This window comes from Triticum aestivum, chromosome 2A (genome assembly GCF_018294505.1).
Source record: "Triticum aestivum cultivar Chinese Spring chromosome 2A, IWGSC CS RefSeq v2.1, whole genome shotgun sequence".
NCBI lineage: Eukaryota > Viridiplantae > Streptophyta > Magnoliopsida > Poales > Poaceae > Triticum > Triticum aestivum.
This window is the reverse complement of record NC_057797.1, coordinates 752481918-752552088: the sequence shown is the minus strand read 5'-3', so window position 1 is coordinate 752552088 and position 70171 is coordinate 752481918. Positions and strand designations below refer to the sequence as shown.

Below are 70171 nucleotides of genomic sequence, written 5' to 3'. Positions count from 1 at the left end.
TACAAATCGATCATGGGGTTGTGCATAAGCACAACCTGCAACGAACACAACATCCCTAAGCTACTAGTACTCCTAATTTGGGCCCCAGCAGCTGAGGTACATGACGGTCCTCAGCCCCTCCTCGGCCTTCTCCGCTCGCCGCCTCTCCGCCACAGCCACCGCGGAGGCCGGAAGCTGCTTGGTGCCCTGCGAGGCGCCCCCACGGACGTTGGCCTTGGCAGCCCGGTGGATGGACCTGAGGGCATAGTTCCAGCGGCAGAGCCCGGCCTGATCCTTGAGCGCCTCCACGGCGCCCACGCTCATGGCCACCATCCACGACGCCTTCGCCGGACCAGCCATTGATTCTCCTGCGCTTCTTGTTCTTGCTGCACTGCTGGAGAGTGGAGACTGACTTGTGATCCTTGTGTGGACTTGCGAAGTTGAACAGAGCTAGTTTGATTTTGTTGAACTGTCTCAGTGAGTTGATGCCTGTTTGTGTTGATGGTAGGAAGAGTGGGAGTCGGACGGGGTTATATACGGGCGAGACGAAGCAAAACAAGCGACTGCCGGTGCTGGTTTTCCAGGAAACCGGGTGCTTTTGGACCCACTGCACCTTTGCTTGCTTGCTTGCGCCGCACCGTTCGCTGTCGACGCCCGGCCGGTCTTGTTTTTTTTGCGGCAGAGCGGCTGGTTTTGTCCACTGGGATGGGACCAGACCAAATCCGCATATATGAGATACTTCATTTTCCTTTTATATATGGGAAACGATTGGGCGCGGTGCCGAACTTTCGGCCGGTTCGCACGCACGCTGGCAAACACGCATACGCAGTGGCCCCGCGCCCCCCGCCTTCTTCCTATGCGTCTCTATCCCCTACCTTCAACCTTACGCGTGCGCATCCCTCCCCCTCTTCCCTCTCCTGGGCTGCGACTGGGCCACCACGATCTTCATCATCGACGGCCAGGCGCTCCCTCGCCGGCCGCTATGGCTGCCTGCTGCCATGGCCATGTCCATCTCCTAGATAAAGCCTTCACAAGCGCACATCTCCTCCTCCCTCCTCGTGGGCTGCGATGGGCCACCACAAGCTCCATCACCGGCGGCCAGGAGCTCCCTTCGCCGGCCGCCATGGCTGCCTGCAGCCATGCTTGGATCTAACCCGCATAAAGTGTTGCTACCGTCACCTAGGAAAGCTTCAACAGCTGTTGAAAAAAGCTTCAACCATAGACACATAAAGCTTCAATGGCACTGCACAATAAAGGAAAGTTGCAACAGTGGTTGGATTTTGCTACTACCGGCGAAGTTTTTTGCTACATCCATTAGGTGGAGCTGCGACCTCGCGACGATGACAACGACGATTTGCTGCAACCGTAGTAGGATTTTGCTACTATCGTTGGAGCTTTTTGCTTCATCCATTCTTTTTCTAGAACGCAATGGCTGCTACATGCAACGACGAGCTACAAATGGCGACGACGGTGTCAGAATTTTTTGCTGCAACCGTTTTCTCCATTTGCTACGACCGTGCAATAGAAAGCTGCAACAGGCGGCCATGGGAGCCACATCCCAGCAGCAACGGCAGACGTCGAGCTGCAACCGGCAGCAACAAGAGCTGCATCCAGCAGAGCTGCAACCGGCGTCTGGTGTTGCCGGAGCCGCATCCATCGCCAACGAGGGGAGCTGCAACCCACGGGCGAAGTTTTGTTGCATGCGTGGATCTGGACGGCGGCGGCCGGCGGTGAGTGCAGCATCCAGCGGCACGGGAGCGGCGGGGAGAGGGGTTGCAGGTGAGGGGGTAGCGGCCGACGGGCCAGGGGGACAGCCAGGCGACAGGGAGCCGCGCTCGCGCTGCGCGCGGAGAGGAAGAAGGAGAGGGAGAAGTCAACGCACAGATCGGACGGTTGCTCGCTGGATCGGGTGGTTAGGGTTGGACCGGCCGAACCGTTTGGGCCGGTGCACCGGCGCCTAGCGTCACCCTTTATATATAGCTTTTTTCCCTCGGTGTGTAAGAGCAGCTCCAGCGCATCTATTTCGTCTGTCACCATTCGTTTGGGCCACCATGGACAAAAATGCTGGCCCAACACGCCGACTCATTTTTAAAATGTGTCCGCTTCGTGTTCACATAGACCCATTTGCGGCCCAAATTTACGGCTCAAATTTAGGGCTGAAATGCGTCAGCGCGGACGCGAAGCGGACACTCCACACGTCATCTCGGTGTCCGCCATGTCCCCACCCGGCGGCCGCCGAACTACCGCGGTCGTCTTTATTAATGACGACTGCCCACCGCGGGTCCACGCGTCAGCGACGGCGGTCAGCCTTTTTTTAATCCGAGCATGAGGTGGGGGGCTGTCCTCATCCGCTTCCAGACGCCTCTATCCCCATCTCACCACCCACTGTGCTCCCCCGTCGGCGACAAACCCTAGCCACCGCCATGGGCTTCTTCTCTGACAAGGACAAGGGCAAGGCCTCCGCTGCCCCTCTCCCCCGCCTCCCCCCGCCTCCGATGACGTCTTCAAACCGACCTCGGGAGCGTCTCAACGTCCCAGTGCACCAGGCAAGGTGGCACTGGGAGCACCGCGTCCCCTTCCCATATCCCGGCATGACGCTGCCACACGACTGACACTTGGATCTGAAGAGGATCCCAGTGTCGGCAGCGCCGCGGTCGGCGCGTGCGCACGCGGAGGAGGTGCGGCGCCGGTGGCAGTTGCTGACGCCGGAGCAGCGTCGCGATCCCGCCTATGCACTCGACTCTCCCCCTTGGGAGCAGTGGTTCGCGTTCGAGCATGAGGAGGCCAAGAGGCGCGGCGTCCACAATGTGCGGTATATCCCGCTGCCGCCCCTCGTCATGCATGATGAGGACCAGGAAGCGGAGGCCGCCTACCAGGCAGCGCTGGCAGCAGTCCTCCGTGAAAGCGAGGAGGAGGAGCGCAGCAAGGAGTAGGAGGAGGCTGAGGCGTACCAGGCGCGCATGATGAAGGCCATGGCGCTCTCCGTGGCCGGCGACTGCGTCGTGCCGCCATTGAGGGCGCCGTCCCCGTCAAGGCCGAGCCGGTACCGACCCCATCGAGCACTACTCATGGATTGGAGTGGTATGCGAGTGGGTCAGCGCGCCACCGGTCTGGTTGGGGGCGACGCCGGCGCAGGAGCAGGCCTACCTTGACCAATGGCAGCAGCAAAGGCTGTCTGAGGAGCGTCGTGAGGGCGAGTACTTCTAGCAGGTAGAGCGCGACGTGGAGAAGGAGCGCCTTGCCTGCGGTGGGCCAACCCAGTCGGCGGCGGTACCACGGCGGACAATGTTGCTAGAGCCTGGTCGACGACGTTTCCTTGGGCTAGCCCGGCCCCGACGCTCACCGGCCCCAACGACGACGAGGACGCCTAGGGCAGCGCCTCCTTGTAGTTTGTTTTATTTAATGTTTTAGTTAATATAAATTATTTGACTCCATGTTATGAATTTATTCTCTACAACAAAACAACAGTTCAATACAAAAAATCATTGTTTTTCTCTTGAAAATATCCACATAAATGTTCATTATTTCTTAAATGTATGTAGCGTAGGAACTGTTCATTGTGTTATTTGCTTTATGAACAAAAGAAATTTTTCTGTGAATTATGAAACAAAATTTTAAGATCCATGAACATATTTTTGATCAATCAAAACAAGTATTTCTTAAGAAAAAATCATGAAAAGCCTTGTGAGCAACATTATCATGTTTTGTGAACTATAAAAAAAATTGGTGAAATATATGGAAGTAACATGCATATTCTACGCGAACAATTTTGATACTCATTCGATTTCTTTTTGTGAGATACACAAATATAAAATTTATGATTGAAAATAATTATAACATAGTATGTATTTTTCTATTTTTCTATAAGTAATATTTTGTTTTGAAAGTCCAAATATAAAAACAAATTTCTATTTTGACGAGTTTGTTATGAAAGTTTTGTATTTCCCAAATATTATTCATGTATTAATAGGACTATTTTTTGTGATTAGAAACCTTCTAATTTGTGGTTAGTCGAACTGGTGACCCTTTGAAAAATGTATAAAGGAAAAATTAAGAAAAAAATATATGGAGAAACAACATCGATGCCATAAGTAGACATTATAAGAAATACATATAAAAACACAATAAAAATGTATATGATAGTGTTAGATTCTTATTGATTAACTAGTTAGAAAATTTATAGCTATGATTGATATCCATTTATATTAAATTTTTATACTTATTTACATATAATATTAATTATACATAAATAGTTTTTTTATTGATACGACGTTAATACACAAATTCAATTATTTTTCGTATTATACCTAACAACATAAATCACAACTAGTAACTTAAAAATAACTATTTTACATTTCAACATTTTCCACTAAAATTACTATAATTGTAACAACCTTATGTTATTTTTAATATATGTTTAGGATATTTAAGCAATTTAAATTCCATATAGATCTGAGAAAATGAAAAATAACGTTCATATATAAATTAATTTGTGTGCCACTTAGATGCATTGTGGTGTTACGTGTTATTTTATTAGTATCTTCAAGTATCTTGATAAGAGTTTTATATGTAGGTGCCTAGCAAATATCTCAACAGAGATTTGGGGAGCACAATTGTTTATGGGAATAGTAACCATTATGACATTATGGATCTCCTTAGTTGCTTGAGAGGGAATTATGTGTATTCGTACTTCTTGTTAGAAAGTCATTTTTTTTCTTTTGCTTCCATGGACCTGCGTCAAAATCAAAATAGATGGTCGTTCAGTAGAAACTGGAAAAGCGTTGTGATGTGCTTCACTATGTCATCGCGCCCGCTCTAATAAAAAAGCACATATTTAGAGAATGAACAACTTTGCCTTAGTGGCGACTGGCCTCAGTGCCATCCCTATCCCTTGAACCCTCCACTTGCTGTGAGCCGGGTCGACTCGCTCAATAGAAAGTACTTGCAACCAACGCAAAGCATATACATGTTGTTCCGAATCAAAACAATTAGAGATGAATTTGTTGGACAGAACGCGACGCCATAATCATGAATAGCCACCGTTTCAGCGACCTGGAGGTGTTCGAGTTGATCAGAGAAGGCGAAGATTTTGGAGGGCAGCCGGGTGTATTGTACAGTCGGCTGAAGTCGCTCCGTTTTCTGTATGCTTCTCACCTTGCTCCCCTGAGTTGCTCTCCCCGAGTAACTCTGAACATTCTTCCTCTCAAGACAAATAGTCAAAGATGCACATGAACAAGGACAGTGATATAAACTCGTAGGCGAAATTTTCATCATCATCATCATCGTGGTATCTTTACAATTGAACAGGGGACAACCAGTCAACTCTCAACTCTCAACTCTCAGGGCATCTCCAGCCGTTCGGCCCCCCAGGACGCCTAAATAGAGCGGCTTGGGGGCGTGCCGGCGCTAGTTCGGCCCCTGGGGACGACCTAGCGTCCAGTCACGCCCCCACGCGCCGGCCCCAGAATGCAGGAATTTTAAACTTGGTCGTTCCCGCTCACAAAAGACGCCGTAAATCCGGTGATCGGACGTAGTCTGGCGTTACAAAAAACAGAGTTCGCGTGCGCAATGATCCATCACTCGGCGGGGTCGGCTCCAGGCGTTGGCGGAGTCGGCGTGCACGGGCTCGGTGGTGCCGAGCTGCTTCGGTGCTGGGCTGTGTCGGCGCGGCTTCGGCACTGCTGGGCGGCGACGTAGAGGCGTCGTTTGGGCTTGGCATCCGGGTGGTCGTGGGCGTCGTGGGCGTCGTCGGCGTCGTCGGCGTTGCCGTCGGCAGCTCGTTCAGGATGAGGCCGCGCTGCACCAGGTACCACGCCTTGAGCTTCTCGTCGTTGCTCTGGAGCATGTCCGCCCCGCTCATCAGAAAAGCCATGTCGGTGTTCCTCTTCTTCGCGGTGACGTTCGTTCGGAGCAGGTCGAGTTTGATGGCGTTGTTCTTCATCAGCGACGACCACCGCGCCTCGGTCTTCTCTTTGCGCAGGACGGCCCGGGCCTTCGCATCGGCGAGGCAATGCTCGATGGACTCCTGCACTCGCGCGGTTGCCGCGTCGGCGTTTTTCCCCTTCTTCGCCAACTTGTGGTCATCCGGCCGCCCCTCTGACGCGCCCGGAGTCGGCGCGTCCGGCTTGTATGTCTCCTTGGCCTTGTCGAGGGCACGCCGGACTTCCGCCCACTTCTCGCACTTGTCAATGCGCTTGTAGACGTGGAGGTGCTTGAAGTCGGCGTCTTGGTTGTCGCCCCGATACATGGCGAACATACGCAGCAGCTGATCCTCGACGCTGGCGCCGCTCTCCGGGCGAGCCGCGACCTCCTCCACGATTCCATGCCATTTGTTGCACGCCAACTGGACACGGCCCCAATGGTCCGCCATCGCCTTGGAGCCGCGCTGCATGTAGACGCCTTTGAAGTAGGGGTCGACGAGCTTCCGTTCGTCGAACTCGGCCTTGATGCGGTCCCAGTACGTCTCCAAGCTCTGGTTCGTGCCGGTGGTCGGGTCGAGGCAGACGACTTTCCATGCTTCGGCGAGGCATTCCTCCTCCTTGGACGTTCACTTGATGCGCGGTTCGCCTGACCTGGCCGCCCGCTTCTTCTTCTGGAGCCCCTTCGCCGGAACAGGAGCCGGCTCATCCTCCTCCTCCTCCTCCTCCTCCTCCTCCTCGGGTTCCTGCGCGTCCTCGCCGTAGACGTAGCCGAGCTCGGCCTCCATGTCGCCACTGAGATCCACTACCTCATCCTGGGTGGCGAACCCGGGAGAGGCGGCGACCGCGGTCGATCCTGTCGCGATGATGTCATCCATGTCGGCCCCCGTGTCGTCGGCGTCGCCGAGGTGCGAGAAGGGCAGAGGTCCACGGTAGAGATGGGGTGTTGGCGTGGACGCGTAGGAGGCGGGCGGCGAGTAGTTGTATGGAGGGTACTGCATGCCGACGAAGGCGGGCGAGGGCGTGCGCGCAGCGGGGTGGCCATGAGGAAAGGTCACGTTCGGGTTGAACCCACCGTGCGCGTCGCCGTCGGCGTAGCCGGGCGACGATGAACCCCATGGAGATCCGGCGCCTTGCTGTCCCCAGGGCGCGTACTGGGTGTGGTTGACGACGGGTGGATTCATCCCCGCCTGGTCAACCGATGAGGAAGACGCCGCCAAGCGCGTCGCGTTGTCGCGGGCCTTCTTGGCGATGGCTCTGTTCCGCCTGTCGGCGGTGACTGCTTCGCGCCGCTGGACTTCCACCCTCCACTCCGCGTTCGACATGCCCGGCGGCTTCGATGGCGGCGCCCTCGGCTTCCTCTGCTTCGGCTGGATCACGGCGCTAGTCGCGTTTGCCGTCGCGCGCGGCATGGTGTACTTCTTCGGCGGCATGGCGGCGACTGGAAGGCGAGTGGGAGGGGGTTTGGCGGAAGAAAGGGGGAGAATGGCGGGAGGAAGGCGAGCGAACGGGAGAGATGCGAGGGAAAAGCGTAAACAAACGGCGGGAAAATGCCCTCGGGTCGCTTCCAGGGCGGGCCCACGCGCCTTTTTCGCTTGCGCCGGCTCCCCAAGCGCCCCCCAGGGCGCCGGGTTCGGCCTGGGTCCGCCGGCACTAGTTTTGGCCTGAGCCGGCAAAAAACGGCCTTCTGGGAGCGCGACTGGGGCCTTTTTTTGGCGCCGGCGCGGCAAAATCGTCTGAGGAGGCCCTGTTGGGGGTGGGGCTGGAGATGCCCTCAGGCCATGTCTGCTTGCTAGGTTACTCTTGCTGCAACGAACACAAGCATCTCTAGGCCCTAGCTAGCTACTAGTACTCCTAATTTGGCCCCCAACAGCTGAGGTACATGACTGTCCTCAGCCCCTCATCGGCCTTCTCCACTCGCCGCCTCTCCGCCACGGCCGCCGCGGAAGCCGAAAGCTGCTTGGTGCCCTGCGAGGCGCCTCCGCAGACGTTGGTCCTGGCCTTGGCTGCCCGGTGGATGGAGCTGAGCGCATAGTTCCAGCGGCAGAGCCCAGCTTGGTCCTTGAGGGCCTCCACGGTGCCCACGCTCGTGGCCACCATCCACGATGCCTTCGCCGGAGCAGCCATCTCTTCTCCTCCACCTTGTTCTTGCTGTGCTGCTGGATAGTGGAGACTGACTTGTGATCCTTCTGTATCGTAGTAGTGGACTTGCGAAGTTGCGGTGCAAAGAACATAGCTTATTTTCTTGAACTGTCTCACTGGATTGATGCTTGTTTGTGTTGATGGGAAAAAGAGTGGGAGAGAGACGTGGTTATATACCGGAGGGCCGGAGCAAAACAGACGGCTGCGGGCGCTGGTTTTCCAAGATACCGGGTGCTTTCAGCTTTCAAGAGAGCCCCCTTTTGCTTGCTTGCGCCGCAGCTCTCGCTCTCGTTCCTGTACAGTGGGCCATAGTTTTGTCCGTTACAACCAGACAAGCCAGAGAGCATATGCTGGAAGATACGGTTTCCGCCATACCAGGGGCCGTGTGAGCTTCGTGTCATAGTCGGATGGAGGAGACACCGGACTCATCCATGTGTGCGCCTTTGGCAAAATATTTTGATTATTAATAATATAAATACATCTTGATTATTTCCAAGAAACTCGTGGTATTAATACTATGCTGATACTTTTTTTTGCGGGTGGATACTATGTTGATACTGACACTGTTGTATTATCGTCATGCTATTAATGGAGAGGGATTAGCCTGGTTGAAAAGAAAAACTTGTGGTATTGGAAACGTGTGGGGATTCCTCTTGTTGAAAAGCCAATTCATTTGCTTGCATGACCCTATGAAACTTATAAAGGAAAACGTGTGACCTGACTTTTTGGGTCTTCCTATAGCTGCTCTGATCAGAAACCTGCAGATGATCAGGGTTAGTTAGTTAACTATTAATTGTGGACGAACCAAGCAACTGAAGGTAGGTCAATGAGCAAAACTGAAACAAAATGGACTGCTTGATGACACCTTAAGTACAGATATGGGAATTTACCATGTGTGTCACTTCAACACCTGCAGACTGAAGAAATTCAGCAGGTTTGCTATGAACTCGTCACTCGGCAGATCGACAAACATGAAGTACTTGTATGTTGTAATGCCATACGACCAAAAGGCCGGGTTCACAGATAACGGAATAGCTGTAAGCCGAAACCAAATTAAAGCATCAATGCATATTCCTCATCGAGATAACAAAAAAACAAACAGACAAGGGGAGCAATATGAACTGAAGTAACAAAAAATTGTCATCATCATCATCCTGATTTTTACAGTGGGGGATTCCATGGGAAGCCAGTTAGTACCAAGTTTCTACATCGTGGTTTGAGGCCACAGAACCAAACACACACACCCCTAGCTAGTAGTACCAAGTAAACAACTGCTAATTGGGACCCTAGCAGTTGAGCTACATCACTGTCCTCAGCCCCTCATCGGCCTTCTCCGCAGCAGAGGCCAGAAGCTGCTTGGCGCCTTGCGAGACGCCCCCGCGGACGTTGGCCCTGGCCTTGGCGGTCCAGTGGATCGACCTGAGAGCAACTCCAATGGGCTGACCTAAATGGATGAGGCATTTGTTCGTTTTTTGTCTGTTTAGATCGGTCGCCCGCCCGGCATCCGCCCAGTTTTGCATTTGGATCGACAGTGCGCCCAACGTGCCGACTTATTTCATGCCCGCATTCAATTTCTAAATAAAAAGGGCCCGCGACCAATCATGTCAGCGGTCATGTCTCATATCGGCACCATGCCAGCGTCGGCATACAATGCCGGCTACAAAAAATATCACCACAGTTCATGCTGGCGCACTCGTCAGCCGGCCGGCACACATGTCAGCACACAAAAAAGGGTAGGGCTTGAGTTCGACGACGCCATCGTGGCTCCCGTGGTCATGCGGGCACACCTGCCGGCATACAAAAAAGATGGCCCTCGCCGCCATAGATCACTTGTCGTCGAACTTGAACATGTCGGCCTACATCTTCTCGAACCACGGCCTCTTCCTTGGCGACACGATGTTGAGATCCACCTTCATGATCTCCATCCCGGTCATCATGCTCGCAAGAGCCACTTCTTTCGCCTTGGTCTTAGCGTTGGCGGCCTCGATCTCTAGCATCTTGGCTTGCTTCTCCGCCTCGAGCTCGAACATCTTGGCTTGCTTCTCGGCGTCAAGATCAAGCCTCCTCCTTTGGATCTCCATAAAAGCATCCATTTGCTCCGCCTTGAAACGCCAGCGCTCCTCCTCTCTTGAGTCCTTCTTATTCGTCATGCCGTCCACGCTTGCGATCAAGGCGTTGGTGGCCGCATCTCGCTTGTCCTCCTTCTTGAAGTTGGTCTTCCCCCACGGCCGTGCCGGCTCGCCCTTCCCAACATCCTTCATGGCTTTCTTCCCCCCACGTGCCTTGAGTGCGGCATATCGCGCCTTGAACTTCTCTTCGTCCTTGATGACCCGATAGCAATGGGAGAGGTTGAAGCACTTGTCATTGTGTTGAACCTTGAATGCCTCCAAAGTTTGAAATGCCTATAAAATGTTTCCATGCAAGCATATGGGCAAGTGATAGCAAATGAAGACGTAAAAGGATGATCATGATGACACAAAAGAGGGCGGCTTACTTGCTACCATACCATGTCTTGCATGCTGATGTCGCTCACGGGGCGGGCCTTAACGCTCTCAAGGGTGGCACAAAACTTGTTGCACTCTTGTTGGATCACCCTCCATCGCTTGGGAATGGAGACCCACCCGCGCGTGCTCACAAATTGGTAAGGCGGAAACTTCTTGCGCTCATGAAACTCTCGGTGCACACGAGTCAAAAAGGTGGAATGCTTTTGCTCGGCGCCCGTCTTTGGGTCTTGTCCAATGTCTCGCCAACACTTGCAAAGAAGCTTGTCCTCGGTAGCTGTGTACGCCTTCGTGCGCTTGCTCTTGCGCTTCGGCTTAGGACCGGCGACTTAGTTGGCGACCTCGTCCTCGAACAAAGGCTCCACTTCGATGTCGCACTCGTCCTCTTCCTCTAGCCCGTAGTCGTTCGGGAACTCGTGGTCGAGGGGGAAGCCGTCCAGGTCGATGCCGACCTGATCATGCATGAAGGCCGCCTGATCGGGATCATAGCCAGCGGCCGGCGTGAACGCCCCGCGGCCGTCCTGGCTTTGTGTCTCGTCGGGATAGTAGCCAGCGCCCGGCGCACCACCCTCGAAGTTGAGGTTTTGCATGTAGTCCTCGTCGACGGCGGACGACATTTCCTCGAACAGGTTACGGGCGTCCGAGAGCCCATCGGCCGGCGTCTTCCGCGCGCATTTCCTCGTGTCGCCGGATGACGAGCCACCGACCATCGGGGTGGCGTTGAGGTCGATGGGCGCGGGCGCGGGCGTGGAAGGCGTGACCACGCTCACGTCGGGCGAGCACTCCCCGAAGAGGCGAGAGGCCTGCGGGTAGACGTGGAAGCCGGGGACCGGGTTGCAAGCCGACGTGCGGGGTGAGTCGGGCAGCACCATCCGAGGAAACGCCGACGAGCCAGTGCTGGCCGCGGCGACCACGGCTTGGACGAGGCTGTGCTGGCTAGGGTTTACCTCTAGCATGTAGAGCGCCTCCCTCGTTGCCGCCGTGACGCGGGCGTTGGTCAACTCCTGTTGCGCGGTGGCGACGGCGGCGGCCTGCACGGCGGCCTTATCCCTCGCGTCCGCGGCGTGCCTCCGGCCCTTCCTCTTGGCCGACTCCCTGCCCGCTGTTCGGGCGTCAGCGCCTTCTTCGTCTTGGTCGCGGTGGCGGTCTTGCGCGGGGCACAAGGCTTGCCTTTGCTGGAGGGGGTGACGGCGTCGGACGAGGCGAGGGAGGCGAGGCCGGCGGCGGCGTCGAGGTCGAGGTCGATGGCGTCCTCCATGGCTGGTTGGGGGACGGGAGCGCTCGCGGGCGGGAGTGTTTTGGGGGATAATAGGGGGAAATGGTGGTGGTTGCCACTGACCGGCGGGGGCAGGCTCAGGGAGAGGAGTAGGCGCGCGTGTCCATCTCGTGTCTGCACCGACGCAAATCCGGCTCAAAATTAAGCCGGAAATGGGTCGCCCGCGGACGAAAAATGGACGCACGTCCGTTTGGGTCGGCGCTTTGGACCGTCGCTTTTGTCCGCGCCGATCCAAACGGACGCGGGCGGACGAAATGGGTCGCCCCATTGAAGTTGCTCTTAGTGCATAGTTCCAGTGGCAGAGTCCGGCCTGGTCCTTGAGGGCCTCCACGGCACCGATGCTCATCGCCACCATCCAAGACGCCTTAGCCGCACCGGCCATGATCTCTCCGTGTGCTGGTGGTCTGAAATTCTGAAGTACTAGCTGATGGGTGAAGAGAGGTAGAGTAGCTCGTTGTCGTGTGTAGAGTGCGGAATTTCTGGTTGTGAATGAAGTGGGATGAAGGCTGGTTGATGCTTGCGTTGATGAGAGGGAGAGCCGGGCTGGGACGAGGTTATATACTGGAAGGGGGCTGGGAGGTCCGGACCAAAACAGTGGTCGCGGACGTTGGTTTTCCCATGAAACCGGGTGCTCCCGGAGTCATCACTCTGCTACTACTCTGCTTCTTCGCGCTGCAACTATCGTTGTTGTGTCGTTTTGTTCCCCGTGGAAGTGGTGGTTTTGGCCATTGTGAGAGAGTCTGGGATTGGCACGAGCCGGCGGATATAAGATATGAATGAGTATAGGTGATGCGTGTAAATATTCAGTAAGCAGATTCAAATGTTATTGCGACTTGCGTGTACTAACATTAGTTGTCTTAGAAATAGCATCCATGGAAATACTATAGAACTATTGTTTGTAGGCTAAAAAATGTGAGAATTGTCGAAGTTACTGCTTCATAGAAAGCAATTTTTGTAGTTGCCATAGATGTGGTTTTGCACATGTGGTAACTAAGTGTGCAAATAAAATTGGCAGAACATGAATATAATGGGGAAATGAAAAATACATTTTAGAAAAACATAAAAAAATCAGGTAAAATTTCGGAAGGTTAAAATTGGATAGTTATCATAAATATTCAGGAAACCATGTAATCTGATAAAATTCAAAAGATTTAATTTGCTAAATTTTAATTCTTCAAAGGTAAAATTCTCTTAGTTTTAATACATTTTGAAATATAGAAGATTGTTCGCAAATTCATTCATTTTGACCAATTTTTTCCGTACCTCTTCATTTCCATGTTTTCTTGTATAGACAAAAAAAATCCTAAAATAAACATATATTGTTCAGCAATTGTCTGAAATTTTTATTGTTCTATTTTCACATCTTTTGTGACCATGAGGTCACGGGTTCAAGTCCTGGAAACAGCCTCTTGCAGAAATGTAGGGAAAGGCTGCGTACAATAGACCCAAAGTGGTCGGACCCTTCCCCAGACCCTGCGCAAGCGGGAGCTACATGCACTGGGGCTGCCCTATTTTCACATCTTTCCCATGCTTTGTAAAAAAACACGGTGGTGATTATGCTACCATGTATGCAAAACCACTTTCAATGGGGCAAAAATACCAAATCTAGATGTTTTTGACACTTGGTTGACAAAGATTTTTTTTATGTTTGGAGCCAAATTTAAGATTTGACAATACTTGGAGAATCACCCCCCCCCCCCCCCCTAAGGAATAATATGAATTCAGTATATTCAAAATCATCGCATCAACTTGATGGTAAGACAACTATAAATGTGTGGAGATGCAAATCTAGACGTTTGACACTTGGGAGACCAAAAATTTCTCACATTGTAGTTTTATACTTTGACAACTGATGGAGCAAAATATATATTTATTAAAATATACAAAAAAATATACAATACATGCCCATGCAAATTAATAAAAAGGTCTAACCACCGGCGTCATGTAAAGTCAAGAAATGTTAATTGTACAACTTTTTTCTTCGCTCTTGCTCTCGTGCGAACTCCCATCTAGGGTTTCCCTGCCTCTCGCTGGCGCTGCGGTCGGTCGCCTCGTCTACTATGGTCCTTGGAGGCACGGTGGATACGGGCTTCGTTTTTTCATGCTTTTCGAAGTTTTGTTAGGGTTTGTGTCATGCTCAAGAAGATGGGGCGGCAGCGGCTTCTTGTAGATGGAATAAGGTTCTCCCCATCTAGCCCACATCCCGTTGATGCTTCAACTATCGTCGGAGGGCGTGTGGACGTGTGTTTCCAGCGGATCTCATGGGATCTGGTCAGCGTTTGTCTTCGATGGATCCGCCTGGATCCTATCTTTGTTCGTCTACGTCTCTGTGTCTGCAGGTTGGATCCTTTCGATCTACACTTCTCTTCATCGGCTGCTCTGGTGCGCTGGTCATATGGGGTCTTAGCACGACGACTTTCCAACTGTCTACTACACTAATGTTTGCTTGAGGTACGGTTTATTGATTAGTATAGGTGGACCCCTATACCCATTCGAGCCAGGACACATGCGACGTTTTCTTTTTGACGGGTGGTACATGGGCCACATAATATAATATACAAAGAAACGATCCGATCAAGTAAGAGTCCACCAACACCAAGAAAAGATATTTACTTTAAATCTCAACCGTCAATCTTTATGGATAACACAAAATCAACGGATATAAAAGGATGACTTATGAAGAACTATGAAAACTTCCGTCCTTTATTATTAGCCACAGAGACGCCTAACAAATATCTCAGTAGATTTCTGCAGCACAATTGTTTATGTCAACATTAATAATTATGATATTATTGATCTGCTTAATGGCTTGAAAGGAACTTGTGTGTGTGCTCGTAAGTACTCCTCGTTAGAAAGTTAAATTTTCTTTTGCTTCTATGGAAATAGACGGTCATTCAGTATAGAAACTGAAAAGGGGTTGCGATGTCCTTCACTATGTCACCACGCTCGCTCCAATAAAAAATCACATTCTTAGAGAAAGAATGACTCTGCCTTAGTGGCGACTAGCCTCAGTGTCATCCATATCCCTTGAACCCTCCACTTGTTGTGAGCCAGGTCGATTCGCGCAAAGTACTTGCAACTAATGAAAAACATATACATGGTGTTCCCCATTAAAACAATTAGAGAAGAATTTGTTGCGGGTCCCCTCCGACCCTACTTAGTTCAACCAAATGAACTTAATGTTTCAAAAATGAAGTGAATTCTGAAAATTTAGTTCATTTAGTTGAACTAAAGAGGGTCGGAGGGTACCCTCAAGGTTTCAATTTGAATGCCTAGTTGGACAGGAACACGACACCATAATCTCTAATAGTCACCGTTGCAGCGAACAGGGTACCCTTAAGATTTCAAATTCTGAATATGAGCATCGTACGCGTATTCTACACGGCTTGCCTGCAACTGGAAAGAGGACCGTGTGTGTCCCACTCTGATCAGAGAAAAAACACGTTTAGTTAACTTATTAATACTGTCTTATTAACGTAATCACTCTGATCAGGCTCACTTTAATTAGATCTCATGCCCCTTGAGAAGACCGCAGAGCAACGAAATTCAGAACATGTTCGCCACCATCTCGTCTGTCGACTCGAGCCACAATAAGCACATCCAGTCAAAGTACACAAATATATAATCTCTAACGGCCACCGGTTGCAGCGAACTGGAGGTGTTCGAATTCCATCAAAGAAGATGCGAAATTTTGGAGGGCAGCCGGGTGTATCGCTTCGGTACAGGCAGCTGAAGTTCCTCTGTTTTCTGCATGCCTCGTTTTGTTGAGTTGCTTTCCCCGTGTAACTGTGAACATTCTTCCTCTCTTGACAAACATCAACCTTTGGCCTTGAAGAAAATAGCCATGGAAGCACATGGACAAGGAGGGTGATATAAACTCATAGCCGAGATTTTCAACATCATCATAGCCGAGATTTTCATCATCATCATGGTGTTGTATTTACATCGATCATGGGGTTGTCGCCTAAGCACAAGCTGCGACGAACACAACACCACTAAGCTACTAGTACTCCTAATTTGGGCCCCAACAGCTGAGGTACATCATGGTCCTCAGCCCCTCCTCGGCCTTCTCTGCCCGTCGCCTCTCGGCCACCGCCGCAGCAGAGGCCGCAAGCTGCTTGGGGCCCTGCGAGACGCCGCCGCGGACGTTGGCCCTGGCCTTGGCTGCCCGGTGGATGGAGCTGAGCGCATAGTTCCAGCGGCAAAGCCCCGCCTGGTCCTTGAGGGCCTCCACAGCGCCCACGCTCATGGCCACCAGCCACGACGCCTTCGCCGGGGCAGCCATCCCTCCTTGTCCTTGTTGTTCTTGCTGCGCTGCTGGAGAGTGGACACTGACTTGTGATCCTTCTGTATGGCAGTAGAGGACTTGGGAAGTTGCGGTACTGAAAGAACAGAGCTGATTCTCTTGGACTATCTCGCTGAATTGACGCTGGTTTGTGTTGATGGGAGCAAGAGTAGGAGGGGGGCGGGGTTGTATACACAGAAGAGCCAGAGCTAAACAGGCGGCCGCGGGTGCTCCCAGGAGAGCTCACTTTTGCTTGCTTACTCCGCAGCTCTCGCTCTCGTTCCCGTACAGTGTAAGTGGGCCATGCTTTTGTCCGTTACAGCCAAACAAGGCAGAGAGATAAGATTAGATAGGGGTGACGCGCACGCAGGAAGATTAGATAGGGCCGTGTGAACTTTGTGTCAACGTCTGATGGAGAAGACACCGGACTCACCCATCTGTGCGCCTCAGGCAAAACATCTTGATTATTAATGATATAAATACATCTTGATTACTTCCAAGAAACTCATGGTACTGATATTATGCTGACACTTACACTGTTGTATTATCGACCTGTTATTACGGAAACGGGTTAGCATGGTTCAAAAGAAACGTGTGGGGATTCCTCTTGTTGAAAAGCCAGTTCATTTGCTTGCATCACCCTAGGAAACTTAGAAAGAAAAACGTGTGACCAGCCTTTTTGGCTCTTCCTCTAGCTCTGATCAGAAAGCCTGCAGATGGTAAGGATCAGCTAACTATTTATTGTGGACGAACCAAGCAACTGGAGGCAGATCAATGAACAAAACAGAAACTAAATGGATTGCTTGATGGCACCTTCAATATAGATATGGGAATTTATCATGTGTCACTTCAACACCTGCAGATAACACCTTCATGTGTGCTGCAGACTGAAGAAATTCAGCATGTTTGCTAGGAAGTAGGAACATGAAGTACTTGTAAGTTGTAATGCCATACGATCAAAGGCCGGGTTCAGAGATAACGGAATAGCTGTAAGGTGAAACCAAATTAAAGCAAACAATGCATATTCCTCATCGAGGGAACTAAAAAACAAACAGACAAGGGGAGCAATATGAACTGAAGTAACAGAAATTTGTCATCATCATCATCCTAGTTTTTACAAGGGAAGCCAGCTAGTACCAAGTTGTTAGACTGTATTTACATGTGTATATTGTAACGTTGTATACCACCTCATTATATATATATGTGATAGGCCACCCCTAGAGGGTTGTGCCGGTTCCCCCCAAAGCCTATTGTTTTACATGGTATCACGCTAGGTTACGTCCGCTTCCGCCTAAAAACCCTAAGCCGCCGCAGCCGCCGCGCCCGCCGTCGCCGTCGCCCGACTGCTATGACGTCCGCCGCTGCGTCCGACTCCACCGCCACCGGTTTTCTGCCGGCCTCCCTCGCGGCACTTCTCTCGAGGCCGCTGGATGCCGCCTCCCTTCAGGCGCCGATCGGGACACGGAGCGTCGGCTCCCTCTTCGCGCTCCCGCCGGCTGCTACTTCGCCCGGGCAGGCGCTTGTGGCCCACACCGCCGCCGCCCCGTCAACCGCGGCTGTCGCGCCCTCGGCCACTGCGCCGCTGGTGGCGGAGCACGTCGCGCTGGCAGGCTTCGCGGCGTCAACCGCGGCCATCGCGCCCTCTGTCACCGCGCCGGCTGCCCCTCTGACTGTCTCCACGGTGGTCTCACCTCAGCCAGTCTCCTCGATGGGATCGCAGCCGCCGCCGCCGTTTCACTTCGGCCATCTCATCACCATCAAGTTATCGTCGGACAATTACATCTTCTGGCGCGCGCAGGTTCTTCCGCTTCTTGGGAGTCACTATCTGCTTGGCTATGTCGACGGCTCTCTCCCTTGCCCTCCTGCGCTGGTTGACAGCGTGCACGGTCCGGTCTATAATCCGGCTCACCGTGTCTGGACAGGGCAGGATCAGGCGAACCTCTCCTCCATCCAGGGGTCGCTCTCTCCGGCCGTTGCTGGGCTTGTTGTCTTCGCCAAGACGTCCCACGAGGCATGGACTATTCTTGAGCGCTCGTTTGCAGCACAGTCGCAGGCTCGTGTATCTGGGCTCCGTCGCCAACTTGGGGAGTGTCAGAAGCTTGACTCCACCGTCACTGAGTTCTACAACAAAGTCAAGAGTCTCGCCGACACGCTGGCCTCCATTGGACAGCCCCTCACCGACTCCGAGTTCAACTCGTTTATTGTCAATGGTCTTGATGAGGAGTATGACGCCCTAGTCGAGATCATCAATGAGAGGGGCAACTCCACGCCCATGCCAGCACACGAGGTCTTTTCACGCCTCCTGCTTACTGAGCAACGAGTCGAGACGCGCCGATCCAGGGGCAATGGCGCCCTCTCGGCAAACGCCGCCACCAAGGGTGGTCGCTCATCTGCTTCATCCAGGGCTCCTTCGGGGCAGTCACCACCACCCGCCTCGGCCCCTCCTCCTACTGCGACGCTACCAGGGGCTGGCGGTCCATGTGTGTGCCAGCTTTGTGGTCGCGATGGGCACTGGGCCTCGAAGTGTCACAAGCGCTTCCAGCGGGGTTTTCTTTGTCTCGGCAATGACGGGAAGGATACACGCAACTTTGCTCGTCAGGTCGCCATGGCTGATCGTCCGTCGCCGCAGAAGCCACAGGGACACATTCAGTCCTACTCCATTGATCCCCACTGGTACATGGACTCTGGGGCGACAGAGCACCTGACCAGTGGGATGGGGAAGCTTCACACTCGTGAACCCTACCATGGCTCCGACAAGATCCACACCGCCAATGGAGCAGGTATGCACATCTCTCATATTGGTCAAGCATCACTTCTCACTAGACATGCCAATAGGAGTCTTCAACTTCGCAATGTTCTTCGAGTTCCATCTGTGACACGTAATCTTCTTTCAGTTCCTAAACTCACTCGTGATAATAATGTGCTTTGTGAATTTCATCCTTTTGATCTTTTTATTAAGGATCGGGGCACGAGGGACATTCTTCTTAGTGGGCGGCTCTGCCAAGGTCTCTATCGTCTGGAGCATCCTAGCGTCGCTCGCGTCTTCAGTGGAGTTCGGGTATCTCCGTCACAGTGGCATGCTCGTCTTGGTCACCCGGCCACACCTATTGTCCGGCATGTTTTGCGTCGTCATGAGCTTCCTAGTGTGTCTAGTAATAAAGGTGTAGCAGTGTGTGATGCTTGTCAGCAGGGAAAGAGTCATCAACTTCCTTTTTCGGAGTCCAGTCGTGAGGTGAAACATCCTTTAGAACTTGTGTTTTCAGATGTATGGGGTCCTGCTCAGACTTCTGTTAGTGGTCATAATTACTATATCAGTTTTGTTGATGCTTACAGCCGCTTTACCTGGCTTTATCTTATCAAACGTAAATCTGATGTGTTTGACATTTTTGTTCAGTTTCAAAAACATGTTGAACGCCTTCTCAAGCACAAAATTGTTCATGTTCAGTCGGACTGGGGTGGCGAGTATCGCAACCTCAACTCCTTCTTTCAGTCGCTTGGGATCACTCACCGTTTAGCATGTCCACATACACATCAGCAGAATGGTTCAGTAGAACGTAAGCATCGTCACATTGTTGAAGCTGGTCAGACTCTTTTGGCCCATGCATCTGTTCCGTTTCGTTTTTGGAGTGATGCTTTCACCACTGCATGTTTTCTCATCAACCGTACTCCCACTCGTGTTTTGAATATGAAGACTCCCATTGAAGTTCTCCTTAATGAACAACCGGACTACACCTTTCTCAAGGTGTTTGGGTGTGCTTGCTGGCCCCATCTCCGTCCATATAACAAGCGTAAGCTCGAGTTTCGTTCCAAGAAGTGTGTTTTTCTTGGTTATAGCTCTCTTCATAAAGGATACAAATGTCTTCATGTGCCCACTAATCGTGTCTACATCTCTCGGGATGTTGTGTTTGATGAGCATGTTTTTCCCTTTGCCACAGTTTGAGACTTGCAGGCGCAATCTTACCCTTCTAGATTCATTAGAAAGTGGCTAAGATTGAGGGAGGGTGTTAGACTGTATTTACATGTGTATATTGTAACGTTGTATACCACCTCATTATATATATATGTGATAGGCCACCCCTAGAGGGTTGTGCCGGTTCCCCCCAAAGCCTATTGTTTTACACAAGTTTCTGCATCGTGGTTTCAGGCCATAGTACCAAACACAGAGACGCCTAGCTAGTACTACCAAGTAGGCAGCTTCTAATTGGGACCCCAGCAGCTGAGGTACATCACCGTCCTCAGCCCTTCCTCGGCCTTCTCCCCTTGCCGCCTCTCCGCCACCGCCGCAGCAGAGGCTGGAAGCTGCTTGGCGCCCTGCGAGACGCCGCCGCAGACGTTGGCCCTGGCCTTGGCTGCCCGATGGATGGATTTGAGGGCGTAGTTCCAGCGGCAGAGGCCGACCTGGTCCTTGAGCGCCTCCACCGCGCCCACGCTCATCGCCACCATCCAAGACGCCTTAGCTGCGCCCGCCATGATCTCTCTCTGTGCTGCTGGTCTGAAACTCCGAAGTAGGTGATGACTGAAGAGTAGTTGTCGAGTGTAGAGTGTGGACTTTGTGATTGTGAATGAACTGAGATGAAGGCTGATTGATGCTTGTGTTGATGAGAGGGAGAGCGGGGCTGGGATGAGATTATATACACGAGGAGGGCTGGGAGGTCCGGAGCAAAACAGTGGACGCGGACGTTGGTTTTTCAACGAACCCGGGTGCCTCCGGAGTCATCACTCTGCTACTACTCTGCTTCTTCACGCCGCAACTATCGCTGTCGTGCCGTTTTGTTTATTCCCTGTGGAAGCGGTGGTTTTGGCCATTGGGAGAGAGTCTGGGATTGGCACAAGCCGACAGAGATAAGATATGAATGACGGATAGGTAATGTGTGTAGATATTCAAATGTTATTGCGACTTGCGAGTACTAATATTAGTTGTCTTAGAAATAGAATCCATGGAAATACAGTAGAACTATTGTTCGTAGGCTAAAAAATGTGAGAATTGTCGAAGTTACTGCTTCATATAAAGCAATTTTGTAGTAGCCATAGAGGTGGTTTTGCACACGTAGTAACTAAGTGTGCAAGTAAAATTGGAAGAGAACATGAATAAAATGGGTAAAAGAAAATACATTTTAGAAAACATAAAAAATCGGGTAAAATGTTAGAATTTGGAATTGGGTAGTTATCATAAATATTCAGGAAATCATGTAATCTGATAAAATTCAAAAGATTTAATTTTCTGAATTTATTTCTTCAAATTTAAATATTTCTTAGTTTCAATACATTTTGAAGAATAAAAGGTTGTCCGCAAATTTATTCCTTTCGACCATTTCTTTCCACTGCTCTTCATTTCCAAGTATTTTATAGAAAAAAAATCATTAGAAAACATATATTGTTCAGCAAATGTCTAAAGTTTTTATTCTTCTATTTTCCCATCTTTCACATGCTTTGTCAAAAAAGCATTGTGGTGAGTATGCTATGATGTTTGCAAAATCACTTTCAATGGGGTCATAATACAAAATCTAGAGGTTTCGACACTTTATGGACAAATAATTTTTTCATTGGAGACGCGGAGCCAAATTTAAGGGTTGATAAAGGTTGAAGAACCATATTTCCCCATAAGGAATAATATGAATTTTGTGTATGCAAAATCGTCGGGCCAACATGATGGTAAGACAACTATAAATGTGTCTAGATACAAATAGACAATTTGACACTTGGAGACCAGAAATTTCCAACATTGTAGTTTTATACTTTGACAATTGATGTAGCAAAATATATAGTTCTTAAAATATACAAAAAAAAGATACATGGCCCTGCCAATTAAAAAAGGCACTAACCACATCTGACATGTAAAGAGGAGAACAAGGGGCACCGATTTTGCTCATTTTTCTTGCCTACCATGATTCATTATGTTCCGCTTTATTTTATTTTAGTTTTCCTCTGATGATTTACAGTTTTTATTATCATTTGTAGGCTGGCAGGAAACTTATGGATCAGGATCAATTTTTCGGGTCTCTGCTTTTGCTCTGCCTGTCGAAGTAGCGAACAGAACAGAGCAACAGGCAAAGCTTGTGACCAACTCCAAGCAATAATCTTCCAAAAGAATACTAAGCAAAAGAGCTGTTTGAAGGGCAATGCAAACCTTATTCTTTGAATCAGGTAATGTGAACTCAAAGTGGGGTAAGATTTCATCATTATCATCATGGTGAGACATATTTACAATCGGGAGGGAATTAAACAGTCACACGGCATGGTTGTTGCTTGAGGCTGGAGCTAGCAGAACTGCAAAAACACCTCTTGCTAACTAGCACTTCCTGTGTAAACTAATATAAGACCGTTTACATCACCATTAGGACGGTCCTCGACCCTTTTCCAGGATCCCCCAGTGCTTTCGGGGTCTTTCACTTGTGTACACCGCACCTCTCATTATCGTCCTGGTGCAGAGGGACTGCTCCCAGTATTGGCAGTTTTGACAAATAAAATTGATGCTTCGAGAAGGTTATTTTCAAAAGAATTTTCGAGCATTGATTTTGTTTTTTTCCACGTCTTCCAACAATGTCATGTCATGATGAAACTTCGCAAGCAATCAAAACTTTTGTCAATGTTTACTAACAAAAATCAGAAGCACATCCAGCAGGTCGACTCCATCAAAGTACACAAAGCTATAATCTCTAACAGCCACCGCTTGCAGTGACCCGGAGGTGTTCGAATTTGATCAAAGAAGATGTGAAATCTTGGAGGGCAGCCAGGTGTATCGCTGAGATCCAACTCCCATGTTCTATCCTTTCTTCAGAGTTTGGCTGTTCGGTATAGGCAGCTGAAGTTCCTCTGTTTTCTGTATGCCCCGTTTTGCTGAGTTGCGCTCCCCATGTAACTGAACAGGTCCTCTCTTGACAAACATCAACCTTTGGCCTTTCAAAAGACAGTCATAGAAGCACATGGACAAGGAGGGTGATATAAACTCATAGCCGAAATTTTCATCATCATCATCGTGCTGTATTTACAATCGATCATCGGGTTGTCACATACGCACAAGCTGCAACGAACACAACACCCCTAAGATACTACTACTCCTAATTTGGGCCCCAGCAGCTGAGGTACATCACCGTCCTCAGCCCCTCCTCGGCCTTCTCCGTCACCGTCGGCGCGGAGACCGGAAGATGCTTGGTGCCCTGCGAGACACCACCGCGGACGTTGGCCTTGGCAGCTCGGTGGATGGACCCGAGTGCGTAGTTCCAGCGGCAGAGCCCGGCTTGGTCCTTGAGCGCCTCCACCGCGCCCACGCTCATGGCCACCATCCACGAAGCCTTCGCCGGAGCAGCCATCTCTTCTCCTCCTCCTTGTCCTTGCTTGGCTGCTGGCAAGGATACTGAATCCTTGTGTGTAGTGATAATGGACTTGCGAAGTTGTGGTACTGAAAAAAGGAGTTGATTTCTTGAACTGTCTCACTGAAGCGGATGCTTGTCCGTGCTGATGGGAGGAAGAGTGGTAGTGGTCCGTGATTATATACAAGAGAGCCCGAGCTAAACAGGCTGCCGCGGGCCCTGGTTTTCTAGATACCGGGTGCTCCGGCTCCCAGGCGAGCACTTTTGCTTGCTTGCGCCGCAGCCGTCGCTCTCGTTCCGGCACATTGGGCCTTGGTTTTGTCCGTTACGACCAGACAAGGCAGAGAGATAAGATTAGATAGGGGTGACGCGCACGCAGGAAGACATGGTTTCCACCATACCAGGGGCCGTGTGAGCTTCGTGTGAACGTCAGATGGAGGAGACACCGGAGTCATCCATGTGTGCGCCTCAGGCAAACATCTTGATTATTGTTTATTACTAATAATATAAATACATGTTGGTTACTTCCGAGAAACTCGTGGTATTGATACTATGCTGATACCAACATTGTTGTATTAATGGAAAGAGGTTAACATGGTTCAAAAGAAAAACTCGTGGCACTCAAAACGTATGGGAACTCCTCTTGTTCAAAAGCCAATTCATCTGCCTGCATGACCCTAGGAAAGTTAGAAAGAAAAACACGTGACCTGCCTTTTTGGCTCTTCCTATAGCTCTGATCAGAAACCCTCCCGATGGTAAGGATCAGTTAACTAGTATTTAATGTGGACGAACCAAGTAACTGGAGGCAGGTCAACGAGCAAAACTGAAACAAAACGGATTGCTTGATGACACCTTCAGTATTGGGAATTTATCATGTGTGTCACTTCGACACCTGCAGATGACACCTTTATGTGTGCTTGCAGACTGAAGAAATACAGCATGTTTGCCATGAACTCAGTCGCTCAGTAGATCGGCAAAAATGAAGTCCTTGTGAGTTGTAATGACATACGACCAAAAGGCCGGGTTCAAAGACAAGGGAATAGCCAAAACTAAAGTAAAGCATCAATTCGTATTTCTCATCAAGATAACAAAAAGGCAAACAGATAACTGAAGTAACAGAAATTTGTCATCATCATTGTGGTTTTTACGACGGGGGGTTCCACAGGAAGCCAGCTAATACCGAGTTTTTACATCGTGGTTTCAGGCCATGGTTGTTGCAGCAAACACACACACGCCTAGCTAGCACTAAGTTGCAGCTGCTAATTTGGACCCCAACAGCTGAGGTACATCACCGTCCTCAGCCCTTCCTCGGCCTTCTCCGCTCACTGCTTCTCGGCCACCGCCGCCGCAGAGGCCGGAAGCTGCCTGGCTCCCTGCGAGACGGTGCCACGGACGTTGGCGCTGGCCTTGGCTGCCCGATGCTTAGTGTTAAAAGAGATAACTGGCCTTAGCATTTTTCTGGCAAGAGAGTACAATAATGATTTAGGAGTAGATCACTGGACAGCGGTCAAAATTATCCTTAAAGGACTAAGGAAATATTTCTCGGTTATGGAGGTGATAAAAGAGTTCGTCATAAAGAGTTACGTCGATGCAAGCTTTTTACGTCGATCTAGATGACTCTAAGTCTCGATTTAGATACATATTGAAAGTGGGAGCAATAAGATAGAGTAGCTTCATGCAGAGTATTGTAGACATAAAAATTTGCTAAATACATACGGATCTGAATGTTGCAGACCTGTAGACTAAACTTCTCTCACAAGCAAAACATGATCACACTTTGGGTGTTAATCACATAGCGATGTGAACTAGATTATTGACTCTAGTAAAACCTTTTGGGTATTAGTCACATGGAGATGTGAACTGATCACATAAAGATATGAACTAGATTATTGACTCTAGTGCAAGTGGGAAACTGAAGGAAATATGCCCTAGAGGCAATAATAAAGTTATTATTTATTTCTTTATTTCATTATAAATGTTTATTATTCATGCTAGAATTGTATTAACTGAAAACATAATACATGTGTGAATACATAGACAAACAGAGTGTCACTAGTATACCTCTACTTGACTAGCTCGTTGATCAAAGATGGTTATGTTTCCTAAATCATAGACATGAGTTGTCATTTGATAAACGGGATCACATCATTAGGAGAATGATGTGATTGACTTGACCCATTCCGTTAGCTTAGCACTTGATTGTTTTAGTTTACTGCTATTGCTTTCTTCATGACTTATACATGTTCCTATGACTATGAGATTATGCAACTCCCGATTACCGGAGGAACACTTTGTGTGCTACCAAACGTCACAACGTAACTGGATGATTATAAAGGTGCTCTACAGGTGTCTCCGATGGTACTTGTTGAGTTGGCGTATATCGATATTAGGATTTGTCACTCCGATTATCGGAGAGGTATCTCTGGGCCCTCTCGGTAATGCACATCACTATAAGCCTTGCAAGCAATGTAACTAATAAGTTAGTTGCGGGATGATGCATTACGGAACGAGTAAAGACACTTGCCGATAACGAGATTGAACTAGGTATTGAGATACCGACGATTGAATCTCGGGCAAGTAACATACCGATGACAAAGGGAACAACGTATGTTGTTATGCGGTTTGACCGATAAAGATCTTCGTAGAATATGTAGGAGCCAATATGTGCATCCATGTTCTGCTATTGGTTATTGATCAGAGAAGTGTCTCGGTCATGTCTACATAGTTCTCGAACCCGTAGGATCCGCACGCTTAATATTCGTTGACGATATAGTATTTATGAGTTATGTATGTTGGTAACCGAATGTTGTTCGAAGTTCCGGATAAGATCACGGACATGACGAGGAAATTCGGAATGGTCCGAAGATAAAGCTTGATATATGGGATAATAGTGTTTGGTCACCCAAAGGGTTCCCGAATTCACTGGAAGGGGTTCCGGATGTTTCCCGAAATGTTTGGGTACGAGAACACTTTATTTGGGCCAAAGGGGAAAGCCCACAAGGTTTTTGGAAAGCGCAAAAGAAAGTTTTGCAGAGTCCAGGGGCAGACGCCAGGGTCCCAGGCGTCTGGGTCCAGACGCCGGGAACCCTGATGTCTGGCCTTGGATTCTGAGAAGGACTCTTGCCTTTCAGGTGAAACCGACTTTGTGGAGGCTTTTACTCCAAGTTTCGACCCCAAGGCTCAACATATAAATAGAGGGGTAGGGCTAGCACCCAAGACACATCAAGAAACACCAAGCCATGTGTCGGCAACCTCGTCCTCTCTAGTTTATCCTCCGTAATAGTTTTTATAGTGCTTAGGCGAAGCCCTGTGGAGATTGTTCTTCACCAACACCGTCACCACGCCGTCGTGGTGCCGGAACTCATCTACTATTTCGCCCCTCTTGCTGGATCAAGAAGGCGAGGACGTCATCGAGCTGAACGTGTGCTGAACGCGGAGGTGTGTACGTTCGGTACTTGATCGGGACGGATCGTGAACGTGTACGACTACATCAACCGCGTTGATAACGCTTCCGCTTTCGGTCTACGAGGGTACGTAGACATACTCTCCCCTCTCGTTGCTATGCATCATCATGATCTTGTGTGTGCGTAGGATTTTTTTTGAAATTGCTACGTTCCCCAACATGGAGAGGTGTCTCGGTCATGTCTACATAGTTGTCGAACCCATAGGGTCCGCACACTTAACGTTCGTTGACTATAGTATTATATGCATTATGTGATTTGGAGACCGAATGTTGTTCGGAGTCCCGGATGAGATCATGGACATGAAGAGAAGTCTCAAAATGATCGAGAGGTAAAGATTGATACATAGGACGATGGGTATTCGGACACCGGAAGTGTTCCGGAGGGTACTGGGTACTTATCGGGTCACCGGAAAGGAGTTTCGGGCACCCCCGGCAAAGATATGGGCCTTATGACCCAAGTGAGGGAACACACCAGCCCTGGTGCGCCCCTATAGAGGCCAGCCTTATGAGGAGGAAAAGGAAAGAGGGGAGGGCAAGGAAAGTGTGGATTAGGATTCCTATTTCCTCCCCCCTCGGTTATATATGGCAGGGAGGCGCGCGGCTTGGGAGGGACTCCAAGTAGGATTCCTCCTACTTAGGCGCCTCCTATGGCTGCTCCTCCCTCCCTCCCACCTATATATATGAGGAAGGGGGCGCCTAGCACACCCCAGACAATTGCTTAGCCGTGTGTGGCGCCCCACTTCACAGTTTACACGCTCGGTCATATCTTCGTGGTGCTTAGGCGAAGCCCTGCGATGATCACTTCACCATCACCATCGTGTTTGACGGAACTCATCTACTACCTCGACGTCTTGCTGGATCAAAAAGGCGAGGGACGTTACCGAGCTGAACGTGTGCAGAACACGGAGGTGCCGTGCGTTCGGTACTTGATCGGTTGGAGCGCGAAGAAGTTCAACTACATCAACCGCGTCGTGAAACGCTTCCGCTTACGGTCTACGAGGGTACGTAGACACACTCTCCCCCTTGTTGCTATGCATCTCCATGGATAGATCATTGCGTGTGTGTAGAAATTTTTGAAATTGCATGCTACGTTTCCCAACAAGCATTGTGCAAGGCGTATGATTTTCAGGAGGGTATGCATGTCACCTTCAATCTTGGTGATCCTGAAGATGATAAGGTGGAGGAGAGAGAACTCATAAGAGAAGGCTTGTCTTCTCTTATTTAAGATAAGACAAGAGATGATCTCTTAGCACAATATGTCTCACCACTTTTTTAGGAATTGCTAGTTATTGAAGATAAGGCTAAGAGATGACCCAGTGTAGACATTTTTCTTTGTCATCTCTAAATTACATGCAAAACTTAAGATAAGATTATCTTATCAACCATTGTACATGCCCTTATCGTCCCGCTGCAGTGGGACTGCTCCCAGTAATGGCAGTTTTGACAAATAAAATGGATGCTTCAAAAATGTTTTCAAAAGAATTTTGGAGCATTTTTTTTTCACGTCTTCTAAAAATGTCATGCCATGATGAAACTTTGCAAGCAATAAATTTTTTTATCAATGATTACTAACAAAAATCAGAAGCACATCCAGCAGGTCGACTCCATGTCTCCATCAAAGTACACAAAGCTATAATCTCTAACGGCCACCGCTTGCAGCGACCTGGAGGTGTTCGAATTTGATGAAAGAAGATGTAAAATCTTGGAGGGTAGCCGGGTGTATCGCTGAGATCCAACTCCCCTGTTCTTTCCTCTCTTCAGAGTTTGGCTGTTCGGTACAGGCAGCTGAAGTTCCTCTGTTTTCTCTTTTCTGTATGCCTCGTTTTGCAGAGTTCCTCTCTTGAAAAACATCAACCTTCGGCCTCCCAAAAAATAGCCATGGAAGCACATGGACAAGGAGGGTGATATAAACTCATAGCCGAATTTTCATCATTATCATCGGCAGAGCCCAGCTTGGTCCTTGAGCGCCTCCACCGCGCCCACCCTCATGACCACCATCCACGACGCCTTCGCCGGCGCAGCCATCTCTCTTCCTCGTTGTTCTTGCTGCTCTGCTCTTGAGGATACCGAATTGTGATCCTTGTGGTAGTGGACTTGCGAAGTTGCGGTACTGAAAGAACAGAGCTGATTTTCTTGAACTGTCTCACTGAATTGATGCTTGTTTTGTGTTGATGGGAAGAAGATTGGGAGTGAGACGCGGTTATATACGGGAGGGCCGGAGCAAAACAGACGGCTGAGCTCACTTTTGCTTGCTTGCGCCGCAACTCTCGCTCTCGTTCCCGCACAGTGGGTCATGGTTTTGTCCGTTACGACCAGACAAGGCCGTGTGCGCTTCGTGTCAACGTCGGATGGAGGAGTCATCCATGTGTGCGCCTCAGGCAAAACATCTTGATTATTAATAATGATATAACTATATCTTGATTATTTCCAAGAAACTCATGGTACTGCTATTAATTGAGAGGGGTTAACCTGGTTCAAAAGAAAAACTTGTGGTACTCGAAACGTGTGGGGATTCCTCTTGTTGAAAAACCAATTAGTTTGCTTGCATGACCCTAGGAAATTTAGAAAGAAAAACGGGTGACCTGCCTTGTTGGCTCTTGGCTCTTGCTATAGCTCTCATCAGAAAACCAGCAGATAGTAAGGATTAGTTAACTACTATTCCTACTATTTAATGTGAACTCAACGAGCAAAACTGAATGTAAATGGATTGCTTGATGAGACCTTCAGTACAGATATGGGAATTTACCATGTGTGTCACTCCAACACCTGCAGATGACACCTTCATGTGTGCTGCAGACTGCAGAAATTCAGCAGGTTTGCTACGAACTCGTCGCTCTTGTATGTTGTAATGCCATAGGACCAAAAGGCCGGGTTCAGAGATAGCGGAATAGCTGTAAACTGAAACCAAATTAAAGCATCAATGCATATTCCTCATCGAGATACCAAAAAAACAAACAGACAAGGGGAGCAATATGAACTGAAGTAACAGTAATTTGTCATCATCATCATCGTGGTTTTTACAATGGGGGATTCCACGGGAAGCCAGCTAGTACCAACTTTTTAAATCGTGGTCTCAGGCCATGGTTGTTGCAGCAAACACACACACGCCTAGCTAGCACTAAGTTGCAGCTGCTAATTTGGACCCCAACAGCTTTTTTTTTGAAAAGGGGGAATTCCCCGGCCTCTGCATTAGAAAGATGCATACGGCCATTTAGACCCCAACAGCTGAGGTACATCACCGTCCTCAGCCCTTCCTCGGCCTTCTCCGCTCGCTGCCTCTCGGCCACCGCCGCAGCAGAGGTCGGAAGCTGCCTGGCGCCCTGCGAGACGCCGCCGCGGACGTTGGCGCTGGCCTTGGCTGCCCGATGTATGGATTTGAGGGCGTAGTTCCAGCGGCAGAGCCCAGCTTGGTCCTTGAGCGCCTCCACCGCGCCCACGCTCATCGCCACCATCCAAGACGCCTTCGCCCCACCCGCCATGATCTCTCTGTGTTGGTGGTCTGAAACTCTCAAGTAGGTGATGACCGAAGAGTAGTAGAGTAGCTAGTTGTCGAGTGTAGAGTGTAGAGTACGGAATAAGAACAAGTGTAGAGTGTAGAGTGTAGAGTGTTGGTACAGTCTGGGATAGGAACAAGCCGCCAGAGGTAAGATCAATGACTGATAGATAATGTGTGCCAACATCCAGCAAGCAGAATCAAATTTTATTGCGACTTGCGAGCACGAACATTGGTTGTCTAGACTAGTAATAGCATCCATGGAAATACCGACAGTTCTATGCTAAAACGTTAGAATTGTCCAAGTTACTGCTTCATAGAAATCAGTTTTGTAGTTGCCATAGAGGTGGTTTTGCACATGTCGTAGTTAAGTGTGCAAATAAAATTGGAAGAGAACATGAATAAAATGGGTAAAAAAATACCTTTTAGGAAAAAAAAATCATGTCAGATTTCCTGAATTTTGAAATTGGATAATTATCATAAATATTCAGGAACCATGTAATCTGAAAAAATTCAAAAGATTTAATTTCCTCTATTATAAATCTTTACATTTAAAATTCCCTTAGTTTTATTACATTTTTGAAATATAAAAGGCTGTTCGCAATTTCGTTCATTTTGACCAATTTTTTCTGTAGCTCTTTATTTACAAGTTTTTTTGTATAGTCAAACAAATTCCTGAAATAAACATTTATTGTTCAGCAAATGTCTGAAATTTTTATTGTTCTATTTTCTCATCTTTCCCATGCTTTGTAAAAAAAAGCATTGTGGTGATTATGCTACCAAGTATGCAAAACCACTTTCAATATGGCAAAACACCAAATCTAAATGTTTTGATACTTGATTGACAAAGAACTTTTTGAGTTGGGAGCCAAATATAAGATTTGACGATAGTTGGAGAATCAAATTCCCCCTAAGGAATAATATGAATTCGGTATATTCAAAATCATCACGTCAACTTGATGGTAAGACAACTATAAATGTGTCAAGATTCAAATCTAGACGTTTGACACTTGGGAGACCATAAATTTCCCACATTGAGTTTTATACTTTGGCAACTGATGGAGAAAAATATATATTTCTTAAAATATACAAAAATATATAATACATGGCCCTGCAAATTAATATAAAGGTATAACCACTTGTGACATGTAAAGCCAAGAAATGTTAATTGTACAACTTTTTTTTCTTCGCTCTTGCTTTCGTGTGAACTCCGTCTAGGGTTTTCCGATCTACATTTCTCTTCACTGGCGGTGGTTGCTGGTCCGGTGCACTGGTCTTATGGGGCCTTAGCACGGCGACTTCCCAACTATGTACTATAACAATGGTTGCCCTGCTTCGATGAGGGAAGGGCGATGATGCTAGCGCGCCTTCGGCTTGTTTCAGTGTTTATAGTCCTCGCTAGGTTGCCTACAGAACTGGATATAAATTTTACTTCTGGTGTTTTTTTACTACCTTAGTAGTTGATGAATCGATCGACTGTTTTCTCGGAAAAAAATATTGTACAACGTTTTTTTGAGCAAGGAATCACCTTTTTCAGTGCAGTAGCCAAATATTTTAAGTTTCTGCACTGACTTAACTGGAGAAACATATCACATCAGGCCTCAGGCTCATGTTGTGGACAGGTGACAGTGAGACCACGTGCGAGTATGAGAGCTGGCAGAGGGAAAACCAGAGCAGGACACGGTTTCCACTTTCAGTGAAGTATTTAACAAAAAACTACCACAATTCATGGATCCGTACCCACAAACTACCACTTTACGAATTTGTGCTGAAAACTATCATTTTTTTGCTAATCTATAACTAAAAACTACCATGTCTGTAAATCGACCAATTCGTACATTTTAAACGCGCTTATAACAGATTGGGCCCATCCGTCAGGACTGAAAGAGTCAGCACCGTTAACTTTGACTGTTAACATATGGGGCCCACATGTCAGTTCTATCCCCTTCCTCTGAATTTCCCCATGGAGGGTTTAGATAAGGGGTTGCGCCGCCTGCGAGCTCCGGTGGCCATCCTCTGCACCCGAGGCCTCCCCGGCATGCTCCGGCGAGGTCGAGCCCCTGCCCACTCCGTCAAGGCCGAAGCCCCTTGTGCCCGTGCTCCTACCTGCTCTGGCGAGGCCGAGCCTCACATGCCCACACCCCCGCCCGCTCCGGTGAGGCCGAGTCCCCCGTGTGCGCACGCCCCTGCCCACTCCGGCGAGGCCGCGACATTGACCTGCTGGCAGCGAGGGCAGATGTGACATGAGGCATCGGTGCGATTCGACGGGAGACAAACTTGAGAGCGGCGGCGTTGACCTGCTGATGGCCGGGGCTGATCGATTCGTCGGCGTACGGCCATGCTGCGGGCGGTGGGCTCCTGCCTCGCCCTCGAGCTCCTGCTGCGACGGCAGAGGAAGAGGAGCTCACCGGCGAGGCTCTAGTGTCCTAGGGGTTGAGCTGGCCATGGCCACCGCCGCGCGAGCTAGCCTACGCGCTGCCGGGCTTGCTGGCTGGCGCACCACTTGCCAAGCTGCCCGCCATGCTGGCTAGCCATGGCCGCAGCCGTGCCCAGGCTTGTGCTTGGTGGGGAATTTCAGAGGTAGGAGTTGTAGGAGATGTAACTGACATGTGGGCCCCTCAGGTTGACGGTCAAAGTAACAGTGTTGACTATTTCATCCCGGACGGGTGGGCCTAGCTTGTCATAATCAGGTTTAATCGACCATTTTTCATACTTGATAGTTTTTAGCAATGGATTAGGAAAAAAAGTGGTAGTTTTTGGCACAAATTCATAAAGTGATAGTTTATGAGCACGGATCCATGAATTGTGATAGTTTTTTGTTAAATACTCCTTTCAACGCCACATGCTTCATTTATGCGCTCGATTGATAACAGTCACGCGTACGTCTGATGGACGAACACAACAAAGAAACGCATGTGAGGTTGCACGAATAGTGGAAAGATGCATACTGTACTATCATATTCATATATCTATAACACTGAACCTACGAGACTAATTCGCAAAAAAAAAAGGTTTTGATTATCATTTGTACAAGCTGGCGGAAAAATGTGGACCAGGATCAATGCTCTGCCCATCGAACAGAGCAACAGGCAAAGCTTGTGCCCAACTCGAAACAGTAATCTTCCCAAAGAATTTGAAACAAACAGATCAGTTTGAAAGGCAATTCAAACCTTTTTCTGAAGCAGGATAATGTGAACTTGAAGTGGGGAAAGGTTTCATCATTATCATCATCATCATCATCATGATACGTATTTACAATCGGCAGGGAATTAACCAGCCAAGTTGTTGCTAGAGGTTTCTAACAGAGGCTGGAGCCTGGAGCTAGGAGAAAACACCCCAGCAGCTGAGGTACATCACGGTCCTCAGCCCCTCCTCGGCCTTCTCCGCTCGTCGCTTCTCCGCCACCGCTGCGGAAGCCGGAAGCTGCTTTGCGCCCTGGGAGATGCCGCCACGGACGTTGGCTTTGGCCTTGGCTGCACGATGGATGGACCTGAGCGCGTAGTTCCAGCGGCAGAGCCCGGCCTGGTCCTTGAGCGCCTCCACGGCGCCCACGCTCATCGCCACCATCGACGACGCTTTCACCGCACCTGCCATTCATGATCTCTCTGCAACTCTGTTCTTCTCGCCGCGTTGGAGGAGACGATGCCGCTGACGGGTCTGCCTGAACTCTGTGATGCTTGAAGATTGATAGCAGTGGAGTGTTGATTTTGTGGTGGTGAAGGAGCTGAGCTGCAAGCTGATCGATGCTTGTTTGTGTTGATGAGAAGAAGGGTGGGAGCCGAAGGTGTTATATACACGGGAGGGCCATAGGAAAACAGGTGGCAGGGGACGTTGGTTTTCCAGTATACCGGGTGCTTTCAGAATTCAGAGTCAGTTTGCTCACCTCTCGCTGTCGTTCCGGTGCAATGGGCGGCAAAATTTCGTGTTTTGACCCTTTTGTGAAACAAAATCGAGATCTGACCCCAGTTTGAAAACATTTCGGGATTTGACCCTTTTGCCTACCGCCAGGCGGCCCGGCGGTAGGATCATATAGCCTACCGCCGAGAGCTGCGGCGGTAGCAAACTTTTCCACGTCAGCAACGATAACGGCCGCCGTGCCCCCTCCGTCACGCCCTACCGCCGCCCGACCCGGCGGTAGGTTGTCTGAACCTACCGCCGAAGACTCCGGCGGTAGGGTGTGGGCATATATAAACCGCGGGCCGGCCGCCCCCACCCAGCCGCCCCCCACCACGAAGAACAGAGCAAAACTGCTCAAAGCCGCCCTCTCTCTTCCCCTCCACTCCCCCCTCCGATCTTCCTTGTTTCTTGACGGATTTTGCGGATCGAGATGGCCACGAAGAAAGAAAAGTAAGCTATTTCAATCCCTCCAACAAGTTTTAATCAAACACCTTTCGATTCATCGCATTATTCGTTTGAAATCACTCCTATTTGAATTTTTTTTAACTCTAGGATTGATTTAGGTTGATTCTAGATGTTATATTGTGTTAGATTTGAACTATATGATGGATGATGCATGTTCCTATGCTATGGTTGTGTTAAGATGAACCCTAGTTCATAATTGATTTGAATGGTTTTTTTATATGATGGATGATGCATGTTCCTATGCTATGATGCAAGTATTGGATGATGCAAATATTGGAGATGAATTTTTTGATATATTTGTTATATGTAGTATATGAATCCTCAAGATGAACCCTAGTTCATTTTTTTTAACAAAAAATGAGATTATGCATGTTGGATGTTGTTGGATAAATATGTGTTATGATGCATTGAAACCATGGTGATTGCATCTTCATAAAAGTATTTTATTTAGGTCTTTGATATATGTATTGTATTTAGTTCATAATAATCTTGATATATGATTATTTAAAGATTGAACTCATAGGTTCAATTTTTGTTATGCATCGATGTGTTTCGTAGTTAATGTTGAACTCTAGTTCATGTTGAAAAATCTTTTGATGTGTTTATGCAATTCTTTAAGGAGGCCACCTCTTGCGGAAGACATCGGCACAAAGTACACCATGCTTGACCCTAGGTTCGACAAGCATCACCGTGCCCGTTTCATTGAGAATGGAGTGGTAATTATCATTTTAAACCAAATCTTTTGAATTGATGAAAACAAGTTGCTAACTATTATGTCCATGCTAATTATGCTTTGGTTATTGATTTTCACAGATGCTGTCGCCACTGCGGATGAGGGCTCACAAGACGACAGTTAAAATGGAGTACGACGATCGGTACGCATCGTTCTTCAGGAGAGCCCGACTACTGGGTTTCGTCCTGCAGTTCAAGCGTAAGCCGCCGACGCTCGTTCACTCAGCTCCCACGGCGTTGATCGACCGGTGGCGGCCAGAGACGCACAACTTTCATCTTCCATGCGGGGAGATGACCGTGACCCTCGAGGATTGGGCGATGATTACGGCACTACCGCTGGAGGGTCGTCCTCTCACAGGAAGAGTGGAGAGGGCGAATTGGCCCGAGAGGGTTGTCAGCCTCATCGGCGACTGCCCCCCCCCCCCCCCCCCCGCTAAGAGCAACCGGACTTCCGGCATACCGCTGCCATGGCTCCTCGAGCACCGGAGAAAGTTCCCGGAAGATGCCGAGCCCTGGGTGGTGGACCAGTATGCCAGGGCCTACCTGTGGTACATTCTCACGGAGGTAGTGTTTTCGGACTGCTCCAGGAACTCTGCCCTATGGATGTATCTCGACTTCCTGAAGGACTGGGATGCAGGGTACAGCTGAGGGGTTGCCGGACTTGCCTACCTATACCGTTCGGTAAGTGAATATCACTTTCTTTCAAATATCAGACGTGTGTTGCTTTACTTTTGACATCTTATCATCTATACTTGGTTTGTAGCTTGACGACGCGGCCCAGAGAGCGGAAGACACGTCCGGTATGTGTGGATGTGTATGGGCCCTCTCCATTTGGATGTGGGAGCGAATCCCGGTGGGCCGTCCAGAGAAGATGCGCTCGCGTGCATGGACGGACTATGGCGGAGATGACGAAGATGATCGGTACCCGACCGTCGCATACGCTTGGGACGTGGTGCGTGTCTACACGGGCGAATCGAAGGCCTTGTACAAGGTCTTCAGCAACGAGCTTGATGCTCTCACGCCTTTCCAGGTATAAGAACTACTTTCACTTGAGCTTACCATTGTTTCGGGACTACTTTCACTTGAGCTTACCATTGTTTGGTTATAGGTTACTTGGCGGCCGTATAGTGATGATCGAGAGTGGGGGTTCGAGCTGAACAGCATGTGCAAGCAGGACCGGCTGCTCTTCCGGTGCATCGTGCCCATGATTTGTGTCTATGCCGTGGAGTACCACTTGCCACAGCGCGTTGCCGCACAATTTGGTAAGGCGCAACACACACCACCAGCCGGCAACGATACTGGTGGCTACGACCTACACAAGTGAGTAACACAAGCCGTCCTCATTGATTCTAAGTTATTGTTTTCATGCTTTACATTCATAAAAGAAGGGTGTTTTACATTCTTTATTATGCATTGCAGAAAGAGCAGGAAGAACAATCAATCAATCACGGATTGGGAAGCCGAACATGCGAGATACGTGAAGGAATGGAACGAGTGGAAAGGACGCAAAGACACGGAGAGGAGAGTGATTGACTGGGACGAGTACGAGGATCACATGTTGTGGTACGATGATGGCATCAAGCATCGTCTGCGTCTGAGGCCCCAGTGGACGACAGCAGATGCCGAAGACCTATTCGATGACGCCTCGGAGAATGAAACCTACAACGAGAGCATCAGACAACTTCAAGGAGGGTTTAGGGAGTACGGACCCCTAATGAACAGAGTGGTATGTTGTTTTTATCTCTTTCGAACCGACGGTTGGATGAAATCAGCTTTTCGTGCTATTGACTCGTTTTATTACTTTGCAGTCTTCGGAGCTGAACAAAAGCATTTTTCATGCCTCTGATGCGCTTAGTGCTGTCCCTGGGACTCGAGCTAGTGAGAACAAGCTGAGGGAAACGGTGAAGGTAATACGGAGTCTTTTTCGTTATCATTGGCCATTCGAGAAGTTAACATATTCTTCCGTTATCATTGCAGAAATACGTCAACAAAGCACGCCAGCTTGTGGGCCTGCTTGGGTGCGCTACAAACACTGAGGATGTTTTTCCTCCTGCACCGATGCGTAGCCTCGCTTCATCAAGCCATGCACCCTCGTCGTCTAGGGCGGGTCAAGATGACGAGGAGGAGAACGACGACGATGATGATGATGCAGAGGAAGAGGAAGAAGAGGGCGCAGAAGAAGAGGGCGCAGGAGAAGAACATGATGACGAAGAGGAAGAGCACGATGAGGATGAGGAGGAGGAGGAGGAGGAGGAGGAGTACGATGATGACGATGGACCTCCACCAACTCAGCCAACCCAGCGTGAGAAGAGGAATGTGCCGAAGAAGGACTGGAAGAGTCCATCCCCATTTCAGAAAGCACGTCCTACGGCCCGCAAGAAGATGGCGGCCAAGAAGCGATCCAAGGATAACGAGGACCGAACATCGAAGAGGGGAAGGAAGGACTGAAGTTGCTGCCGTGTCGTTGAACTAAAAACTTGCATATTTGCTTCGTGAACCATATGAATTTGCTCGTGAAACTATTTCGTTAACTTGCTATGTACCGAACCTACCTTATTAATAGATTTGTGGTGTATCGAACCTACCTTATTTATAGATTTGTGGTGTGTGCATCATATATCATACATTGTGTGCTTTATATGTCATACATATGTTGTTTAAATGTTGTATGCCAAAAATTGAAGACAAAAGAAGTTAGAAGGTGCAAAAAATGCACACAAAGGCACCCTACCACCATAGGGCGTGGCGGTAGCCGACCACGACTTACCGCCATCCGGCCCGGCGGTAGGATGCCTCCCCCCCCCACGCCGATCTTCTGTGACCAAAAAATCGACCAGCGCAGCGGTAGGGTTGCGCAGCCTACCGCCAGGGCGCTTGGCGGTAGCACCCTACCGCCCAGGGCCTTGGCGGTAGGCTGCGCAACCCTACCGTTGTGTTGCTCGATTTTTTGGTCACAGAAGATCGGCGTGGGGGGAGGCATCCTACCGCCGGGCCGGATGGAGGTAGGTCGTGGTCGGCTACCGCCGCGCCCTATGGCGGTAAGGTTTGGGCATTTATAAAGCCAGCCGCCCGCCCGCCCCACCACAACCCCTAATCCCCACCCACCCAGCCGCCTTCTTCTTCCTCTCGCCCATTTTCTCATCTCCTCCACTTCCCCACTCCGATCTTCTTCGTTGATTCACGGATTTTGCGTATCGAGATGGCTACGGAAAGAGGAAGGTAAGCTCCTCCAATCCCCCAATTACTTTGAGTCAATCATTCTGCTTTCTTATAGCCATATGAGGAACCCTATCTAGTTGATATGATGAAGCCTAAACCTAGATGATTGCAATGTGATGAACCTAGTTGATGAACCCTAGGTTTAGTCTTTCTTATAGCAATACGAGGAACCCTATCTAGTTGATATGATGAACCCTAGAACCTAGATGAACCCTAAGTTTAGTCTTTCTTATAGTCACCACCACCACCATATGTGATGATTTATTGTGTGAAAATTGTAGATATTTGTTTTGCTTGCACTAGAACAAATATTCATGTTTAATTAACTTTATCCAATCAATGCTTATATAAGGAACAGCGCCACCACCACCACTTGATGAGGACTATGAAGATGAAGACCCACTTGATGAAGCCATCTGTGCTCAAAGAGTGAGGCTGAGCGAACAGGAGGTGTGCAACCTATGGGACTGTTGGGTTTCGTAGTAATTTCAAAAAAATTCCTACGCACATGCAAGATCATGTGATGCATAGCAACGAGAGGGGAGAGTGTTGTCTACGTATCCACGTAGACCGACTGCGGAAGCGTTGACGCAACGTAGAGGAAGTAGTTGTACGTCTTCGCGATCCAACCGATCAAGTACCGAAACTACGACACCTCCGAGTTCGAGCACACGTTCAGCTCGATGACGATCCCCGGACTCTGATCCAGCAAAGTGTCGGGGAAGAGTTCCGTCAGCACGACGGCGTGGTGACGATCTTGATGTACTACAGCAGCAGGGCTTCGCCTAAACTCCGCTACAGTATTATCGAGGAATATGGTGGCTGGGGGCACCGCACACGGCTAAGGAATAGATCACGTGGATCAACTTGTGTGTTCTAGGGTGCCTCTACCTCAGTATATAAAGGACTAGAGGGGGGAGGCTGGCCGGCCATAGGAGGCGCGCCAGGAGAGTCCTACTCCCTCTGGGAGTAGGATTCCCCCCCCCCACCCCAATCCTAGTTGGAATAGGATTCGCGGAGGGGGGAAAAGAGAGAGGGGGGCCGGCCACCTCTCCTAGTCCTAATAGGACTGGGGGAGGGGGAGGCGCGCAGCCCATGTAGGGCAGCCCCTTCTCTTTTCCACTAAGGCCCACTATGGCCCATATAGCTCCCGGGGGGTTCCGGTAACCTCCCGGTACTCCGGTAAAAATCCCGATTTCACTCGGAACACTTCCGATATCCAAACATAGGCTTCCAATATATCAATCTTTATGTCTCGACCATTTTGAAACTCCTCGTCATGTCCGTGATCACATCCGGGACTCCGAACAACCTTCGGTACATCAAAATGCATAAACTCATAATATAACTGTCATCGTAACCTTAAGCGTGCGGACCCTACGGGTTCGAGAACAATGTAGACATGACCGAGACACGTCTCCGGTCAATAACCAATAGCGGGACCTGGATGCCCATATTGGCTCCTCCATTTTCTACGAAGATCTTTATCGGTCAGACCGCATAACAACATACGTTGTTCCCTTTGTCATCGGTATGTTACTTGCCCGAGATTCGATCGTCGGTATTCCAATACCTAGTTCAATCTCGTTACCGGCAAGTCTCTTTACTCGTTCCTTAATACATCATCTCGCAACTAACTCATTAGTTGCAATGCTTGCAAGGCTTATGTGATGTGCATTACCGAGAGGGCCCAGAGATACCTCTCCGACAATCGGAGTGACAAATCCTAATCTCGAAATACGCCAACCCAACATCTACCTTTGGAGACACCTGTAATGCTCCTTTATAATCACCCAGTTACGTTGTGATGTTTGGTAGCACCCAAAGTGTTCCTCCGGCAAACGGGAGTTGCATAATCTCATAGTCATAGGAACATGTATAAGTCATGAAGAAAGCAATAGCAACATACTAAACGATCGGGTGCTAAGCTAATGGAATGGGTCATGTCAATCAGATCATTCAACTAATGATGTGACCTTGTTAATCAAATAACAACACTTTGTTCATGGTTAGGAAACATAACCATCTTTGATTAACGAGCTAGTCAAGTAGAGGCATACTAGTGACACTAAGTTTGTCTATGTATTCACACATGTGTTATGTTTCCGGTTAATACAATTCTAGCATGAATAATAAACATTTATCATGATATAAAGAAATAAATAATAACTTTATTATTGCCTCTAGGGCATATTTCCTTCAGTCTCCCACTTGCACTAGAGTCAATAATCTAGATTACACAGTAATGATTCTAACACCCATGGAGCCTTGGTGTTGATTATGTTTTGCTCGTGGAAGAGGCTTAGTCAGCGGGTCTGCAACATTCAGATCCGTATGTATCTTGCAAATCTCTATGTCTCCCACCTGGACTTGATCCCGGATGGAATCGAAGCGTCTCTTGATGTGCTTGGTTCTCTTGTGAAATTTGGATTCCTTTGCCAAGGCAATTGCACCAGTATTGTCACAAAAAAATTTCATTGGACCCGATGCACTAGGTATGACACCTAGATCGGATATGAACTCCTTCATCCAGACTCCTTCATTTGCTGCTTCCGAAGCAGCTATGTACTCCGCTTCACATGTAGATCCCGCTACGACGCTTTGTTTAGAACTGCACCAACTGACAGCTCCACCGTTTAATGTAAACACGTATCCGGTTTGCGATTTAGAATCGTCCGGATCAGTGTCAAAGCTTGCATCAACGTAACCATTTACGACGAGCTCTTTGTCACCTCCATATACGAGAAGCATATCCTTAGTCCTTTTCAGGTATTTCAGGATGTTCTTGACCGCTGTCCAGTGATCCACTCCTGGATTACTTTGGTACCTCCCTGCTAGACTTATAGAAAGGCACACATCAGGTCTGGTACACAGCATTGCATACATGATAGATCCTATTGCTGATGCATAGGGAACATTTTTCATATTCTCTCTATCTTCTGCAGTGGTCGGGCATTGAGTCTTACTCAATTTCACACCTTGTAACACAGGCAAGAATCCTTTCTTTGCTTGATCCATTTTGAACTTCTTCAAAATTTTGTCAAGGTATGTTGTTTGTGAAAGTCCAATTAAGCGTCTTGATCTATCGCAATAGATCTTAATGCCTAATATGTAAGCAGCTTCACCGAGGTCTTTCATTGAAAAATACTTATTCAAGTATCCCTTTATGCTATCCAGAAATTCTATATCATTTCCAATTAATAATATGTCATCCACATATAATATCAGAAATGCTATAGAGCTCCCACTCACTTTATTGTAAATACAGGCTTCCCCAAAAGTCTGTATAAAACCAAATGCTTTGATCATACTATCAAAACATTTATTCCAACTCCGAGAGGCTTGCACCAGTCCATAAATGGATCGCTGGAGCTTGCACACTTTGTTAGCTCCCTTTGGATCGACAAAACCTTCTGGTTGCATCATATACAACTCTTCTTTCAGAAATCCATTCAGGAACGCAGTTTTGACATCCATCTGCCAAATTTCATAATCATAAAATGCGGCAATTGCTAACATGATTTGGACAGACTTAAGCATCGCTACAGGTGAGAAGGTCTCATCGTAGTCAATCCCTTGACTTGTCAAAAACCTTTTGCGATAAGTCGAGCTTTGTAGACAGTAACATTACCATCAGCGTCAGTCTTCTTCTTGAAGATCCATTTATTCTCAATTGCTTGCCGATCATCGGGCAAGTCAACCAAAGTCCATACTTTGTTCTCATGCATGGATCCCATCTCAGATTTCATGGCTTCAAGCCACTTTGCGGAATCTGGGCTCACCATCGCTTCTTCATAGTTCGTAGGTTCATCATGATCTAGTAGCATGACTTCCAGAACAGGATTACCGTACCACTCTCGCGCGGATCTTACTCTGGTTGATCTATGAGGTTTAGTAGTGTCTTGATCTGAAGTTTCATGATCATTATCATTAGCTTCCTCACTAACTGGTGTAGGTGTCACTGAAACAGTTTTCTGTGATGTACTACTTTCCAGTAAGGGAGTAGGTACAGTTACCTCGTCAAGTTCTACTTTCCTCCCACTCACTTCTTTCAAGAGAAACTCCTTCTAGAAAGTTTCCGAATTTAGCAACAAAAGTCTTGCCTTCGGATTTGTGATAGAAGGTGTATCCAATAGTTTCCTTTGGATATCCTATGAAGACACATTTCTCCGATTTGGGTTCGAGCTTATCAGGTTGAAGCTTTTTCACATAAGCATCGCAGCCCCAAACTTTCAGAAACGACAACTTTGGTTTCTTGCCAAACCATAGTTCATAAGGTATCGTCTCAACGGATTTTGATGGTGCCCTATTTAACGTGAATGCGGCCGTCTCTAGAGCGTATCCCCAAAACGATAGTGGTAAGTCAGTAAGAGACATCATAGATCGCACCATATCCAGTAAAGTACGATTACAACGTTCGAACACACCATTACGCTGAGGTGTTCCGGGTGGCGTGAGTTGCGAAACTATTCCACAATTTTTCAAATGTACACCAAACTAGTAACTTAAATATTCTCCTCCACGGTCAGATCGTAGAAACTTTATTTTCTTGTTACGATAATTTTCAGCTTCACTCTAAAATTCTTTGAACTTTTCAAATGTTTCAGACTTATGTTTCATTAAGTAGATATACCCATATCTGCTTAAATCATCTGTGAAGGTGAGAAAATAACGATATCCGCCACGAGCCTCAATATTCATCGGACCACATACATCTGTATGTATGATTTCCAACAAATCTGTTGCTCTCTCCATAGTACCGGAGAACGGTGTTTTGGTCATCTTGCCCATGAGGCACTGTTCGCAAGTACCAAGTGATTCATAATTAAGTGGTTCCAAAAGTCCATCAGTATGGAGTTTCTTCATGCGCTTTACACCGATATGACCTAAACGGCAGTGCCACAAATAAGTTGCACTCTCATTATCAACTCTGCATCTTTTGGCTTCAACATTATGAATATGTGTGTTACTACTATCGAGATTCAATAAGAATAGACCACTCTTCAAGGGTGCATGACCATAAAAGATATTACTCATATAAATAGAACAATCATTATTCTCTGATTTAAATGAATAACCGTCTCACATTAAACAAGATCCAGATATAATGTTCATGCTCAACGCTGGCACCAAATAACAATTATTTAGGTCTAATATTAATCCCGAAGGTAGATGTAGAGGTAGCATGCCGACTGCGATCACATCGACTTTGGAACCGTTTCCCACGCGCATCGTCACCTCGTCGCCAATCTTTGCTTAATCCGTAGCCCCTGTTTCGAGTTGCAAATATTAGCAACAGAACCAGTATCAAATACCCAGGTGCTACTGCGAGCATTAGTAAGGTACACATCAATAACATGTATATCACATATACCTTTGTTCACTTTGCCATCCTTCTTATCCGCCAAATACTTGGAGCAGTTCTGCTTCCAGTGACCAGTCTGCTTGCAGTAGAAGCACTCAGTTTCAGGCTTAGGTCCAGACTTGGGTTTCTTCTCTTGAGCAGCAACTAGCTTGCCGTTCTTCTTGAAGTTCCCCTTCTTCTTTCCTTTGCCCTTTTTCTTGAAACTAGTGGTCTTGTTGACCATCAACACTTGATGCTCCTTCTTGATTTCAACCTCCGCAGCTTTCAGCATCGCGAAGAGGTCGGGAATAGTCTTGTTCATCCCTTGCATATTATAGTTCATCACGAAGCTCTTGTAGCTTGGTGGCAGTGATTGAAGAATTCTGTCAATGACGCAATCATCTGGAAGATTAACTCCCAATTGAATCAAGTGATTATTATACCCAGACATTTTGAGTATATGCTCACTGACAGAACTGTTCTCCTCCATCTTGCAGATATAGAACTTATTGGAGACTTCATATCTCTCAATCCGGGCATTTGCTTAAAATATTATCTTCAACTCCTGGAACATCTCATATGCTCCATGACGTTCAAAACGTCGTTGAAGTCCCGATTCTAAGCCGTAAAGCATGGCACACTGAACTATCGAGTAGTCATCAGCTTTGCTCTGCTAGACGTTCATAACATCCGGCGTTGCTCCTGCAGCAGGCTTGGCACCCAGCGGTGCTTCCAGGACGTAATTCTTCTATGCGGCAATGAGGATAATCCTCAAGTTACGGACCCAGTCCGTGTAATTGCTACCATCATCTTTCAACTTTGCTTTCTCAAGGAACGCATTAAAATTCAACGGAACAACAACACGAGCCATCTATCTACAATCAACATAAACAAGCAAGATACTATCAGGGACTAAGTTCATGATAAATTTAAGTTCAATTAATCATATTACTTAAGAACTCTCACTTAGATAGACATCCCTCTAATCCTCTAAGTGATCACATGATCCAAATCAACTAAACCATGTCCGATCATCACGTGAGATGGAGTAGTTTCATCGGTGAACATCATTATGTTGATCATATCTACTATATGATTCACGCTCGACCTTTCGGTCTCCGTGTTCCGAGGCCATATCTGTATATGCTTGGCTCGTCAAGTATAACCTGAGTATTCCGCGTGTGCAACTGTTTTGCACCCGTTGTATTTGAACGTAGAGCCTATCACACCCGATCATCATGTGGTGTCTCAGCACGAAGAACTTTCGCAATGGTGCATACTCAGGGAGAACACTTCTTGATAATTTAGTGAGAGATCATCTTATAATGCTACCGTCAATCAAAGCAAGATACGATGCATAAAAGATAAACATCACATGCAATCAATATAAGTGATATGATATGGCCATCATCATCTTGTGCTTGTGATCTCCATCTCCGAAGCACCGTCGTGATCACCATCGTCACCGGCGCGACACCTTGATCTCCATCGTAGCATCATTGTCGTCTCGCCAATCTTATGCTTCTACGACTATCACTACCGCTTAGTAATAAAATAAAGCATTACATCGCGATTGCATTGCATACAATAAAGCGACAACCATATGGCTCCTACCAGTTGCCGATAACTCGGTTACAAAACATGATCATCTCATACAATAAAATTCAGCATCATGTCTTGACCATATCACATCACAACATGCCCTGCAAAAACAAGTTAGACGTCCTCTACTTTGTTGTTGCAAGTTTTACGTGGCTGCCACGGGCTTAAGCAAGAACCAATCTCACCTATGCATCAAAACCACAACGATAGTTTGTCAAATAGACTCCGTTTTAACCTTCACAAGGACCGGGCGTAGCCATACTTGGTTCAACTAAAATTGGAGAGACAGTCGCCCGCAAGCCACCTATGTGCAAAGCACGTCGGGGGAACCGGTCTCGCGTAAGCGTACGCGTAATGTTGGTCCGGGTCGTCTCGTCCAACAATGCCGCCGAACCAAAGTATGACATGCTGGTAGGCAGTATGACTTATATCGCCCACAACTCACTTGTGTTCTAATCGTGCATATAACATCAACATAAATAACCTAGGCTCGGATGCCACTGTTGGGTTTCGTAGTAATTTCAAAAAAATTCCTACACACACGCAAGATCATGTGATGCATAGCAACGAGAGGGGAGAGTGTTGTCTACGTACCCACGCAGACCGACTGCGAAAGCGTTGACGCAACGTAGAGGAAGTAGTTGTACGTATTCGCGATCCAACCGATCAAGTACCAAAACTACGGCACCTCCGAGTTCGAGCACACGTTCAGCTCGATGACGATCCCCGGACTCCGATCCAGCAAAGTGCCGGGGAAGAGTTCCGTCAGCACGACAGCGTGGTGACGATCTTGATGTACTACAGCAGCAGGGCTTCGCCTAAACTCCGCTACAGTATTATCGAGGAATATGGTGGCTGGGGGCACCGCACACGGCTAAGGAATAGATCACGTGGATCAACTTGTGTGTTCTAGGGTGCCTCTACCTCAGTATATAAAGGACTAGAGGGGGGAGGCTGGCCGGCCATAAGAGGCGCGCCAGGAGAGTCCTACTCCCTCTGGGAGTAGGATTCCCCCCCCCCAATCCTAGTTGGAATAGGATTCGCTGAGGGGGGAAAAGAGAGAGGGGGGCCGGCCACCTCTCCTAGTCCTAATAGGACTAGGGGAGGGGGGGGGAGGCGTGCAGCCCATGTAGGGCAGCCCCTTCTCTTTTCCACTAAGGCCCACTATGGCCCATATAGCTCCCGGGGGGTTCCGGTAACCTCCCGGTACTCCGGTAAAATCCCGATTTCACCCGGAACACTTCCGATATCCAAACATAGGCTTCCAATATATCAATCTTTATGTCTCGACCATTTCGAGACTCCTCGTCATGTCTGTGATCACATCCGGGACTCCAAACAACCTTCGGTACATCAAAATGCATAAACTCATAATATAACTGTCATCGTAACCTTAAGCGTGCGGACCCTACGGGTTCGAGAACAATGTAGACATGACCGAGACACGTCTCCGGTCAATAACCAATAGCGGGACCTGGATGCCCATATTGGCTCCTACATATTCTACAAAGATCTTTATCGGTCAGACCGCATAACAACATACGTTGTTCCCTTTGTCATCGATATGTTACTTGCCCGAGATTCGATCGTCGGTATTCCAATACCTAGTTCAATCTCGTTACCGGCAAGTCTCTTTACTCGTTCCGTAATACATCATCTCGCAACTAACTCATTAGTTGCAATGCTTGCAAGGCTTATGTGATGTGCATTACCGAGAGGGCCCAGAGATACCTCTCCGACAATCGGAGTGGCAAATCCTAATCTCGAAATACGCCAACCCAACATCTACCTTTGGAGACACCTGTAATGCTCCTTTATAATCACCCAGTTACATTGTGACGTTTGGTAGCACCCAAAGTGTTCCTCCGGCAAACGGGAGTTGCATAATCTCATAGTCATAGGAACATGTATAAGTCATGAAGAAAGCAATAGCAACATACTAAACGATCGGGTGCTAAGCTAATGGAATGGGTCATGTCAATCAAATCATTCAACTAATGATGTGACCTCGTTAATCAAATAACAACACTTTGTTCATGGTTAGGAAACATAACCATCTTTGATTAACGAGCTAGTCAAGTAGAGGCATACTAGTGACACTAAGTTTGTCTAGGTATTCACACATGTATTATGTTTTCGGTTAATACAATTCTAGCATGAATAATAAACATTTATCATGATATAAAGAAATAAATAATAACTTTATTATTGCCTCTAGGGCATATTTCCTTCAGGGACAACTTTCTGCCACGTGTTGAGTTGATCGGGGCGCCATTCGTGACCCGTCTGACAACTGCCATGATCGATCGACATGAGATGGTATGTTTTCAGTGTAGAATCCAAGGAATTGTTAATAGTTTAGATAATCCATACTTATTAATTGATATGTTTTTCTTATTCAGAAATTGCCAAAGAGCCTATCTGAGAGTTGTGGCATCGAGGCTGATGAAGAAGGCTATGCTGGAATACGCCTTACCGCAAGGGGCCCCGTCACTACTTGTGCATACGGCGTGGACACGGACGGCCGCACAAATTTAAGCACAGATGGGTGGAAGAGCTTGCTCGTTGATAAGAATCTTCATGTTGGACAGGTCATCCTTATTACTATCAGGAAGACCAACCGCCAAGGCTTGAAGATGATGATCGTCATCGATATCATCTAAACTATATATGCGTGTGGCTGCTGATGATCGTCATGTTTGATTGCTACCTATGGATGCAACCTTTTATGTGGTCGATGACCGTTGAACTTGTTAAACTTCTTATGTTTCCTTCGTACTATGTTATGTTATTTGGTTAAACTATGTTATGTGATCAAACTATGTTATTTGGTACTTGTTTCTTAGTCCGTAATGGCAAAACTTTTTGGATGTGATCAAACTATGTTATGTCTATAAAATTGTGTTTATTGTTTCTTATGTTATGTCTTATGGCAAAAAAATTGAAGACAAAATCAAAGTAGTTAAGTTTATGATAACCTACCGCCAGGGAACTAGGCGGTAGGTTTGTGTGGGCTACCGCCGTGGGCGTTGGCGGTAGGTACGTAAGCAGCCGTTAACGGATTGACGGCCGTCAGGCACACCTACCGCCGAAACCTGTGGCGGTAGGCTGTGCAACCCTACCGCCTGAGGGTCTGGCGGTAGCAAAAGGGTCAGATCTCGAAATGTTTTCAGACTGGGGTCAGATCTCGATTTTGTTTCACAAAAGAGTCAAAACACGAAATTTTGCCGCAGTGGGCTGCTCACCTCGTGTCGTTTTGTTTATTCCCAGCGGGAGAAGTAGCGGTTTTGTTCATTGCGACAGTTTGGGATTGGCGCAAGCCGATAGAGATAAGATCGGAACGACCAGGGCCGGCCCTGAGGGGGCGCAGGGGGGGCGGCCGCCCGGGCCCCCAAAATCGAGGGGGCCCCTCCCAGGTTAGCTGTTGTATATACAGATAGCCCATAGGCCCTTAGCTTTTGAGAAAAAATAGCCCAATTAAGGCACGGAGAGGAAGGAAGACGTAATTAAGATGCAGGCAAACAGCGTAATCACCTCGTCTCCCTTGCGATCGTGAGGCGAGTTCGCACGATCCCTAATTTCCTATTCTCTGTTCCCTTAGCTCCCAAACTCCCCATTGCAAGTTGCACCGGCAGCCGGCGCATAGTTCTCCAGGCGCTGGACGCAGCCACGCACGATGCACATGCACATTGCCCAATCCCTCGTGATTTACATCGCCGAGCGCCTTCAATCTCCACTCTCCAGATGCTGGGAACACACGATTGAGTCCCAGATCCTGCCGGTAGTCCACATCGTGGCATCGTCGAGTGTCCGATCACCAACACCGATCCGAACCCCCCGGCCGTATCCAGATGAGTAAAAGGGTGTGATCTATGTGAGATATTAGGAAATTGTGTATTAACAATTGGATTACTATTCCTTATTTCATATATATATTTTTTACCTCCAATAATTAGCAGGAATTCACATTGTTGCTAATTAAAATTTGCCTTCTCGTACAAGATGCATAGCACTTTTTAACTTCTGATGCATTTTTTTGCAGCTCAATGTGTTATCCTGTGGTTCAGAAAGTATGCATGTCGTAATGAAACAAGAAAAAGGAAACACGAGGTTGACTTGATACAATCACAAAGGAGTGATTCACAAGTTTCTCAAGGATAATACTAGTGCTTCGATTAACCCAGATGCTGAGTCCATGATAGTTGCCTGGGTGCAAAGAATTGTGAAGGAATTGCTGGGTGGGATTGACAATGATCTCATCGCAAGTGACTTTGCATTGAGTAATGTGAGAAGAATTTTTTAAAGGTAACGCGTACAAATTATTTGCTATGAAAATTGATTTTGAATGCATTTCAAGTGTTTATTTGTAACATTCCATACTAGTAATCGTGCACGTGCAATGCACGTCTTGTTAAATTTAATTTTTGGATATGCAAATCACGTCTTAACTATTATTACTTCCATCGTCCTCTCCTCTATCACCACGTTGCTCCACAACATATCGCACATCTTATCCTTGTCACATCCTCTCGCTTCTTTTCTACTACCTCCGTTTCTACTTCCTTCGTCTTATAATGTAAGACATTTTTTTGACACTATGCACTCATCTTCAAGTGAAAATTCACCTCACTTTGGACAAGTAGTGACCTAAAACATCTTATATTATTTGCTTACAGAGGGAGTACATAATATGAAAATATTGTAAGCGTACTATATAAATACACAGAGTATTTGAGGTAAACTCAACATTTAAAATAATCAAACTATACTTTATTAAGTTTCCCTAATTTTCCCCACCAGTGACATGCAAGCGATCCATCACATGAGCGTCGGTGGTACCCCTCAGCAGCAGCGGGAGCTAGCGAGGATAGCAGGCACTGCCACGATGACGAGCGAGCATGAACATATGGCGTGATGTACTCCTCAATGACCCGCAACATCTCCTCGGCGCTGGTTCTCACGATCACCCAATAAAACTATAATGCACAAACCTTCTGCATTTCAAGATAGATCTCATTTTGTCTATATGGATAACATAACTTCCATTTGCCCCTAGATGTCATCCATGTCAAGTCTTGAAGAACAAAAAAATAATACCAAGGTGACAAGAGTTGGAAAGAAAATATATCCACTTGTAGACTTATAGTAAGTAGATCATCACTTGTCACCTACATGACCAACCAAGCAATGGAATGTATGATAGTTTGGCGCAAACCAAATAATAAAAGGGTAGATAATCTTATTGAGTGTGCCTTCAGGTACCAACAATGTGGTTCCTTCTACACATCCACAGTACAAATCTATGCACAAAGTCTAGCTACAAACATTGTCCTAAAACATTCTTTACCAGCAACAAGAAAACGAATTAGCTGATTTCTCGCCCATTGTACTAACTTTGCTAAAAAAATGGTTTCTTAAAAAGAAAATTAGATGAAAGACCTTCGTTTTGATGCAGAGGCCGGGGGCTGCCCTCCTTTTCAAAAAAAAAATACCGTCCTCTTGATCTAAGATCCAACAATATACTTCCAACAGAAACGGATTGTCCGATCTAGTATGTACAAGAAACTACTTTGTCCACTGATTCTAAAGATTTGAACGTTCGATGTTGCACAACATCAATACCAGTTAGCTTCAGATTGAAATTCTCAGCAAGAGCCATACTGTTGTATTGCACTGAACATTGAAAATTAAAAGCAACATCAAATGAAGAACACTACTCTATGGTGCATCCACATCAAATAAACATTTCAAATATTGGTGATATGGAAGATTAAGAAAGTGCGACATTCGTCAGCAAGCCTAGAATATGTAAATATTGGTACCCTTTTTCTGTACCTATGGACGAGAGCAACCTCAAATCTTACCAATGCATTAAGGTCATCTTCCTGACAACAGAAACTAACCTGGCAAGCACAATTGTTAGGTGACGCCTCCAGGGCCAAATCATAGTTTCACTACTTCCCATAAGATTCCTAGTGAAGCAAGAAAAAAATGCTTTTCAGATCTGCTAGTTGCAGCCTCAAATCCTACGGACAAATCTGTTTATAGTAAACAAAATTCATGTCAACAAAAGAAAAGATTACCCGAAGCAAATGTGCACCTGACTTAATCTCTCTCAACAGAACTGCAGTGCACATGTTTGTCTGTAGTAAATATCTTCCTTGCTGCATTTGTTTCAGTCTGGATCTCCTCGCTTCCAAAGGCACAAACAAGATTACTGCATGCAAAAGTACTGCAAAAAGAAGATTGATACAAATACAAGATTCTACTTTGCTTCATTGCGTTCTTTACAAAAACACTGTGGGCTGCCCCTTTTTGGTGAGTGGACCAGGGTGCAAAATGAGATGCAATGAATATTTCATGTAATATGCTATTGGAAGTTAATAACATAGATTGGAAGTTAAGAACATAGCAAAGCAAAGCAAAGCTTGAAACAGTTCATGTAGGTGTGTTTATGTTTCCTACCAGTATATCAAGCAATACATTTGGCAAAATTATGCCTTGTACCATGACGACATCAGACAAAAGCTAATTAAATAGACCATATGAAAACTGCACCGAGTAAAGCATCGCTTGTCTTTTGCATCAACATCTGAAGGTTGCCATGCTACGAAAACCAACAACTTTGCCCATAAAATGCAAACCAATCTAAAAATGTGCCTTGCATGCACATACTTCGGTAGAGCATTAACCATGTACTTCCTCCGTTCCTAAACATAAGTCCTTTTAGAGATTTCAATATGGACTACACACGGATGAATATAGACATATTTTAGAGTGTAGATACTCATTTTGCTCCGTATTAGTCTATATTGGAATATCTAAAAAGACTTACATTAAGGAACAGAGGGAGTATCTCCATAGAAATCAAGCATGCCTGATGTAAGCAAAAAAGTCACTCAGCTCATCTTTCGAAGTTATTAATAGCCACCTTCTCTTCCTTCAAATGCGCCTTCTGGGAGAAGCAATACACAAGAATGAATAGATAGAAGTCAAGAACTGAATCAAGCACGCAAGAATATGAGGTCTGCGCAATAATAAAATTAACCTCACAACTAAATAAAAATACTGAATCCCCACAAAGAAAAATCAAAATTGAATGTCCTGCAGGTACGATTAGGCCAATCACAAGAAGTAAATAAAATCAAAGAAGATGGGACGTCATACATGGCATAACTTGTTCAGTGTGCCATCAGCCTGGACGAAGATTCGAGAAGCATTTCCAACTATTTGATATCAGGCTTAATATTTAGTTGAAATTTCACAAGCTCTCTCCATTATATGGTCACAGTCATCTTCCTACTTAAATTGACATCCAAACGAAAGATTAAAATGAGCTCAATAAATTCTGGGTATGAACATTAGAACTACCTATCAATCAGGATATACTTCAGTCATTGAATAATGCAAATATATCTATAATCAAGATAGTTCAGGTAGTTGTAGCACTTAGTTACGTCCCACTATTCAAGCATCCAGAAAAAACCTGAGAATAGCTAACCGTAACGACGATTGGCGGTGTAGCTCGAGTGGGATACATTTGAATAGCTAAGCTTAACGGCAATGTTAGACTTGGCTTCAATCAAAGAGTCTCTCAGGTTCTGGGCCGAAACCAAAGAGTCTCTCTTGGTCCTGCTCCGGAACCTACAAAAACACCATCAGAAAACTCTGTTAGAGCACGACATGGCCACCAGACTGAATAGGATAAGTACTAACAACATATGCTACTCTGTTTCTATAGAATGAAAAAACGAATAGTTCACCTTCAGTTTTAGCAGGGATCGACGAATTGGGGATGAACCAATGGACTGGAAACTAAAGTCCAACAGCCAAGATAGTACAGTAAGTTTTCAAACAGATTTATATCCAATGAAACTTGACAGAAACTCACAAAAACAGAGGACTAAACTGTGTCCACGGGTTATAAAGAAAATTCAGAAGGTGGGGAGAGATAACAGAAAACGAATTGCATCTTTAGAATTTTGAGGATCTCTGCATGCCGACGCCGCCACGGGCCACGACCTCATATCTTTAGAATTCCTGCCGTCTCTTTGGTATTGCGAGGTTAGCGTTTCTCGCCCCACATTCGTGACAGTCAGACGCTTCAGACCGATTCAAGGGTTCAACGGTGAAGACTGTGGTTGCCGGGTGTTAGTTCTTAGGGGATTGTGTACTAAGACTTTCCGACTGTCATCGACAAGGTCAGGCCGACTCTGACGCGTCAATGACTCATTCGATGGCGGTAATGGTCATTCGATGGTCCCGGGACCTCGGTATAATTTTTATTTTTTTGACTCTGTATGTCTAATTTTTGTTATCTTGACGTGTCTGGATCCTTTTCGAAGGGAAAAAATTGAACGAAGCTTGCCGTCCGTGAAGAAAAAAGAATACTGAATCATGAAATGACGCATAGACTGAGGAATGATCCAACGGCATAGATTCATCTCCCCACTCCCCAGTCCTCCCTCCTCCTCTCCAGTCAGCCGCTCGCCGGCGGCCCGACCCACCAGTCCGGCCTCCTGCGTTCCCGTCCTCGTCGACGGAGGGGCAGCGGAGGTGCGTTGTTCCTCCCGTGCTTTCGGCTCGGGCGCCGGGGCCTCCTCTTCGTCACCGCTGCTGAGCGCGTTCGGCATTGATTGCAACCCGCGCCGGCGGCGGCGACCGGTTCCCCCGAGAGGCTGGATGCTGCGCGCGCGCGCCGAGCGTCGCAGGTGACGCCACCCGAGCGCGGAGCGCCTCGTCAGGGGACGCACGCACGGTCTCTCAGCCTCCCCATAGGGCGAGATCCGCTGGAGACGGCCAGCAATGCCAACCGCCCGCCTGTGCTCCATCTCCGCCTCCTCCTTCAAGGCTTCTTCAGGAAAACCACGAGCTCCTGTCGCCGCCTTGGCTGCTGCCACTGAGCGTGTGCGCGCTGGAACACTAAACCAGGAGGACGCGCACCACCTGTTTGACGAATTGCTAAGCCAAGCCGCCGCCTTCCCAGTAGGCGGGCTGAATAACTTTCTTGCCACACTCGCCCGTGCACGGCCCTCAGCTGCCTGCAGCAATGGCCCTGCCCTTGCTGTCGCCCTCTTCAACCGCATGTCCCGAGGCCCTGGTGCACGGGTGGTGTCGCCCACGTGCTGTACCTATTCCATCCTCATGGACTGCTGCTGCCGCGCAGGCCGCCCGGACTTGGTGCTTGCCTTCTTCTGCCGCCTCCTCAGGTTGGGGCTGAGCTTGAATGTCACCTCCTTCAACAACCTACTCAAGGGGCTCTGCAGTCAAAGCGTACAAATGAGGCTTTGGACGTGCTGCTCCAGCGTACGCCCGAACTAGACTGTGCGCCTGATGTCGTCTCGTACAACATAGTAATCAACGGCTGTTTGAAACAAGGTGAAGTGGAGAAAGCGTGCAATCTCTACCGTGAGATGATCAACCTGGGAGTTCAACCTGATGCGGTGACCTACAGCTCATTTATCAACGCACTAAGCAAGTCCGGAGCAATGGACAAGGCAGAAGTGGTCCTTCGGCAAATGGTTGATCAAGGCATTGTACCCAATATCATTACGTATACTAGTCTGATCCATGAATATTCCACTTCGGGTCAGTGGAAAGCAGCAGTTAGGATATTCAAAGAAATGACAAGTACCGGTGTTCGACCAAATTCTGTCACGTTGAACTCATTTATTGATTCCCTTTGCAAGCATAGAAAGACAAAGGAAGCTAGAGATATTTTTGACTCCATGGCCGCAAACGGCCACAAACCTGATATTTTCTCCTACTCTACTTTGCTTAACGGGTATGTGAAAGAAGGATGCTTCGATGATATGACTGATCTCTTCAATTCGATGGTACGGAATGGTATTGTACCTAACCACCATGTTTTCAACATACTGATCAATGCATATGCTAAACGTGGACTGATGGATAAGGCTATGCACATGTTCGAAGTAATGAGGCAACAAGGAGTAAACCCAGATGTATTTAGCTATCAAATTGTAATGGATTCACTTTGCAAAATGGGCAGGATGGATGCCGCTCTGGACAAATTTAATCAGATGGTCAATCAAGGAGTTTCACCTAACAAAGCTGTTTACCAATGCCTGGTTCTGGGTTCTTGCTCTCATGGTCATTTTGTGAAAGCCAAGGAATTGATCTCTGAAGCAATTAATAGAGGTCTGTATTCTAACAGTGTGTTCTTCTATCGTGTAATAAACGACCTTTGCAAAGAAGGAAAGGTAAACGAGGCACAGGATATGTTTGACTTCATCCTAGGTATTGGTCAGCGACCTGATGTGATTATGTACACTTCACTGATGGATGGATATTGCCTTGTTGGCGAGGTGGAGAAAGCACTGAGTGTACTCGATGCTATGAAATCTGCTGGCCTTCAACCTGATGATGTTGTATATGGTACACTTCTTAACGGTTACTGTAAAATTGGAAGGATTGCCGATGGATTGAGCCTTTTCAGGGAAATGTCACTCAGCGTGGTTAAGCCCACGACTATTATATACAACATTATACTGGATGGGCTGTTTTGCTCTGGGAGAACAGTTTGTGCAAAGGAAAATTTTGATATGATGATTGAAAGTGGCATACCAGTGGGCGTTGACACATACAATATAGTTCTTCATGGACTTTGTAGAAACAATTGCACTGATGAAGCAATAGAGCTGTTCAAGAAATTATGTGCTATGAATGTGAAGATTAATGTCATAACACTCAATACCATGATTTCTGCATTGTTTAAAACTAGGAGAATTGAAGAAGCCAAGGATTTGTTTGCTACTATATCAGCCATTGGGTTGGTGCCTTCTGTTGTGACTTACAGTGTAATGATGACAAATTTCATAAAAGAAGGGTTGCTGGCAGATGCTGATGATATGTTTTCAGCAATGGAGAAGGCTGGCTGTGCTCCCAACTCCAGACTGCTAAATCAAGTGGTCAGGGTATTTCTGAAGAATGGTGAAGTTGTAAAGGCTGTGACTTATCTTGCTAAACTTGATGCAAAACAGCTGTCACTTGAAGCTTCGACGGTTTCGTTAATAGTATCTCTCTTCTCAAGGAAAGGGAAATTAAGGAAGCATGTAAAATTGCTTCCGGTAAAGTACCAGCCTCCTGAGATGTTGGACTGACAATTGATACAGTATTACTTGGTACTTCGTACAAAAAAGCAAGGTGGTATTCAGTCATAGCTGACAGAATGTAACAAGGTGAATTCCCCAGTTCTCTGGTAATCTGATTTTATTTTCTTGATTCTTCTGAACACAGTGCAGATTTGAAAAAGAAGAGAAGAGGAAGAATCTTGAGGAAGGTTTTGGTGAATAACAAGGTGAATTCTCTCTCTAACGAAGTCACGTTTTTTCCCGCCTTTTGATGTTATTGTTTATTTTATTTTGCTTATGTTCCTGTGAGCTATGTTCTATACTGAATCCATCTTTTCTAAGAAAGGATGAATTGGGGGTAGGAAGTATTCAGTTGAATGTTCGGCCTGTTTATAACTTCTTCATTCACTATTTGAAGACTGAAACCGGAATTACATCTGCAGATCTTGTTTCTTGTCCTCTTGGATGGCTATTGTTGTAGTAAAAACTGAGCGGCGGTTTTTGTAACACACAGCAGTAGTGGTTGCATCGAACAAGAGATCTGTTTTTACATGGATGTTCTCAGTCAAATGCCAAAGAATGCAAAAACAAGAAGACAAAAAGGCTCGCTCCACTTCGTGCTAAAGCTACTTCCACATAAATGGAATTAGATTTTAATGATCCATCTTGGAAGCAGAAGTTTCAGGAAGACTGGAATGATCATTTTAATTTGCCACATATTACAGATATATATGACTTGAAAGTTGAAACCAAGGTCAACTACATTCTCACTCAAGAAAACGAGGTTCTGTGCACCCTCTCTCCTTTGTCATCTTTGTATTAGCTATGCAGCATTTCTTATCCAACGCTATCTATCACCTATGGATATGTGGAATGATTACGTGGACAATGATACGAAAATTCAGCATGATACCGAAAGACTCGGCTGTCAATTTGATATTTCACATGTCATGCCGTTACAACCATCATTAAGCTGGGTGAGATCGATTACTCCTCCTGTACAGAAGATATGTTGTTGTAGTCTTTAAGACATTGGCAATCAGCAGGCATCATTGCACAGCTTTGATGTTAGCTTTCATAATAATATGTTATTTAAACAATAAATAATATACAGAGTTATTTGAATCTCCCATTTCTCTTCAAGCCTATGAAGCAGCAAAACTACCTACGCAATTTAGCAGGATGTGGCTGATACATACAGAGTTAGCTGAATCTCCCATTTCTCTTCGAGCCTGTGAAGCAACAAAACTACCTACGCTATTTAGCAGGATGTGGCTGATACATATAGAGTGACTTTACTTAGGTATGGAGTTATTAATATTTGTTTTGTTATAAAACTGCTTTACGGCAGTATTTACATATTTATCGACCATGCTTTTGGTGCCAGTAGTTTTGTATGTAAGCTGTAGCTCTTGTGCAACTCCATGTGTCCGTGTGATCTGCTGTATAAATATAACACAGAGAATCGTTTTTGCTATTTGATGAATCGTTTTTGCTGTAAGCTGTAGCTGTTGTGCAACTCCATATATGGTCGATAAATATAACATGCTTAAATTGTTAGTTATTCTCTTTATCGGAGAAAGCATGAAAGAACTGTGTGTCAGGGGTAAAGAATCGTTTTCGCTGTTTGATGAAATAGTTAAGCTACTACACTCTCGTATATTTTGATTCTCTGTTCAACAAATTCCTACCCTCGAATACCATTTTCTCCATGGTTTTTATGCTTTACATTGTACGCTACAGGATACTGAATCAACCGTAGGAGTATCTGAAACTAAAAGAATTGACATCATTCTTCTGTGAAGAGGTGGACATTATATTACCCATCAGGTAATCAATCTGCATCTGTAATCACTCCGTGTTTTTCTTTTGCTTCTCCTTTAAAATAGAATAACAACAGCATAGCTAATTACAGTTTTTTCATTCATGATATATTTCTGTCATGTATCTTCCATTTAGTTGGAAACTAATAACCAAGGATTTTTTTTTTAAACAGTTGATATTTACCAGTAAATTATCCATTATATCTATCTTTCATTTTGCAGTCATATGAAAGTTCTGATATCATTAGAAATACATTATTTTTTGGTTCGGCATTCTTATCGTTGGTCGCAGGATTCAGTTTAGTGTTTAGGTTTTGCTCCGGTGACACCTCATGAATTTGCAATTTCATATGAAATTACAATCAAGCACTTGAATTTATATTTCTACCAGTATAATTGTATTGCCCCAACCCTCTTTTCTGCAAGTATGCGTGGATCTCTTTTAGTTTGAATTTTGTTAATATAGTCTGAAGTTATCATAATTGTACCATTTTAAGATGACGCGCTGATCATGAACAGCAAGCAACTCCTAGCAATGTCAAAAAAGCTAAACATGGATACTGCAAAGGAAGGTAGGAGATGGTAACCAACACCGACAACAAGATACTCCCGCTGTCCCATAATACAAGAACGGTTTTCAATCTAACGTAGCTTGAAAACGACCTTATATGGGACTTTGGGAGTAGTATAATCCTTCGACATAAGTAAAACATAAGATAGGGTCAACAAGAAGATGCTTGCCTTGTTGGTCAATGTCCTGAAGAAGCTGTGTATCAAACTCATAATACCCCTCGTTGCCAGACTCTACTGAAACGAGGAAGAAACCCCGGAAATGAACCAAACGGAGGAAGATCAATGTTCATGAATTTCCAAAATGTGTACAGAGCATTGTATGCGATGTCCTGCAGAAAGTTCAAAATGAAGCTATTGAAATTGGCAATAACATATTCCTGGAGTCCTAGAACACAAGTTATGAATTTTTAAACATTTAAAGACATTTTGTTAAAGTACATCATCTTTTATTTCTATGCAATAATACTGACTAAGCTTATATATGTTTGTTCCTAAAGTACAGGTTAAACCATCCAACTCCATATCAGTATTCCAAATCGAACTAAAATGATTTTGTTATAGATTTGAAAGTTCAGCAGGTTGAGCATTTTTCTATGATTTTCCTGATAAATAAAATGTTTGAGTGAAAACTTATATAACATGGGGAAGTCTAGCCTTAGTCCGAAAGTGTGACAAGCAACTAAATTAAACAGTACTGAATATGGCCATCTTTCTTCATAGCAACTCAATCTCACTTTCTCTCATCTACATGCAGGTCACGGCACAGCAGCAAGCAACAAGCAGCCAGCTGCAAAGCATCGACAACATCAAAGTAGCCAGCGGCAGCAAGCAGCAAACAACATCAGCAGCACGCAGCCAATAATGTGCAGAGGCAGTTTCTCACCCTGCTGTTAGTGGCGAGGTTGGACAGAGCAAAGCAGAGCAACGAGCTCCAGACAACGGCAATGGTGGTCAGTGTCCAGGGGAGACGCGGACAAAGAGGAGCACATCACGGTCCCTGGAGCTGTTCGGTGGGGAGGATGACCGCGGTGGCGTCACAAAGCGAGGAAGGCGGCCTCGGTCCAAGAGGTTCCTGTATGACAGCGCATGGAATCACCATTAAAGGAACAGCGGGAGCAACAATGGAGCTAGGGGAACTACCTAGGAGCAAGAACGCACCAGAAAACAAGGTGGTTCATGGCGTCCTCCAGCTGGTGTGCATGTCGGAGCCGGTGGTGTGGACACCGATCCGAATCGAGGGCTGGCGGATCCCACTGATTCCTGCCGCTCGCGTTGCAACGGTGAGCGGTGGCACCCCGGCGAGCTGGACGAGAAAGGGGGTCCAGGGGAACAGGAAACGAAGTGAAGAGGGAATGGAGTAGGAGAAAAGATGAAGGGGAAGTGGTTTGCGGGCGCGTGTCCCTACGAGCTGGCGCTGGCGGAGTGATCCAGGAGAGCCACCGGTCAATGGCAAAGGGAGGGGTTGAAAGAAAAAGGCAAATGAAATTACAATACTTGCTCTAGGAGTACTTTCATTAGTCTCATCTCCTTATCCCATCATCGATAAAGTTATACAGTCGCCAAAGCGTAATAATTTTTATGATTTGCGTCCATTTATATTAAATAAATCATGAACTTGCTTAACAATAGGCTCTATTTTTGTGCAAGAGCATCTCCAAGACGGACCGTAAACCTCCGATAACTGAGACCGCGGAAGCCATCCAACGCCGACGTGTATCTATCCGCTCTGCGGAGCGGTTCGGCCACGATTTCTCCTGTAAACTAGAGACAAACGTGGGGAGGTTTATGGGAGTCCGAACCGATCCTCGTTTTCTGACCGTCCTGACCCGCATTCATGATGCTCTAGAGCGCACCGCTCAACATTGAAGACGGCTCAGTGCAGACGCGATCTCTCATTGCCTCAGCCATTGAAGCGGCGCGCCGACCGAGAGCGCCGCCTGCGAACGTGACTGGACGGGAGGGGGCGGATATCTAGCATGCCCGTTCAATATCGTTGTTTGTTCGTCTACCATCATTAAGAAGGCTCGCCAGCCGAGAAACCCACTCCGGCGCCGTGCATTGCCGTATCTGGACGCCCAGCGTCATCGGAATTCGCTATATAAAGGCGGCCACACCCGGCTAACTCCACATAATAATACCAGCCCCTCCACATGCTCCTCCCTTGCACTTCATCCGCCATGACTGCCAGCGAAAAAGCACTGTGTCGTCTGTCGCTACAGATGAAGAACCTGGTGGCTAGCCTTGCCGCCGCCTGGCATAGCTGCCATGCCAACTCGCCTGAGGTCTCCGATGATGAGGACGACACCATGATTGAGACGTGCTCCGATGACTCCGCACTGGCTCCCGCGCCCCCCGTGCACGCCGGCTTCACCAAGGAGCAGGCGCAGGTACACTTCAACACTGCCATGCGGAGGTACAGCCGCCGGTGCCTCTGTCGGCGTCCCAACAAGCGCGGGAGGAACAACGGTACAACATGTTCCTCCTAGAGCAGCACCGGCTGGAGGAGGGCCAGATCTACGGAAAGCGCACGAGCGAGGAGGCCGTGGCGGCCAGGGCCGCAGCGAACCCCAACTTCGTGGTGGAGCAGCATGCCATCTAGGATGTCGTCCGCACTCAAGCCGCCGCTCGCCAGGAAGCGGCCGCCGTGGAGGCGCCGCTGCAAGCGATCGCGGAGAAGAACAACGCCAGTTGCGCCTCCTATGCGCCGCCGACAAACCATCGGCTGGCCCGGTGGGATGAAGACAGTGCCGGCGCCACCATTTCCATGGTGGACATCACGTCCACCGGCTACAGACAGGTCATGGACTCCTCCGAGGATGAGTAGGCCACAAGAGGCGGCGGTGGCTTGTGTCCCATGTGGACCGGTCCGTCTCCCGTGTTCTACTCTTGCTCGCCGAAAACCGCTCCTTCACTTCATCGGTCTTATCGCCGGTGCTCATGGAGACGGCGGATGGAGGAGGACACGGGCTTGGACGTCGGGCGCCGCCACCGTAGCATAGGTTTAGTGGCGGGTCTTTTTTGTTCTAAATGTCCGAAATGTAATAAAATCCATCATGGTTGTACAGAATCTGGTCATGTTTGCATAAATTTCATCCGGTTAGTTAAAAAAGTTTGCAATGTAGGCGGCTAGCGTTGGATGTCATCCTCCCGCATCCGTGTCCGCGAACCAGCCCCCCTATCCGCAGGCTGATGCGGGAGAAAATTTGTGGGTTACCTTGGAGATGCCCTAAGAGGCTTATTGAATACCTATGAAAGAACACGGTCCTATCTTATTATATGTTATCTTAAATTCAAGGTATTAGCTATGTAAACAGTTGTTTCAATTCCATATTTGCAAATGTGATCGATTCCAAATTGTGCACACTTAAGTGTACATTTTCAAAGAGAAATCCTCTTAACTTCTCATCTACAAGGTTTTTATTGATACACCAAGTGCTTGCTAAAATCTAGATTTACTAACAAATGCAAATAATTCCAAAGCATTAATAGTTTTAAATGGGACTATGTGCCATCTGGCGCAACGGGTTTGAATTATACATTATTTTTGGTACCCTTAGTGGTTGCTGAAACCTACTTTCCTACTAACAAAGTCAAATATTTTCATATGACATGGTTGCGCAAACACAAAGTTACTGAAAATGCAAATATTTTCAATGGACACATGACTTCAAATGGTACTCTTCGCCATCTGGTGCAACACTAAACCATAATAGTTCGAGATTTTACATGTGAACTGCACAGTCAGTTACCATTACAATTGATTGTTTATCAAACTGTCCTTGTCACAAAAAATTAATAGACATATAGACACATGTACAAACATGCGATGTAAAGCTTCCAACAGTTACTTACAATATCTTCCTTTCTGTCATTAGTCCGCCGAGATGGATAAAATTAGATTTCAACAAAAGTGTTTTTCGATGCTATGATGCAACAGCTTGGCCTTCCAAATGCAATTTCTCAACACACAAGGCAAGGACCGTTGGTCTCGAGGCAACTGTCCAATTCTACCAATCCGAGTATCAGCTAAACAATGGACTTGCAAAGAAATCAATATCCATCAATACCTAGGTCAAACTGGAAGAGGCTGGAGATCGGCCGGCAGACAAAGCTATTAAATACATGGAACAACCCCCGCGTCGTCTACGCTCGAGGCGGCTCGGGGCGACTAATCCAAGCGCACCGCCGCTAGATAAAATCCACCGCGCCGCCGCCAGAAGACTGTTGGGGAACGTAGTAATTTCAAAAAATTTCCTACGCACACGCAAGATCATGGTGATGCATAGCAACGAGAGGGGAGAGTGTGATCTACGTACCCTTGTAGACCGACAGCGGAAGCGTTAGCACAACGTGGTTGATGTAGTCGTATGTCTTCACGGTCCGACCGATCAAGCACCGAAACTATGGCACCTCCGAGTTTTAGCACACGTTCAGCTCGATGACGATCCCCGGACTCCGATCCAGCAAAGTGTCGGGAAAGAGTTCCGTCAGCACGACGGCGTGGTGACGATCTTGATGTACTACCGTCGCAGGGCTTTGCCTAAGCACCGCTAGAGGATTATGGTGGAAGGGGGCATCGCACACGGCTAAGAATATGATCACGTGGATCAACTTGTGTGTCTAGGGGTGCCCCCTACCTCCGTATATAAAGGATCAAAGGGGGGGTGCGGCCGGCCAAGAGGAGGGCGCGCCAGGAGGAGTCCTACTCCCACCGGGAGTAGGATTCCCCCCTTTCCTAGTTGGACTAGGATTCGGGAAGGGGGAAAGAGGAGAGAGAGAAGGAAGGGGGGGCGCCGCCCCCCTCTCCTTGTCCTATTCGGACTAGGGGGGGAGGGGCGTGCGGCCCAGCCCTGGCCACCTCTCCTCTCTTCCATTATAGCCCATTAAGGCCCATATACCTCCCGGGGGGTTCCGGTAACCTCCCGGTACTCCGGTAAAATCCTGATTTCACCCGAAACACTTCCGATATCCAAATATAGGCTTCCGATATATCAATCTTTATGACTCGACCATTTCGAGACTCCTCGTCATGTCCGTGATCACATCAGGGACTCCGAACAAACTTCGGTACATCAAAAAGCATAAACTCATAATATAACTGTCATCGAAACCTTAAGCGTGCGGACCCTACGGGTTCGAGAACAATGTAGACATGACCGAGACACGTCTCTGGTCAATAACCAATAGCGGAACATGGATGCTCATATTGGCTCCTACATATTCTACGAAGATCTTTATCGGTCAGACCGCATAACAACATACTTTGTTCCCTTTGTCATCGGTATGTTACTTGCCCGAGATTCGATCGTTGGTATCTCAATACCTAGTTCAATCTCGTTACCGGCAAGTCTCTTTACTTGTTCCGTAATACATCATCTCGCAACTAACTCATTAGTTGCAATGCTTGCAAGGCTTATGTGATGTGCATTACCGAGAGGGCCCAGAGATACCTCTCCGACAATCGGAGTGACAAATCCTAATCTCGAAATACGCCAACCCAACATTTACCTTTGGAGACACCTGTAGAGCTCCTTTATAATCACCCAGTTACTTTGTGACGTTTGGTAGCACACAAAGTGTTCCTCTGGTAAACGGGAGTTGCATAATCTCATAGTCATAGGAACATGTATAAGTCATGAAGAAAGCAATAGCAACATACTAAACGATCGGGTGCTAAGCTAATGGAATGGGTCATGTCAATCACATCATTCTCCTAATGATGTGATCCCATTAATCAAATGACAACACATGTCTATGGTTAGGAAACATAACCATCTTTGATTAATGAGCTAGTCAAGTAGAGGCATACTAGTGACGTTTGGTTTGTCTATGTATTCACACAAGTATTATGTTTCCGGATAATACAATTCTAGCATGAATAATAAACATTTATCATGATATAAGGAAATAAAATAATAACATTATTATTGCCTCTAGGGCATATTTCCTTCAGTCTCCCACTTGCACTAGAGTCAATAATCTAGATTACACAGTAATGATTCTAACACCCATGGAGCTTTGGTGCTGATCATGTTTTGCTCGTGGAAGAGGCTTAGTCAACGGGTCTGTTATATTCAGATCCGTATGTATCTTGCAAATCTCTATGTCTCCCACCTGGACTAGATCCCGGATGGAATTGAAGCGTCTCTTGATGTGCTTGGTTCTCTTGTGAAATCTGGATTCCTTTGCCAAGGCAATTGCACCAGTATTGTCACAAAAGATTTTCATTGGACCCGATGCACTAGGTATGACACCTAGATCGGATATGAACTCCTTCATCCAGACTCCTTCGTTTGCTGCTTCCGAAGCAGCTATGTACTCCGCTTCACATGTAGATCCCGCCACAACGCTTTGTTTAGAACTGCACCAACTGACAGCTCCACCGTTTAATGTAAACACGTATCCGGTTTGCGATTTAGAATCATCCGGATCAGTGTCAAAGCTTGCATCAACGTAACCATTTACGATGAGCTCTTTGTCACCTCCATATATGAGAAACATATCCTTAGTCCTTTTCAGGTATTTCAGGATGTTCTTGACCGCTGTCCAATGATCCACTCCTGGATTACTTTGGTACCTCCCTGCTAGATTTATAGCAAGACACACATCAGGTCTGGTACACAGCATTGCATACATGATAGAACCTATGGCTGAAGCATAGGGAACATCTTTCATTTTCTCTCTATCTTCTGCATTGGTCGGGGATTGAGTCTTACTTTCACACCTTGTAACACAGGCAAGAATCCTTTCTTTGCTTGATCCATTTTGAACTTCTTCAAAACTTTGTCAAGGTATGTGCTTTGTGAAAGTCCAATTAAGCGTCTTGATCTATCTCTATAGATCTTAATGCCCAATATGTAAGCAGCTTCACCGAGGTCTTTCATTGAAAAACTCTTATTCAAGTATCCTTTTATGCTATCCAGAAATTCTATATCATTTCCGATTAGCAATATGTCATCCACTCACTTTCTTGTAAATACAGGCTTCTCTAAAAGTCTATACAAAACCAAATGCTTTGATCACACTATCAAAACGTTTATTCCAACTCACTTTCTTGTAAATACAGGCTTCTCCAAAAGTCTGTACAAAACCAAATGCTTTGATCACACTATCAAAACGTTTATTCCAACTCCGAGAGGCTTGCACCAGTCCATAAATGGATCGCTGGAGCTTGCACACTTTGTTAGCTCCCTTTGGATCGACAAAACCTTCCGGCTGCATCATATACAACTCTTCTTGCAGAAATCCATTTAGGAATGCAGTTTTTGTTGGAAATATGCCCTAGAGGCAATAATAAAAGCATTATTATTATATTTTCTTGTTCATGATAATTGTCTTTATTCATGCTATAATTGTGTTATCCGGAAATCGTAATACATGTGTGAATAATAGACACCAACATGTCCCTAGTAAGCCTCTAGTTGACTAGCTCGTTGATCAACAGATAGTCATGGTTTCCTGACTATGGACATTGGATGTCATTGATAACGAGATCACATCATTAGGAGAATGATGTGATGGACAAGACCCAATCCTAAACATAGCACAAGATCGTATAGTTCGTTTGCTAGAGTTTTCCAATGTCAAGTATCCTTTCCTTAGACCATGAGATCATGTAACTCCCGGATACCGTAGGAGTGCTTTGGGTGTACCAAACGTCACAACGTAACTGGGTGACCATAAAGGTATACTATGGGTATCTCCGAAAGTGTCTGTTGGGTTGACACAGATCAAGACTGGGATTTGTCACTCCGTATGACCGAGAGGTATCACTGGGCCCACTCGGTAATGCATCATCATTATGAGCTCAAAGTGACCAAGTGTTTGGTCACGGGATCATGCATTACGGTACGAGTAAAGTGACTTGCCTGTAACGAGATTGAACAAGGTATTGGGATACCGACACTCGAATCTCGGGCAAGTAACATACCGATTGACAAAGGGAATTGCATACGGGGTTGCTTGAATCTTCGACATCGTGGTTCATCCGATGAGATCATCGTGGAGCATGTGGGAGCCAACATGGGTATCCAGATCCCGCTGTTGATTATTGACCGGAGAGTCATCTCGGTCATGTCTGCTTGTCTCCCGAACCCGTAGGGTCTACACACTTAAGGTTCGGTGACGCTAGGGTTGTGAAGATATGTATGTGCAGTAACCCGAATGTTGTTTGGAGTCCTGGATGAGATCCCGGATGTCACGAGGAGTTTCGAAATGGTCCGGAGGTAAAGAATTATATATAGGAAGTGCTGTTTCGGCCATCGGGACAAGTTTCGGGGTCACCGGTATTGTACCGGGACCACCGGAAGGGTCCCGGGGGTCCACCGGGTGGGGCCACCCATCCCGGAGGGCCCCATGGGCCAAAGTGGGAAGGGGAACCAGCCCATAGTGGGCTGGTGCGCCCCCCTAGGCCCACCCCATGTGCCTAGGGTTGAAACCCTAGGGGTGGGGGGGCGCCCCACCTTGGCTTGGGGGCCACTCCAGCCCTGGCCGCCGCCCCCCCTAGGGGAGCCTATATATATGAGGGGAGGGAGGGGGCAGCCGCACCCTGAGTCCTGGCGCCTCCCTCTCCCCTGCTACACCTCTCTCTCTCTCATAGTATAAGACGAAGCCCTGCTTCTGTGACGCCCTGCATCCACCACCACGCCGTCGTGCTGCTGGATCTTCATCAACCTCTCCTTCCCCCTTGATGGATCAAGAATGAGGAGACATCACGCTGACCGTACGTGTGTTGAACGCGGAGGTGCCGTCCGTTCGGTGCTAGGATCTCCGGTGGTTTGGATCACGTCGTGTACGACTACCTCATCCCCGTTCTTTGAACGCTTCCGCACGCGATCTACAAAGGTATGTAGATGCATCCGATCACTCATTGCTAGATGAACTCATAGATGGATCTTGGTGAAACCGTAGGATTTTTTTTTTCCTGCAACGTTCCCCAACAGTGGCATCATGAGCTAGGTCTATGCGTAGTTCTTCTTGCGCGAGTAGAACGCAATTTGTTGTGGGCGTAGATGTTGTCAACTTTCTTGCCGCTACTAGTCTTATCTTGCTTCAGCGGTATTGTGGGATGAAGCTGCCCAGACCAACCTTACACGTATGCTTACGTGAGACCGGTTCCACCGACTAACATGCACTAGTTGCATAAGGTGGCTGGCGGGTGTCTGTCTCTCCCACTTTAGTTGGAGCGGATTCGATGAAAAGGGTCCTTATGAAGGGTAAATAGAAGTTGACAAATCACGTTGTGGCTTTCACGTAGGTAAGAAAACGTTCTTGCTAGAACCCTAATTCAGCCACGTAAAACTTGCAACAACAATTAGAGGACGTCTAACTTGTTTTTGCAGCAAGTGCTTTGTGATATGATATGGCCAAAGTTGTGATGAATGAGATGTTCATGCTATTGTAATAGGAATCACGACTTGCATGTCGATGAGTATGACAACCGGCAGGAGCCATAGGAGTTGTCTTTATTTTTTTGTATGACCTGCATGTCATTGAGAAACGCCATGTAAATTACTTTACTTTATTGCTAAACATGTTAGCCATAGTAGTAGAAGTAATAGTTGGCGAGCAACTTCATGGAGACACGATGATGGAGATCATGATGATGGAGATCATGATGATGGAGATCATGGTGTCAAGCCGGTGACAAGATGATCATGGAGCCCCAAGATGGAGATCAAAGGAGCTATGTGATATTGGCCATATCATGTCACTATTATTATTTGATTGCATGTGATGTTTATCATATTTTGCATCTTGTTTACTTAGAACGACGGTAGTAAATAAGATGATCCCTCATAATAATTTTAAGAAAGTGTTCCCCCTAACTGTGCACCATTGCGACAGTTCGTTGTTTCGGAGCACCACGTGATGATCGGGTGTGATAGATTCTAACATTCACATACAACGGGTGTAAGACAGATTTACACATGCAAACACTTATGTTGACTTGACGAGCCTAGCATGTGTACAGACATGGCCTCGGAACACAGAAGACCGAAAGGTCGAGCATGAGTCGTATAGAAGATACGATCAACATGAAGATGTTCACCGACGTTGATTAGTCCGTCTCACGTGATGATCGGACATGGCCTAGTTGACTCGGATCATGTTATACTTAGATGACTAGAAGAGGGATGTCTATCTAAGTGGGAGTTCATTAAATAATTTGATTAGATGAACTTCATTATCATGAACTTAGTCTAAAATATTTACAATATGTCTTGTAGATCAAATGGCCAACGTAGTCCTCAACTTCAACGCATTCCTAGAGAAAACCAAGCTGAAAGATGATGGCAGCAACTACACGGACTGGGTCCGGAACCCGAGGATCATCCTCATAGCTGCCAAGAAAGATTATGTCCTACAAGCACCGCTGGGTGACACACCTGTTCTCCCTGCAGAACAAGACGTTATGAACGCTTGGCAGGCACGTACCGATGACTACTCCCTCGTTCAGTGTGGCATGCTTTACAGCTTAGAGCCGGGGCTCCAAAAGTGTTTTGAGAGACATGGAGCATATGAGATGTTCGAAGAGCTGAAAATGGTTTTCCAAGATCATGCCCGGGTCGAGAGATATGAAGTCTCCGACAAATTCTTCAGCAGTAAGATGGAGGAAAATAGTTCTGTCAGTGAGCACATACTCACTATGTCTGGGTTACATAACCGCTTGACTCAGCTGGGAGTTAATCTCCCGGACGACGCGGTCATTGACAGAATCCTCCAGTCGCTTCCACCAAGCTACAAGAGCTTTGTGATGAACTTCAATATGCAGGGGATGGAAAAGACCATTCCTGAAGTATTTGCTATGCTGAAATCGGCAGAGGTAGAAGTCAAGAAGGAACATCAAGTGTTGATGGTGAATAAAACCACTAAGTTCAAGAAGGGCAAGGGTAAAAAGAACTTCAAGAAGGACGGCAAGGAAGTTGCCGCGCCCGGCAAGCAAGCTGCCGGGAAGAAGCCAAAGAATGGACTCAAGCCCGAGACTGAGTGCTTTTATTGCAAGGGAAGTGGTCACTGGAAGCGGAATTGCCCCAAATACTTAGCGGACAAGAAG

The 70171-nt window shown here is 47.0% G+C and overlaps 7 protein-coding genes and 2 long non-coding RNA genes across 15 annotated transcripts in view; 1 reads left to right on the top strand and 8 right to left on the bottom strand.

Annotated features, from left to right (window-relative positions):
* The window catches only part of LOC123186435 (uncharacterized), a 544-nt gene extending 49 nt beyond the window's left edge, over positions 1–495 (bottom strand). Inside the window, exon 1 of the mRNA XM_044598204.1 lies at positions 1–495. This exon is cut by the window's left edge and continues 49 nt beyond it. Coding sequence (XP_044454139.1) covers positions 73–339 — 267 coding nt within the window. The 5' untranslated portion in view covers positions 340–495 and the 3' untranslated portion in view covers positions 1–72.
* A 7171-nt stretch (positions 496–7666) lies between these two features.
* Positions 7667–8175, bottom strand: LOC123186434 (uncharacterized). The gene has a single exon (XM_044598203.1). The coding sequence runs from the start codon at positions 8022–8024 to the stop codon at positions 7752–7754; it is 273 nt and encodes a 90-aa protein (XP_044454138.1). The 5' UTR covers positions 8025–8175; the 3' UTR covers positions 7667–7751.
* Positions 8176–15687: 7512 nt separating this feature from the next.
* On the bottom strand, positions 15688–16318 carry LOC123186433 (uncharacterized). Its single transcript, XM_044598202.1, has one exon. The coding sequence runs from the start codon at positions 16099–16101 to the stop codon at positions 15829–15831; it is 273 nt and encodes a 90-aa protein (XP_044454137.1). The 5' UTR covers positions 16102–16318; the 3' UTR covers positions 15688–15828.
* Positions 16319–17106: 788 nt separating this feature from the next.
* On the bottom strand, positions 17107–20941 carry LOC123186432 (uncharacterized). Its single transcript, XM_044598201.1, has 2 exons — positions 20226–20941; positions 17107–17242 (listed from the first exon to the last, which is right to left on the bottom strand). The coding sequence occupies exon 1, from the start codon at positions 20569–20571 to the stop codon at positions 20299–20301; it is 273 nt and encodes a 90-aa protein (XP_044454136.1). The 5' UTR covers positions 20572–20941; the 3' UTR covers positions 17107–17242; positions 20226–20298.
* A 2097-nt stretch (positions 20942–23038) lies between these two features.
* Positions 23039–23575, bottom strand: LOC123186431 (uncharacterized). The gene has a single exon (XM_044598200.1). The coding sequence runs from the start codon at positions 23409–23411 to the stop codon at positions 23160–23162; it is 252 nt and encodes an 83-aa protein (XP_044454135.1). The 5' UTR covers positions 23412–23575; the 3' UTR covers positions 23039–23159.
* Positions 23576–33559: 9984 nt separating this feature from the next.
* Positions 33560–34104, bottom strand: LOC123186430 (uncharacterized). The gene has a single exon (XM_044598199.1). The coding sequence runs from the start codon at positions 33959–33961 to the stop codon at positions 33689–33691; it is 273 nt and encodes a 90-aa protein (XP_044454134.1). The 5' UTR covers positions 33962–34104; the 3' UTR covers positions 33560–33688.
* Positions 34105–49151: 15047 nt separating this feature from the next.
* LOC123190891 (protein Rf1, mitochondrial) lies at positions 49152–57844 on the top strand. 3 transcript variants are annotated; one of them, XM_044603619.1, is made up of 4 exons: positions 49152–49931; positions 54793–56792; positions 56886–56946; positions 57163–57844. In XM_044603619.1, exon 2 carries the CDS (start codon positions 55040–55042, stop codon positions 56747–56749), a length of 1710 nt encoding a protein of 569 aa, XP_044459554.1. In that variant the 5' UTR covers positions 49152–49931; positions 54793–55039; the 3' UTR covers positions 56750–56792; positions 56886–56946; positions 57163–57844. The 3 variants fall into 3 exon arrangements, with proteins under 3 accessions (XP_044459554.1, XP_044459553.1, XP_044459552.1); XM_044603618.1 differs by lacking the exon at positions 49152–49931 and having other exon boundaries at positions 54185–56792; positions 56891–56946; XM_044603617.1 differs by lacking the exon at positions 49152–49931 and having other exon boundaries at positions 54185–56792.
* LOC123190893 (uncharacterized) lies at positions 49945–53663 on the bottom strand. 5 transcript variants are annotated; one of them, XR_006496609.1, is made up of 5 exons: positions 53390–53663; positions 53128–53270; positions 52794–52925; positions 51710–52581; positions 49945–51598 (listed from the first exon to the last, which is right to left on the bottom strand). It is a non-coding gene; the product is annotated as an uncharacterized lncRNA (long non-coding RNA). The 5 variants fall into 5 exon arrangements; XR_006496607.1 differs by having other exon boundaries at positions 53128–53663; XR_006496608.1 differs by having other exon boundaries at positions 52794–53270.
* Positions 57845–58574: 730 nt separating the features above from the next.
* LOC123190894 (uncharacterized) lies at positions 58575–60514 on the bottom strand. The gene is made up of 3 exons (XR_006496611.1): positions 60274–60514; positions 59999–60187; positions 58575–59444 (listed from the first exon to the last, which is right to left on the bottom strand). It is a non-coding gene; the product is annotated as an uncharacterized lncRNA (long non-coding RNA).
* Positions 60515–70171: the final 9657 nt, after the last annotated feature.

Bases quoted from the DNA above. Each gene is read 5' to 3' on its own strand.
- LOC123186434 (XM_044598203.1), bottom strand. From the start codon at position 8,024: ATGGCTGCTCCGGCGAAGGCATCGTGGATGGTGGCCACGAGCGTGGGC.
- LOC123186433 (XM_044598202.1), bottom strand. From the start codon at position 16,101: ATGGCTGCCCCGGCGAAGGCGTCGTGGCTGGTGGCCATGAGCGTGGGC.
- LOC123186432 (XM_044598201.1), bottom strand. From the start codon at position 20,571: ATGGCGGGCGCAGCTAAGGCGTCTTGGATGGTGGCGATGAGCGTGGGC.
- LOC123186431 (XM_044598200.1), bottom strand. From the start codon at position 23,411: ATGGCTGCTCCGGCGAAGGCTTCGTGGATGGTGGCCATGAGCGTGGGC.
- LOC123186430 (XM_044598199.1), bottom strand. From the start codon at position 33,961: ATGGCAGGTGCGGTGAAAGCGTCGTCGATGGTGGCGATGAGCGTGGGC.
- LOC123190891 (XM_044603619.1), top strand. From the start codon at position 55,040: ATGATCAACCTGGGAGTTCAACCTGATGCGGTGACCTACAGCTCATTT.